General features: G+C 41.0%; 2 protein-coding genes across 4 annotated transcripts; both read left to right on the top strand.

Annotated features, from left to right (window-relative positions):
• The first annotated feature begins 15950 nt into the window (after positions 1–15950).
• On the top strand, positions 15951–50010 carry NAP1L1 (nucleosome assembly protein 1 like 1). 3 transcript variants are annotated; one of them, XM_032687239.1, is made up of 15 exons: positions 15951–16092; positions 32893–32927; positions 33625–33713; positions 34318–34420; positions 37737–37878; positions 38341–38421; positions 38683–38808; positions 39299–39370; positions 40006–40145; positions 41842–41987; positions 42072–42091; positions 43294–43416; positions 44428–44460; positions 44871–44921; positions 46817–50010. In XM_032687239.1, exons 2-15 carry the CDS (start codon positions 32911–32913, stop codon positions 46850–46852), a joined length of 1179 nt encoding a protein of 392 aa, XP_032543130.1. In that variant the 5' UTR covers positions 15951–16092; positions 32893–32910; the 3' UTR covers positions 46853–50010. The 3 variants fall into 3 exon arrangements, with proteins under 3 accessions (XP_032543130.1, XP_032543129.1, XP_032543128.1); XM_032687238.1 differs by having other exon boundaries at positions 15952–16092; positions 38680–38808; XM_032687237.1 differs by lacking the exon at positions 15951–16092 and adding an exon at positions 16613–16630.
• A 5153-nt stretch (positions 50011–55163) lies between these two features.
• Positions 55164–59453, top strand: PHLDA1 (pleckstrin homology like domain family A member 1). The gene is made up of 2 exons (XM_032689272.1): positions 55164–55730; positions 55829–59453. Exon 1 carries the CDS (start codon positions 55267–55269, stop codon positions 55723–55725), a length of 459 nt encoding a protein of 152 aa, XP_032545163.1. The 5' UTR covers positions 55164–55266; the 3' UTR covers positions 55726–55730; positions 55829–59453.
• The last annotated feature ends 12104 nt before the right edge of the window (positions 59454–71557 follow it).

Genomic DNA, 71557 nt, shown 5'->3' with positions numbered 1-71557 from the left:
AAACAGATTTCTGTCCCTCCTTAAGAGCCTTTTGCAAGTTTTTACAGGATTTTTGCCCTAACTCCTCACATTTTTCTTAGTACTATTATTGCTAAGGAAAAGGAAAGAATACAATCATTGTAATGGTAATAATAATAAAAGTAATAATAATTAATAAAAATTATTATGTCTGACATATTTCAATCTATAAAACCAGATTCCAGCTTTCTCTTTTTATTTTCACTCATTTTCTGTTCTGACTTTTCTTCTACTTTTTTCCTCTTTCATTTCCCTTTCCTAGCATTTTCTTGCCTCTTTCCACTTTGGCCTTTTAAGTCACGTACTGGTCATTTAGTTGCTGTTCCTGATCTTTGTTTCTCACATTATAAAGAATGACTCTTTGGTTTCTCTGGAACCTACTAAAGATCACTGTTCATCTCACATGCAAAGATGAATAAAAATTTTGATGATAACAAAGTCTGAGTAAATATCTTTCTGGATCTGTTGGTTTCCAGCAGATTTCCTCAACTGGATGTGTTCATTTCAATAACCATTAATCACAGACTTATAATTCTTTGTTGCACAGGACCACTACCCAGTTGAATATGTAGAAAGAGCACTGAATTATGCAGGAGTATGGAAAAAGAAAAGGAAAAGCAAAAACCCTATAATTATACAAAAATACTAAAAAGCATTTCAATGCACACGGAACTATTGTTTCTAGGTTTATTAGAGGTTGGTGGGACTTTGGGAAGAAGATATTGAACCAAATGACAGAGATACACTTGAAAGTATCTTGAAAAGAAGAATCTGTTGCTTTCAGAATACAACAGACTTAATTTAATACTTGGTTGAACTGATAGTGTCTTGTGCTGGTTTAAAAGTAAACTGGCAGGAGAAACGAACCCAATTCAAGAGAGATCACAAGTCAGTTAAAATTTACTAAAAAGATTACAATAAATATAATGATATAGAGAAAACTGGTTTTAACCCACAAAAACAGATGTATAACCCAGAACCCTAGGACAAGAATAGAACAGTGTTCATTGGCCCCTGTGCTGAGCACCACACGGTCCCCCTGGGTGCAAAGTAAAAGGAAACCTGTTGGTCCAGATGATGGTCACAGTTCTGTCGAATTAACAATCTTAGTCTTGTCAAGAGTGGCAGTCACAGTCCTGCTGAAGTTCTAGTCCTACTCTGGACCCACCAAATGGTACCAGAAGTCTCAAACCTGCAGGATTATATATGCTTAAATTCAGGTGGGAATGCCCAGTACCTCCCCCAGGGCGGGGAGGATCACAATGGGTGATTTTACTCTATGAGTCATGGGATATTTTTGGAATCTTTGATGGTCTAGGTCATTGCAGCTGCCTATTATGCCAGTCCATTGTGGCCCATTAGCAGAGATGACCCCTCAGACCGAGCGTGAAGGTGCTAATGTCTCCCTGGAGGGAAGTTGTCACAGCTGTCATTGGTGTGAAGACAAAGAAACACTCCCCTGCCTCAAAGGGTTTCTTTAACACCCAGCTTGTAGCCTGAGGTGTCAGGTGTGGTCTGGGCAGTTGCTACAAATGATCCATTGTTAACAGTCCCTCAGAAATGACACAGAGGGTGTAGAATACACAATTTCGGTTATACCCACATAGTGATAAACTAGTCCCAGCCCCTGTAACTAGGGCATGTCTGAAAGTTAATCTCTGAAGTTTCCTTCTCATACAGCTGTGACTCTTGCAAAATGTCACAAACACTCATGAGAAAAGTAACAAAGCCTGATACCTCTTCCATATTCTTCCATATTGTTTTGTTAAGGTTTGGAGTTATTGTTTTTATCTGCTATATTGTGTGAGGCCTGTGTAGGCAAAATTGTTCTTGAAAGTGGGTCAGCCTAGAATGCAGTCTGTGTCTAGGTGTTCCTCAGTCTCCTCTCGTTTACTTTGTATGAATTAGCAGGAAGAAAAAAGACCTATTTGTCTAACATCCTCAAGAAAAATCCTCTTCATGAATATCAGCTGTAGGAAGGCCATGTCAGATCCAAAAAGACTTTCCCAACAGAAATCAATGAAATGTGTTTATTTCCAACAAAGGCAAATATTTTTAAAAATTCATACTTTACAGTGAACAGCTGTTTCATTGGAAAATTCCTGATCAGCTGTAGCACATGGAAAGATAAGGTCGTCATGACTTGGTGTTGTCATCTCGTGTTCCTTGGAGGATTAATATGGACCAGTAATAACTGCAGCTGCAGAGCAATTAATAATTGAAAAGGTGCTAATGAGTGCATTGATGAAGTCAGCAGAGTCAGAAATTTCTTACCCATAATATTTCTGCCTCTTTTTGATCCTTTTTGCCTCATATGCTGAGCAAAGAATCGAATTTTTTTGGCTTGTAAGGCCTGACCATCCTTTATAAATGGAATTCTATTTGATGATACCATGACTGGAAGTAGGTCCCTGGCCATTAAAATCCTGCCTGAGATTCCCCAGTTTTTCTGTGATCTCTGCTTTGCCTTTGAAGTTCCACGTAGTTCATTAACTTAGGGACCTGAGACCATCTTTATTCTGTACATTACTTTACCCATCAAATATGTAGGCGAGCAAAGAGGGGTGGGTGACTGCACATTCAGTGTACATGTCTCTCTTCATTCTTCAGGATGAGCAATCCTACCTGTTAGGCCCATTACAGTGCTTGCATGGCCTTTAGTAAGATCCAACAGGAATAGAGAAAAATCTTAACCTCTAGGTTCACCTGCCATCTTCAGCCAAATCAGCTTGAACTGTAATCCAGGAAATCCTTGCTAGATGCTCAGGCTGATGCTCTTAATGGTCTTGCTCTGCTGAAGGCTCTGGGCTAGATGCTGTCTTAATGAAATGACTGTACTGCACAGGGGAGCTCCTACCTCTCAGATTGACTCCGCAGAGAACAGAGAAAACCTGCACTAGGTGTCACCTGTTGTTGGTTAAGTGCAGGATAAGGAATGATAGGTCAAAGGAGGAGCAAGAACAAGTAGGTAGTCTGATTTTCCCAGCTGCCTCATCCTTTCCCTTTGCAAAACCCTTCCAAAATTACATACTTCCTATGCAAAATGTCTTTGGGGCTTTACTAGACATACTTTAAATTAGAATATGCCTTGTTGTTTGTTTTTCACAAATTTACATTTCATTTATGCCACCTGCAAAATGCTGCCTGTGCCTGACAGGGATTATTCTGAATGCAAAACACAGATTAAATGAAAGGTCTAGAGCCCTGAAAAGTGTTCTAAAAGTATGCCATAATTATGAAGTTAAGAAAGGTATACACAGCCCACAAATCTAAAATTTTGCCCAAAAATTACAGAGAGGCCATTAGTAGCCACCTGCCCACCTGAGTAACTTCTAAAGCAAAACAGGCTCCCATGGAAAGGAGGAGGGAACAGAAAGAGAAGTAGTGTCAAGCTGCAGTTCACAGGGCTCCAAGCAGAAATTTCTATTTCCAGCAGGAATAAACCAATTTGTCAAGATAAGAAATGATAGTACAGAATGATGTCTCTCTGTTCTCAGGAACACTGGAACAGAGTAGTAAGTGCTCTGTCCTACCCATGAGGGCCAATGCACCAAAACAGTAAATGTGAGAGAGGACTGGGAAGGACCGCTCCAAGTGACCCATTTAATGGCTGCATATTCCCAGCAAACATGATTAATGCAGATGAGGCAGACAAAGTACACATGCTCATGCTAAAGAAGAAAAGAACTTCAATTACGCTGTTCCAGGGCAATAATCCCATTAAACAAAAGCTGCACAGTAACAGCATGAAAAATCAAAGCAAGGAGCAATTCTGGATATGGTGAAAGATGCCGAGCTGTTCAGTTCAGAATCTATGCAGAAGTGCTCCTAACAACTGGAGCAAGATGTGTAACTCTTTCCTTTGCTGATGCATGCCCTGCCTGCTGCTTAATCCTGGAGGATTTTTAATCCTTTTCCAATGGCTATGCAGGACTTTCAAAACTTGCTTTTTCCACGTATTTCCTGGAGCTGCAGTACAGCACCAAAGGAAACCACACAGGAGTGAGACTTGAGCTGGCTTCAGGCCACATACACATCAAAGACTACTACAAGACCATGTCTAGAAGCTGAGCTTTGAGGGGAACACACCAATACTGCCCACTTTGGCCCTGGAAAAGGAGTCAGCAAGACTGGGATTAGATTGGTTATTTAGAAGCAGGAATGTGGGCAGCAGGAACAGGAGCCTGGCTGATATACTCAGCATCTAATGAGATCCTGCGAGACTGAAAAGCGTTCAGGCGGCTGGCTGCTGCTGTCTGCCTCATGGGATTTGGGAGGAGTAGCTGTAAATTTAGATATTTTTGGAGTAAGGAATCAATTTAATGAAGCAGGATTCCTACAGTTTATTGACTGTCAAGAGCATATATTTGCAAAGCAGTATTTCATCAACTCCTATTTTATTGTTTAAAAAAACTAGAGCTTTGAGCATGGTAGACATTCATAAATATTTGGAGCACTGCTTGCCTATGAATTTATATCCCATTTACAAATTATTTAATTATTGTATTCCTATCCCTATAATACAAGTAATTCCACTTTAATGTTATAAAATGCTCTGTAATGTCTAAAGTATTTTAAATACTATGATATTCTAATGCAGATATTCATGTCTGAATATCTAAAAGGGAACAATATTCTAAAAAAATGCTTTACTGATAGACTTCATGCTAAAATGTACTAGTTTATATTAGTATTTTATGGTATATAATATATTGAGCTATGAAATACCACTACTTGGATAGCTACAGATAATTTAAAAACAATATGTTAGCCTAAATGTAAAACTCACAGAAAAATCACGAAAGCTTAAAGGTACAATTTACTTCATAAGCAGACAAAACTTCTGTAGAATTTTCTGAATTCTGGAATTTACTGAAGACTTCTTATAAAATTTAATTGTATAATATTCAATTTGTATAGGACACCTCACTTTTAGAGAACAGATTTAATTAGGTCTGTCCTTTCCTAAATAGAAGGTAGGAATCTTTTTTAACTACATCCGTATTGCCGATGATGGCTGGTTCTTATAAATTATTTATGTTGAAATCATGTTATTTTTCATTGTGCATTAACAGTGAATTCATGATTGGCTGATCAGCTATTAAGAAGAAATCAGAGAATCAGTACCTGGGTCTTTGACATGTGGGAAAATTTTTTTTCAGAATCCCTTCAGGGATTTTGCAGAATGGCACTTTTTACCACTTCGAGTTCCTTGTTATTTTATCCACTATTAGTTATTCCGTTTGAGCTGAAAAAAAAAGCTATTCTACAGTGATGTTTTTTCAAGAAGTTGTTTATGTAACACATGCACTTTTGGATTAACAAATCTGCTTTCTGTCTTTTCTCTCTGCATAGCTTCACTGTTGGATCAGATTACCTCTTCACCTGTAAGGTGTCTTGTTTGGATGAATCCCCCAGGCTTAAATGCTGCTTTGAAACCAAGTATTTCTAGCTTAATGCAGATTTGTTCACCCAAGGGACACATACCCACCATAACAGTTCTAGGCTGTCATCTAGACCTCCCAGGAATCTCAACCATCTTTCTTGTTCTTCTGGCATTTGTAATAATACTAAGAAACAACAGACCTGTGCTAATGGAAAGGAGAAACACATCAGATAAGATTTGCATATCTTCTCATATCTGGAATTTTGCAACCATCATCAAGCTGCATCAAGTAATTCCAGAGTTATCTGAGGAAGAAGGGCTGAGGTAGCCAGGTGAACCTGGGAGAAGATGTTACCCTTACAGACCTAAACCCAAGCCAAACAACCTGATGCTATGTATACTCTCTGCATTTCATACCCAGACACCACTGGAGAAAACAGAAAGGAAAACCAGTATGAAACTTTCAAAATAAATATACTGGGTAATTTGTGTTCCATGTGCTCTAGGACCCTCTGCTTTGTCAGGTACAAGCTGCCCAGACTGCTTCTGATGTTCAGCTTCCTTTCTTCACTTTAGGTGCTGAAAATATTGCTAGAGAATTTATGTTCATTCACTAAATGCACAAATTTATATTTGAGATCATCCTGTAGGCCTTGTATTGTCAGTAGACAGAAAGAGGTATTTCTAGGACACAAGTCCTCTCGTCTTCAAGCAGACAACTGAAACAGCCCAGGTAAGTGACACAGTACAAGGGCTTATCTTTCTACACTATTAAGGCAACCCAGTAGAGAGATTCAAGTTGAGAACATCTGAAGTTAGGTGGAATTAATTCCACCCCTTATTTTTAAAGGCTTTGGTTCCTTCACTTAGCGAATTCCAGAACTCTCACCAAACTTCTTCTCCTTTGCTCTTCTCCCATCCTTTGCAACTTCCTTTCATTTTTCTGCCTAGTTTCTGCCCTTCATCCTTTTTCAGCTGATGCAGCAATACCAGAGAGTTCTTAAGAATGCCAGGCCTGCTTATTGCAATGGGAGACGTAGAAAGATGAAAAGTAAAAGCATCAAAATAAAGCAACAAAACAGAACGACAAGCAAAAAAGCCAAAGCAGTTTTATCAGTACTATCACCTTTTAAATACTGTTATATTTTATAAGAAAACAGCCTAAATTAGGCTGCAGATATTATTTGAAATGCATAGAGATTATAAGATTAAATGATGCAGAAGCAGTCTCCTCTTCTGCAGCACACTAAAATGCTATATTTATAACTGGGACTCAGCATGGCTTTCTAGAAAGAGACCTAATAAGCAACGGAGGATGTAGTCAACTTCCAGTTCCCCAAGTATGAATGCTCTCTTTCCCCATGCGAATCTGTCATGCAAACCACAGAGAATAATTTGGATTTGCCTTCTTCATGAACACTTAAGAATTAATCAGACGTGTGAGCATTGTGTATGTCAGACATGTTGTGCTACTGTTCTGGTAGTTTTAAACTAATGGTATTACATTGCATTCTTCCTTATGAAAAATTTAGCTAAGAGGTTTTTTGGAGCTTTTCAATCTCATATCCTTGAACATCAAATGTCAACAAGGCTCTTATGTAAACATCATAGAATCACAGAATGGCTGAGGCTGGAAGGCACCTCTGACAATCATCTAGTCCAAATCCCTGCTCAAAGCAGGAACAGCTAGAGCAGGTTGCTGAGGCCTGTACTGAATTGGGTTTGAATATCTCCAAGGCTTCAAACTGGCATCCTATGCCAGTGTTTGATCACTCTCAGAGTGAAGTAGTTTTTTCATATGTTTAAATGAAATTTACTACATTTTAATTTGTATCCATTGCCCCTTGTCTTTTCACTGGGCACCACTGAGAAGAGTCTGGCTCTGTCTTCTTTACTACCTCCTGAGCAGGTGTTCATAAATATTGATAAAATTTCCCTGAGCCTTCTCTTCTCAAGACTAAATAGTCCCGGCTCTCTCAGCCTCTCCTCATATGAGAAATACCCCACTTCCTTAATCAGAACAGCTCTTTTCCAGACATGATATGTATGTCCATGTCTTATTGGAGATCCCAGGACTGGACCCATCACTCTAGATATATCTCACCAGAGTGGACTGGAGAGGAAGGAATACCTCCCTCGATCTGATGCAACCCAGGAGGCTGTTGGCTTTCTTTGCCGCAAAGGCACATTGCTGTCTCATGGTCAACTTGGTATTGACCCCCAAGTCCTTTTCTGCAAAGCTGTTTTGTAGCCTATCACTCTCCAGGTTGTCCTGGTGGCTGGAGTTGTTCCTCCTCAGAGGCAGGACTTTAAATCTCCCTTGGTTGAATTTCATGAGGTTCCTGTCAACCCATTTACCCAGCCTCTCAAGGCAATTCAAATGTCTCATATATCAGCCAGTCCTCCCAGTGTTGGATTAAGTTTTGAAAACTCACTGAGAATGCATGCTGTCCTATCACACAGGTCATTAATGAAGATGTTAAACAGTATTGGCCCCAGTGTTGACCCCTGGGGTACACTACCAGTAACTGACCTCCAGCTGGACTTCTTGCTGCTGATCACAACCCTCTGGGCCCAGTTATACTGCCAGTTTTCAGTCTATCTCACCATTTAATCATCAGTTTGTCTATGAGTATGTTATGGGGTACAGTGTTGAAAGTGTGCTTTTAACATAAGCAAAAAAAAACATCCACTGCTGTCCCTTCCTCCTCCATGCCAGTCATTTTATTGTAGAAGGCTACTGGTAGGGTGAGGTACAATCTACCCTTTGTAAATCCATGCTGACTACTTCCAGTCACCTTTTTGTCTTGCATGTGTTTGGAAGCGGTTCCCAGGACAAGTTGTTCCATCAGCTTCTTTAGGGATCAAGGTGAGGCTGACCAGCCTGTAGTTCCCTGCATATTCCTCCTTGCCCTTCCTGAAGATGAGTGACATTTGCTTTCTTCCAGTCCTCTGTAACCTCCCCTAATTGCCAACATCCTTCAAAGACAATTGAGAGTGGCCTCACAATGACATTAGCTTCTCCCTCAGCACTCATAGCTGCATCTGTCAGCCATGCACTTCTGTGTGTGTGGTTAGTTTAAATGTTCCCTAACCTGATCCTCCTCCACCAAGGTAAGTCTTCCTTGCTCCAAATTTTCACCCTATTTTCAGGGACCTACAATTCTAGAAGGCAAATCTTATCTGTGAAATTGAGGCAGAAGCGGCATTGTGTATCTTGGCCATTTTTGTGTAATTTGTTATGGTTGCCTGGTTCCATTCAACATAGGGCCATTCCTGCAGAGTCACTTGTAGAAACCCTTCTGGTGGCCTTTCATGTCCCTTAACCAATTCAAGCCCTGGTAGGCTTTGTCTTTTCTAATGCTATTCCTGCATGCCCGGACAGAGTCTCTATATTCCTCACAGGTCACCTGTCCCTATTCCCACCTCTTGTGATGCTTCCTCTACATGAGAGTGTTTTATCAGGATCTCATTGTCTGTCTGTGAAGACCTCCTGCCACTTCTGCTTGGCTTTCTGCAAATCAGTATGGACTGTTCTTGAGCTTGGAGGAAGTGGTCCTTGAAAAATTAGTAAACTCACCTGGAACTCTCTTCTCTGCAGGTCCATCTCCTATTGGATTCCTCTAAGAAGGTCCCTAAACAGGCCTTTTCCCAGGAAAAGTGTGAGAGTTTCCCTTATAATGTTGTCCTCTTAGCACTTCCTTATTTGAGTGTATATGCTTTAGGTTCCCTTCAGTCCTGCACTGCTGGTTTCAAGGTCTCTCCTGTTCACACTACATCTTTTTCTTGTCAGCCCAGCCCACCCCCTCACTTGATTATGGGTTGTCATTTCCTTCCTCCATCTTTCCCATTTTCCTATCTCTTTACCAAGTAGTCCAGCCTGTTGTCAAAGATGTTTCTGGACTGCCTAGTCAGGTGGGATCCCACCTCTTCCCCAACAATCTTTAATTCTCACAAAGGACCCATGGTCATAAAAAAATAATCCCTGTCATTGACACGAGCTGCACAGTACTTGTTGATGCAAAGGATTCACTCACTCCCTGTAAAGTCCATTGCCTTAACCAGTAGGATCAAAGACAAAACCATTTGGCCCTCATGCTCTCACCCTCAGTCATGTAGACATGCTCAATACACTCCACATCTCCCCTGGTATCAGCACTGTTGTCCACCTGGAAGAGCAGCAGAGGTCAATATTCTGAGGACTGGACAAGCCACATCAGTGTCTCCACAATGTCACTAAGCCTTTAGCAAGTAGAAAACCTCCCTAGACAGCAGTTCAGGTTGGTAGATGTGGGCCTTGAGCAATATTAATATCCAGCATGGTCTTCTGATCAAAAGTTTGCTTTGGCTATTGCAATAAACAGGATTTGAGCATATTAGAACCCCATCAGTACAAACTCATCCAGACTCCCTCTGGAACAGAATTGGTGTCAGTCCCTGACAGACTGTCCTGAGAATCCATATCTGGGAACATGCAGACATAATGCAAGGTACTGCAGCCATTGACCCAAACTCAAAGATCTTCAGCTAAAATATCCTTCCCCTTCCTTTTTTCTCCTCTAAGCTCTAGCCCCAAGTCAAAGCTACAGAGAAAGCAGTACAGGAGCAAAGAGAGAAAATGAGTGTTCCAAAAAAAATTAAATATGCACCCTTTCTTACAAATTTACTTAACACAGCTTGTTCATATCCCTATGTTGACATTCTTTAGATAGCTTCTGCCATGCAGCTGATCAGCCTTTGCACACCATCCACTTAAAGTGCTGTGTTTTGAACTGTAATTTTGAGGCACCCTTAATTTTTTTGCTGACTGAACTAGATGCAATTCTTTCCACCCGTATTCTACACTGCTATGTGGTGCCAAGGCATCTACATTCAGGAAAAAAAAAAGAGTATTGTTTATGTTGCTGAAGAAAACAAAGATTTAGAAAAATGTATTGAGAAAAACAAGTAGTGTCTGTGTCTGTGTTCCTTGAAGGTTCATCATCTTCTGAGAAATCAGGCTGCAAGAGGTGGAGGACCTAGCTCTCCTGTGCCAGGTCATACTCTGACTAGAGCTGCTGAGAACATTATTTTAAAGGTCAAGGTCATAGATTAAATTGGTAATTGTCAATTCATTGAATAGAAATTGCTCATGAGGGTTAGTCCTAGCAAATGTTTCAACTCAAGTCATATATGGGACAAAAGTGCTTAAATTGTCAGAGTTTCTCTATGATATTTTTAAATTATAAAATGCAAGATTTGGCTTTATTATGATTTTAATTGTAAACATTGGAATTAACGCTAGTAAACTTACAGTGAAATAGTAAAAGTAAAACTAAATAATTAAAGATGGTCTAAATGGAATGTTTGTAATTGCTCCATCTCTGATTTTTTTTAGGGAGGAAAAAGGAGGGAAGGATTGCAATCCAAAAGAATGGGTTATTGTCTTTTCCTCCCTATTTGGGATGCTAATTTTTCATACTCCAAACCATTTCCTGCTTTGCTCTGGGTGCTACTGTGAGCATTTTTAGCAGTAACAGAGGCTTCTGGCAGTGGCTAGTACACTCTCTTACCATGAAAAAACAAAAATCAAACCAAACTCCAAAGCATTAAACCTGTGAAGACCAAAGAACTAGGAGTAGTTTAAGGGAGTGAGCTTTATCCTTTCATGTGAAAGGTATTGGGCACCCTTTAGGCAATATATTACTTACATCCTTATGAGACCAAAGCAAACCCCTTGACTATAACTATCAATTTTCTTAGCATTTTATTTTCTCAAGTCAAATGACCAATAATACTAGAAACAAAAATCCCTCTGGACATAATTTTGCTGTTCTGTTAGAGTTAGATACATTAGGAACAATCGCAGGCACTACAAGAGATACATATCTATTCTGCTGAATGTCTTTTTTTCTTATTTAACTAATTTATATACATTATAAAAAGATGTTCTAATGTAATGATTTAATAATTCATCAATTTCCTCATACAGCTTCTTTAAAGTCTATTCTACAGTGACATTTCAGTTAGCACTGTTGCTTTTTTTCCTCAAAATTTCACAGTAAGTGCAATATTTAAAAAAAAACTTCAGTGAATTCTAGCCCCCAGCAATGACCCTAAAAAACACCAAGTGCACTGTTCTTGAGATTTTACCTTCTGTACCACCTCTAAAGTACTTGCATATACATTTGTTCATTGATTTCAAAACATCTGAATCATTTGCTTTTTTGCCTCTATTTTCTTTATCTCTCCCCTAAGTTCATGGGTTTTTGATTTTTTTTTCTTTCTTTTTTTTTCTTTCTTTTTGGTTTATACTTTCTGTATCTATGAGCAATCCCTCTAATGTAAGACAAGAGTCATGATTTAGTCTGTGGACAGCTAAAAATATTGAGAAATGAAAGATGTTAAAGATTTATTGTATCAAAAATATATAATCTCATTTCAGCATTTCACTTTTTTCAAACAATGTAATTTTTATTTGTCTTTTATTACAGTATGTCAATTGTTACACATGCTGTATTTCTTTAGTTGCTGCTACCCCTTCCTGCAAATGTGTTCCCCGAGGGAAAATTTGCTCTCTTTTCACAAAAGCAGAAGCAAGTGCAAACCAAAAATCTGAGAGAGGTGTTCACTCAGCTCTACAGGGGGATTTGCATGATTTGTCATGTGATAGTTCAGCAGAACTTTCTGTGCTGCCTGTGGTACTGTTTATAAACTATGACTTGTTTGTGGAATGATGTACTTTCCTTCATAAAACAAGTAGCTCCTCAAAAAGTAACCAGTACATGAAAAAACTAATCAGCTTTATGCTGTATCATTATAGTCATGTAACTTGGAATAATCATTCAGTAAGAGTTGAAATGATTGTTCAGCCATGTTGACATAATTTTTAGCCATAAGAAAGCAATTCAGACTTTTAAATGGAATACTCTGGACTCTCTGTTTTCATTGTGTACTGATAAACCTAGTACTTCCGCAAAGGGTTTCACTGGGGTTTGAAACTGTACCAAGGAAAAGGCATCTCTTTGTGGTACTTGGAGTTTTTACTCTGTAAATAGTTCAGTGAGCATTCTCATTTTCAGTGACTAATGATAACTTCCATAGTGATTGTAGCTCAGCCAGCTACCAGAGAAAGAAGCAGACAAGGAGCACTCATATCATCCATTGCTGTAACTCAGTGCTCACATGAGGAGCATTGCCAAGAGATTTCAGGAGAGGGTGACATTAGGTAACTGGCACTTTGGAAAACCGTCAGGGGTGAGCTAATCTGAAATCAGCTATGATCAGAAGAGAATGTATATTCATAGCTTTTCATACATTGCAGGTTTGCAGTGTTGAGCGGGATGTGAATCCTGTAAAACTGAGCCTTTAGTAGGTGCCAAGCCTGGCCTAGTAGTCTGAAGGAGTGTCTAGGTGTTCAGGTAATCAGATACATGTTTTGCATTTTTCTGTCAGTACAAAAAAGACTGAAAGTAGCTTAAATGTTCAAGGAATCGCCTGCCACAGTGGAGTTCTTGATCCAAAGTAAGCATACCAAGCTCCATGACCAACACATTTTCCTAAGCTAAGGCACTGTTGCTTTAGCTTAGCTGTAGCTTAAATGCAGCTCAACCACACTGGATGCATACTGTGCTTACCAAGATTGAGCCTGGATCTGAATGCCAAACTCACTTGTTGCAACAGGCTATTAGAGAAATACTGGTTTAGCCTCCTGTAACAGCACCAGTGCTTGACCTTCAGACCCCTCCACATACAAACCCAGGGCTGTGCTCTGTCCCTGAGTGCCGTCCAGGCCCCTGCCTGGAGACAGCACCTGCCTGAGCCCCCCTCCACAGCCAACATATAAGTCAGTGGGAAGGACCCAAAAGTGAGCATTGCTGATAAGGCCTACGCACCCAAGGGAGAGATTAGATTCCCTGCTGTGGTACAGCTCCGTGAGTAAGACACTCAACTAGCATGTGAGGGACCCGGTTCAAACTTTTTTTCCCCTGGTTTGGAGCAGCAATTTGACCTCAAGTCACAGTCCCCAGGAGACAAGCCCCAGCTACTATGCCATAGAGCAGTTCTCCTAGTGCCTCTTATCAAGGTTCTTTCAGCTTGGAGAAAATGGTGTGTCTCTGGGCTTTCAGTGACCACACCTGCACATTTCTTACAAATGTGTTCTAAGTCTTTTAAAAAAACTACAAGATGTAATATTTTTAAAAAATAATACATGTTTATGTGTCAATATCTAATGTATTCTCAGGTGATTTGATTCTCATTATTCAAAAAATGGTGTTAGTTTGATGTTTTGTGCAATCCCATGACAGTACTTCAATGATCCAGACAGGCTGAAACAAATAGTTCTGAGTATGCTCATGGGAAACACACAGGAAACAACAACAACAAAAAAATGTATGGGCCATTAAAACTCAAGTCTAACTGAAGTTTCTTTATATCATTTTCATGACTGTACAAATGTCAGGATAAGTTGAACTGTTTTGACAGCAAAACAACCCAAACTAGAAAGCTTGCATGTGCATACAGTTCAGGTATTGTAAGAAATAAGCTGGTCTTTTCCTTTTTCCATACACATGTGATGGCAGGTGCCACGTGGAAGCAGGAGTGATGTCCTTATGTCCTCTCCCTTGTCCCTTTCTACTTAGCTGTTGACAAAAACTGCTTCTTATTGAAAAATGTTTCCATAACTGTTCTTCAAAAACTCCTTAAAAGCCCTAGTATAAGGACTTTGGTTTCATTTGGTCTCACGAGAAGGGGTTAACTTACTTGACTAATGCAAAACCCCTAAAAGACATCTCTGAATTTGGGATGAAAAGGCATTTCCCTCCAGCCTAGAGGCACATTTCCAGCTTAGACCTGCTTAGGTCTGTGCCCACTCCTTGGCACAGCTGTTGACTGGCTTGTTCTCTCTACTCCACACTGCTGGCTTCTGCATGTCCCATTTCTTCTGTACTCCTTCATGGGGGTCACTGGGTGCCACCTCAGGTGGTAGATCTCAGAAAGACAGGCAAGGTGAGCCACTGCCTTGTGAATCACTTCTTTACAGTTGATTGCTACTTTAGCTGATTGAATAAAGGGAACACCTGCAATAGCATATAATTCGTGTTGCAATAAAAGCAATTGACTGCTAATTTTCACCAAATGCCTTCTGTACATCACTGTCCTCTTCATATTCCCTAGCACTGAACACCTCAGATAAATAAGACATTAGTACCTAGTACAATTTTAAAATCTGAGGGTTGCAAGGGGGGTACAGTTACTTTAATTTTAGAATCATATAGCATCTCCATCCCTGTTTCTCCCTAATTCTTATCACTTGGATTCTGCTGTGCAACCTTTTTCCAGGATCCTTCTTTTTCTTCTTTACACTTTTTAAAATTGCATGATATAAAAAAGCCCACCTTCCAAAATTCACTGTGCTGGGGAATAGGGCATTCTTAAGTTCTTTCCATAAACTTCTGTTTTGCAGATGGGATTTCTTTCCCACAAAGACATCCACTTTTGGGGGCCGAGATTTTACTGCCAAACACTGGAACAAAATTAGTGTGGCACCATGCAGTGCAGAATAGGAACCTTTGTATTTTGCTTGTTCTTAACATAGATTGTGTTGCAGATACTAGGCAGATCCACCATTTTTCTTCTTGCTTTGCTTTCTGTTGTCACTTTCATTATTTGAGTAGCTACATTTATACAGCAGACTGCTTTAGACAAGTAGATGGAAGAACTCGGTAAATTCTGAAGAATACACATTAAATATTACGCAATATATCCTCAGCAAACTGCTCTTATGCCATCACGCGTCTGACCATCCCACCTAATCATACTTGAAATCATTGGATCATTCCAGCCAAGGGAATTCCTAAGTTCAGTGTAGGTCACAGATGTCTTCTCCACGTACGCTCCGTGCTATTACTCAGGACTATGAGTATGGGGGAGAAACCCTAGAACCAGTTTTAGGGAAGGCTTTGCTTGGAGCTCACAGTGAGGCATCTGTCAGAAAACAGGACTCTGGCAGGCAAGTACGGCAAGTTAAAATGGGAGGGTTGAAGCTGTTTCTGCCTTGTCTGCCCATCCCAGCCAAGGCAGGAATGGTCGAAACTGATCAATGAAGGTTTGAACCACCACGGTGCTCAGCTTGGTCTGCTAGTGCTGACTGTGGTTTTATGGTACCTGTAGCCTGCGTGAACAGGGTTTACCCGTCCCAGTAACTTCTATTTCTGGTCAGATGCCCTCAGAACCCCCCCGAGTTTCGGTTTAAGGCAGCACCCAAGTGGTCGGGGTAGCATCACACCCTGACGCGCGGGCAGGTCCGCAGGAGCGGAGGCGCGGCAGTTGCCCGGGCGGGGCGGCAGCTACCGGCGGATCGGCGGGCGGGTGCCCCGCCGTGTGGGCACCTTCCCCCCGGGCGGGGCCGGGGCCGGTACGTGCGCGGCCACACGTCCCGGAGGTGGCTCCGGACACGCGGCCCGGGGGTGGCACCGGGGCGGCTCCGCGCGCGCCGCCGCCGCTCGTGCCCAACCGTCCTCGGCCAACGGGCGGCGCGAGGGCGCGCGCGTTGCCACGAGACGCGGGGCGCGCGGGGGAGGGGGTTACGTGGTGACGTTAATTCTATATGAGCGCGAGCGGCGGGAGCGCGGGTCCTTTCACCGCCGGCCGCGCGGCGCCTCCGACTCGCTGCTCCTGAGTCACCGGGCCCGCGGGCCGCGCAGGTACCGCGGGGCGCTCCTGCCGCCGCCGCCCTGGGCCGGGAGTGCGGGGGGCTACCGGGGGGCGCTGGGCCCCAGCTCCCGCGGGGGGAAGGAGCCCGCGGGGGCCGGCCCGGCCTAGCGGGGCCCCGCGGCTGGCGGGGCGCGGGGGGCTGGCGGTGCCCGCGCCGCACCGAGCTCCCCCCGCGCGGTCCGCGGGGCGGCGGCGCCGCTGCTCGGCCAGGCCCGCGGCGCGGAGCGCTGCCCGCCGCCTCCCGCGCGCCCCTCCGCCGCGCCCGCGGAGCGCCCGGGCCGGGCCGGGCTGGGGCGTGCGGCTTGGCCGGGCCGGGGGGGAGGCGGGTCGGCCCCGCAACACGTGGGCGCAGAGCGGAGCCCTGCCCGGCGCGGCCGGGGAGCGGCAGGGCTGCGGGGCCGGAAAACGGCGCGGGGAGGAGGAGCGGATGAGCGTGTCCGACCGGGCGCGGAGGTCTCGGTGCCGGTCCGGTGGGGGGCCCGGGCCGTGTGTGCGCACATGGCGGAGCTGGGGACGGCGGCAATGGCTGTGAGTCGTGGCCTTGTGCCGCCTCCCGCGCCTTGTTCCTGCTCCCGTGGAGAGCCACGGCTCGGGTGTGCTGTGCTGTGCTGCTGGCAGGGGGACCCAGAGATTCAGCCAGAGGACGAGCAAGTCCCGTTTCCTGCCTCAGGGTAGAGCGGTGTTCGGGAGTTCAACATGTCGCTTCTCCGGGTGTCTGCTAGCTAGTGTCATCCAAAATGAGCCTGTCACCAAAGAAGGCAAAGAAGCTACCTGGAAGGTTTAGTAACTAAAAGTGGAAGTAGTGTCTTGTGTTCGGCATTCATAAATATCTACCTACATATAAAACTCTTATCTACTCCCTGTTAAATGCTGGGGGGACTTACACTGCCAATACCTGTGAGGCTTTCAATAATTAATAAAAACTTTCCTCATTCACTTGCAGAAGAAAACACAAAACTTTTTTAAATGACTGATAGAGTAATAACACGGCACCTTCCATCATTCATCTCCAAGCATACTGCAGATTTGTGTACGTGTCCGTTTGTGTTTGAAGCCCTATTGAGATACACCTGTGTTTCACATTTAACTCATTTGAGGAGGGCAGAAGAAGTGGGCACTGTGTGTGCAAGGTATGACAAATACTCTCTGCTGCTCAGCCTCTCTTGGGATTTTAACATCTGCTGGTAGATGTTACATTAATCTGGCAGGAGATAATGCCTGATAATTTTAATTACAATCATGAAATGAAACTTAAGAGCTAAGGCCTAAGGCTGTGAACTGCTGTAGGTAGTTTCTGACAAAAATGTTAGTAGCTTGTTAGTAGCCTTCCTGCTGTGCCCCTTTTACAATGGGACTCTTTAAAGAATGAGAAAAGCACTGTACTTGGATTGAAGCAAGCTGAATGGCTTCCAGTCCCTCGTAAATACAGAAATTATATTAATTCATAGAGCAAAATAAGAGTTTAAAATCTGTATCCATGGAAATTTGAGTGACTTGGATGCCTCTGTACCAGACAAAAGTTTAGGCCACTCAGGCTTCAGGTACCTCAAACGTTGTTTTTTTAAGTGCTTAGAATAAGCCATTGATACCTGATCTTACCTTTATGTGGCCCACTTAGTCCTGTGAGAGGGATATATATCAGTAGTCCCTCTGCCTTCCAATTTTTCTCTGTTTTGTGACAGGTCTTGCATATCATGTGCTCTGGTTTCTGAGGACAGAGGATTGTAGAATGATGGTCCTGTGCACAGGTGGTGGATTGGTGTTTTTCAGAGCCCCTGGTCCTTCTCTGACTTGTACAGGCCTAGGAAGTAAGTGTTGGGATGGCTGGAAGCACGCAGAAGCACCATGCTGCATCTGTGCTGCCAGCCCAGTGTCGCAAGAAGTGCCCAAAGTGCCAGATCTGCAGCACTGTGTACAGCACAGTAATGCTCCTGCCACCCTTGTGTGTCATCTAGCCCCTGCCTCGCAAACTATTTCTGGAAGGAGGTGGGGTACTAGTTATGGTGACCTGCTTACTGAGCATCCTGGAAATGAGTGGTCTGGTTTTCTCTTGGCTTCTTGTGTAATTGACAGTGAGTATGGGCACACGAGTGAGAATGAAGCCAAAGCACTGTGGGCATGGATGTCATGAAGCTTTAACAACAGAGTTTTCACAACCCTGAGTGAGACCTGAGTCTTCATTTTCTCCAGTACATAACTCCAGATCTTCAAGAAAACTTTGGCTTACCCTGTACATTTGGTAAAAAGGTGTTGATTCACTAAGCTAAAAGTTGAAGCAATTGTAACACATCTTATCCTGTTGTGGCAGAGATTGTATTCCTTCAGGGAATAATATAGCTTGAGGATATTAGTTTCAATAGAGAAAAATCTCAGGGGGAATAAATCAAGAATCTTTTTATTTTTAATTTTGGTTCAATCCTTTGGTGAAAGCCAGTTTATTCCAGTAGACCAGTGGGTATAATGGACATGTGTGTGGTATTAACCCAGTTCCCGTTAAAGTTCTTGTGAAACAGCTGCAAACATGGTGTATCTCAAACTAAGGATCTGGTTCTTGCTTTTCTTTGAAGAAACTTCGGGAATTAGGTTGCAGAAAATGGAGGTGCAGGTGTTCTTTCAATGCCTGTTTGCTTTTCTGCATTGGTATATACATTCAGTGGAACTTCAGCTCTGTGTTTTTCCATGAATTGATACTGCTTTGGTATTTGTGTGGTACTAGCAGGCACTTGCACAGAAGACAGTACTTTGCAGACAGAAACAAGACTTCTTAATGCTAGTTTTATTTTACTAGACCTGAGGAATCTTCTGAGTTAGCATCTGGTCTGGGCAACTGCAGTCCAACTTCTCGTTAGGGAAGCAGTTAGTAAATAACCAAGTAGAACTGCATAGTTAGTACAAGTGGTGTTTAATCCGAGGAAGGGTTGTGATGATAGTTTTAATGCTTAGGTCAGTTTTCACTTGTAAATTACTTAGGGCTCAAAAGTGATTATAATTAAAGCTAATTCAATCTAGCTGATTCTCACTCAGCTCAGGGTTAGTGCATTTCCTCATCACCTAACATTGTTAATCTGGAGAGTAAGTCTGGTGTCATAATGTGTTTGTCTAGAAAACCAGACATGTCTGAAAGGCATCAAAGAAGTTGCTTGGGGATTCATTTGATGACCTTCTGAAAAATTAAGCTATTTAGAAGCAATGTGCTAGGGTTTTGAGGACTTCTTACGCTAAATGATTCTATGATTTTGTGATTCAACAAAGTTGATGCAAAGGGAAAAAAATCTAATACTGATATGGTATTTAGCCATAACTTTGACCTTAAGTTTTCAGGAAGACTACACATATTGAAGACTAAAACTTCAGTTGACTCAAAAAAAAAAAAAAAGGAACAGTTTGATAATTTACCTTTGATACTCTATGTTTAGTTTAAAATGTAAATAATTTCAGATATGAAGTAACTTATGTTCTTCCTAAAGATTATTCTTTTAAATGAGCTTACATCATCTGCTTGAATGAAAACATCATCTACATCTTAACTACTTGTCACAGGTTAAACTGGAGATCTCCCTAAATGGAAAGCTGTTCAGATTTTAGTGATTTTAGTGCAGGAGAATACAAATGCATTTGGGAGCTGAATGTGTGCTTAAATGTAAATCTGCACAGACATGATTTACAACGGCGATGTCTAATTTTAAGGCTTAACTTGCCATAATAAATAGACAGTTTTACATCAGCTGTTTCACCTGGTCTTTGAGGACTTTAGAACAAAATACTAGCAGTAGCTAGTAGCTTTTTATGATCAGAAGGTGAAAGTAAATTTTAGATGTGAAAACTGGTTTTTGGAGGTACCTGTAGCCTTGAAGCATTCAATTGCTTGATTTTACATTTATTCTTTATTTTATTTTTATTTATTCTTTAAAAAATAGCACTACCACCACCCAAATAACAACCAAACAGTGAAGAAACCTCCACCCAAAACGTGAGAGATATTAGAATTGTGTAGAAAATTCTGGTTAAGAGATTTGACTAAGTGGGTGCCTGAAATCTGGAATGGACAAACAACTAGACTTCTAAGACCCAGGTTAGAATCATAAATGCTTGTTGTCTTTTCTGACCATCTGCACTAAGGTTAGTTCAGTCCACTACTTTATTTAGGTATTGTTTAATATGTGATGTGTAAAGGAAGGCAATTCTTTCATATTGCTTGTGGGATGACTTGCTCGTGAAGGGAGAATGTCATTCTAGGTCTGACCCTAGTTAAAAACTTGACTTAAGCATTAAAAGATCAAGTTGAGGAACACAGGGAGGGGACATGAAATAAAACAATTAACTGTTTACATGGAAAACAATTTTGAATCAGTTCTTTTTGAACCTCTTGTCAATGTAAGTATTTTTGTGTCATTTCTTGTTGTTCACCTCTCAAATACTGTAAGACGTAAACTGCTTATGTTCCTCAGGTATTCATGTTGCTAGGCCCTGAACTGAGCTATTTCCTCTCTTCTGGAAGCTGAACAGTGAATACAGTGTTTTTATTAAGGATACATTACTGAAGTGTGTAATGATCATATTTTGCATTGTGTGTTTTAGTCACCATGCATTCATTTCAGGTCTTGCCACTTCTGCATGTTGAGTAAAAGTCTTTAGTGGGCTGCATGCAATTATATGTCTTTGCACAGAATTTTTTTGACCTTTTGAATTCTAAGTTAGTTGGAATTGCATCTTTTGATTTGTATTACTTTAGGTTTTAATGCTGTTTATTTTGCCTTACTTGGGTCACTGCTTTAAGCGGTTCTTAATTCTGCGACACCCCAGTTTTGGAAATTACTCATCTTGGCTTTGAAGCATTAAGTATGAGCTGGTGTAGGTGCTTTATGCGTGTGCAGGGTAGCATCATCAAGAACATGTTTGCTCTGTTTGACTTGGTGAGATATTCATGACACAGCCTCTTGATTCTTTTATCACCATCTTCACAGAATCACAGAATATGATGAGTTGGAAGGGACCCACAAGGATCATCAAGTCCAACTCTGGACAGGATGACCCTGCACAGGACCATCCCCAAGAGTCACACCATGTACCTGACAGTATCACACAAATGCTTCTTGAACTCTGTCAGGCTTGGTGCTGTGACCACTTCCCTGGGGAGCCTGTTCCAGTGCCCAGCCACCCTCTGGGTGAAAGAACCTTTTCCTAATATCCAATCTAAACCTCCCCTGACACAACTTGAGGCCATTCCCTTGGGTCCTGTCACTGGTCACCACAGAGAAGAGATCAGTGCCTGCCCCTCCTCTTCCTCTCACAAGGAAGTTGTAACTGCAGTGAGGTCTCCCCTCAGTCTCCTCCAGGCTGAACAGACCAAGTGACCTCAGGTGGTCCTCATACGGCTTCCCCTCAAGGCCCTTCACCATCTTTGTTGCCCTCTTTTAGACACTCTTCAATAGCTTATATTGCATTGCCCAAAACTGCACACAGTATTCAAGGTGAGGCTGCCCCAGTGCAGAGCAGAGCGGGACAGTCCCCTCCCTTGACTGGCTGGCGATGCTTTGCCTGATGCCCCCAGGACACGTTTGCCCTCCTGGCTGCCAGGGCACTGCTGACTCATATTCAGCTTGCCATTGATGAGGACCCCCAGGACTCTTTCCATGGCACTGCTTTCCAGCATCTCATTCCCCAGTCTGTACAAACATCCAGGGTTGCCCCTTCGCAGGAGCAAAATCCATCACTTTCCGTTGTTGAACTTCATATGGTTGGTGATTGCCCAGTCCTCTGATTTGTCGAGGTCTCTCTGCAGGGCCTCTCTGCCTTTGAGAGAATCAACAGCTCCTCCCAGTTTTGTGACATCTGCAAACTTGCTTAGTTTCCTGTCTAGTCCTGCATCCAAGTCATTTATGAAGACATTGAAGAGCACAGGGCCCAAGATGGAGCCCTGAGGAACCCCACTAGTGACAGGTCACCAGTTTGATGTTACCCCATTCACTATCACCCTCTGTGCTCGACTCCTGAGCCAATTGCTCACCCCCCACCATGATGTGTTTATCCAGTTGTGTGCTGGACATTTTATTCAGAAGAATCCTGTGAGAGACAGTATTGCAAGCTTTACTGAAATTCAAAAAGATGACATCACCTGGCTTCCCTTGATCAGCAAGGTGGGTTACCTTGTTGTAAAAGGAAATCAGATTGTATAAGCAGGACTTTACTCTCCTGAAGCCATGCTGGCTGTGACCAATGACTGCGTTGTTTTTCAGGTGTTTTTCAATACCTCCCAGAATAATCTTGTTCATAACTTTACGAGGCACTGAAGTGAGTCTGACAGGCCTGTAGTTTCTGGGGTTCCCCTTCTTACCTTTCTTGGAAATCAGGACAAGGTTCACCAGCTTCCTGTCAACTGGGACCTCTCCAGATTCCCAAGAGGTATTGGGGCCAAAAGCGTGATTGAGTGAAATTCACAAGAAAGTTTCTATGTAGATAACTTTGTAAATAATGCTCATTTCCATGGTTCAAATACTCTCTAAGTGTAGTACATGTTTACAATTGCTTTTTATAGCACCTGTATTCATTTGAAAGTGACTTGTTGAAACCATAACCATGTGCATACTTCTGTTTGGTCTTAACTGCCAGTTGTAACATCTCACCCCTAAGAGCTTCCAAAATGTGTCAAGTTGTGGTTGTGTTCTTTTTAAGTACACGCTAGCTTGTTAGTTGAAAACTGGATGCTTTAAAGGTGGTAGGTTCTTAGTGGCTTGGCTTCCATGTTAAAAATCCTGAACTGAAGCTAACAAAAAAGTTGCTGAGTGTATTTTAGGAATTTCAGTAGCTTCTTGGGGAGTAAATGAATTTAAAATATTGCATTCATCAGATGTTCTAGTAAAAACACACACTTTTGAAACCTGTACACATTTTTTTCAGTGTTTTTTAACTTTCTTTTCAGATAAGGATGCTTAGATGTTTTTGAAGTCAAATTGGATAAAAGCTTTAATGCTGCAGTGTGTGAGTTTTGCAGATAGCAGTGTAACTGCCAGTATGGTTGTGTTTGATTATGTGGCGATCTTCGTAGCCAACAGACGCTCTCCTTTCCTTTGTTGGATGTTGTGGCGCTACAAGTTGATCTTTTAAGCTGTTAAAGTGCACCCTGCTACCTGAAGAACTTTGTTAAAACACAGTTTGTTACTTTTGTTACTTTGACACTTTTAAACAAACTGAGTATGGAGACATACTCTTAGGAGATTTTAAATATTTCTTTATACATTAAGATTTCCATTTCAACCCATCAGAATGGCTGCATTTTTCCCATTATCAGTGATGGAAAGTAAAACCTGTAATAAGCTGACTAGTTTGTTTAAAAAAAAATAATCTTTATTTTTTCCAGATTTGAATTTAAACTTCTTTGTTACTTTACTAATAATGAAAGATTGTTTTAAATAGAAATTGGTAGGTTTTCTGCTACAGAATCTTGGCATCCAGAACAAAGGCAGCATTGTGTGTTAATTACCCTATATTTAGAACCCAATGAGGGAGCTCAGGTCAGTAGCAGAGACAAACATGAAGATATAATTTAGGCCTTCTTTTAAATTGTAATTTTGTAGTCCATCTCCTTCTCATTATGAGGACTGTTTTCTGCTGAAAGAGTAAACAAGCACTATCTAAAATTCAATAAAATTGCTACAAACATAGGATTTTCGTATTTGTCGATTGAATCTTTATTTCCTAATTGAAAAATTAGTTAAGGGGAGAGCTTAACAAGGGTTTCCTTCCACATGACTGAAAACAAGTCCTGCAGTTACTAATATTTATATATATTATAACAGTTATTATATTTATATATAACAGTTTATATATATTATAACAGTTATTTATATATATTATCATTCCGTTTTGTTTTGAAGAATCTTTGACTTCTTCCCATCAAGTAACTTGTGTTCTCATGCAAGCATAGAGCGCTTTAAAGTTGAAATGTGGAAAATGTGTTTTCATGCTGTAACATGTATACGTATATTGTGCAGAGGCCTTCAAGCGCTAATGAAATGGTTGCATTGGCAAATGGCTGAAGTTGATGCCTTTACCTCAGGAGCCATTAGGAAGTGCAAAAAAATACCACTTGAATGGGAGAGAGCAGAGGTTTGATTAACTGTGTTATGTTACTTGATTCATCATTGTCGTGTTTTAGTGTTTTTATTCTCTGCTGCTAGATTCTGCATTTTGCCATGTTACCATAAGGTAAGATGTAGCAGTACAGTTTCTGCAGTAAATTCAAACTTGCCTAACCCTTTTCATGAGTTGTTACAAAAGGTACTTGCCTGTGGCAGCCTCCATCTCTTGACCCTGCTATTGCTCGTGCAACTGCAGGTCTAGCACTGTATAAGGAAATACTTAGAACTTGTTTTAACTTTACAATCATTCACGTGTTGCTGATTGAAAGGAAAGGGTACACATAGCTAAGGAAGAACTACAATAAGCTTTTCCAGCAGGGTTTGCCAATTGTATTTGCTTTATCTAACTGGAAGATCATTCAGAAGAGAAACTGGGTGTTCCCTTTACGAAGGTAACACATCTCCCACATGGTGCTATGAGTGCTTCCCATCTTGGATAATTAAGCGCAGGCACATAGCTAGAATTCTGAGTGTGTTCTGTGAAACCGCTCCTTGTCTGAATTTCTTATCCTTTTCTGCTTGGTGCAGAAGACCCTACCTAAGCTTCTGCTAAAGATTCCTATATATTGCCATGCCAGTTAGCATTTCTGCTGTTAACTGTGCATGTCTTTTGGACACAGTGGATCAGTTGGTACTTGCACAATAAATTGCATCAAAACAGAGTGATTTGAGTTACTGCAAGGGTCCAGTGGCACCTTTCTCTTACTTCATTGAGGAACCTGGATTCCTTGCTTCCACTGACCATTAGCTCCTTAGTCTCTTACTCCTGAAAAAGCTGGCAGCCCAGGGCTTGGACAGGGGCACTCTGTGCTGGGTTAGGAACTGGCTGGAGGGCCGGGCCCAGAGAGTGGTGGTGAACGGTGCTGTGCCCAGTTGGTGGCCGGTCACTAGTGGTGTCCTCCAGGGATCAGTGTTGGGCCCAGTTCTATTTAATATCTTTACTGATGATTTAGATGAGGGAATTGAGTCCAGCATCAGCAAACTTGCAGATGACACTAAGCTGGGAGGGAGTGTTGATCAGCTGGAAGGCAGGAGGGCTCTGCAGAGGGACCTGGACAGGCTGGAGAGTTGGGCTGATTCCAACGGAATGAGGTTCAACAAGGCCAAGTGCCGGATCCTACACTGTGGCCACAACAACCCCATGCAGCGCTACAGGCTGGGGACAGAGTGGCTGGAGAGCAGCCAGGCAGAAAGAGACCTGGAAGTTTGGATTGACAGGAAGCTGAACATGAGCCAGCAGTGTGCCCAGGTGGCCAAGAAGGCCAATGGCATCCTGGCCTGTATCAGGAACAGTGTGGCCAACAGGACCAAGGCAGTGATTCTTCCCCTGAACTCAGCACTGGTGAGGCCACACTTCGAGTACTGTGTCCAGTTCTGGGGCCCTCAGTTCTGGAAGGATATTGAGGTGCTGGAGCAGGTCCGGAGAAGAGCAACGAGGCTGGTGAAGGGACTTGAGCACAAGTCCTATGAGGAGAGGCTGAGGGAGCTGAGGTTGTTCAGCCTGGAGAAGAGGAGGCTCGGGGAAGACCTCATCACTCTCTACAACTACCTGAAAGGAGGTTGTAGCCAGGTGGGGGTTGGTCTCTCCTCCCAGGCAGCTGTCAATAAGACAAGAGGACATGGTCTTAAGCTCTGCCAGGGGAGGTTTAGGTTGGATATTAGGAAGAAATTCTTTACAGAGAGGGTAATCAGCCATTGGAATGGGCTGCCCAGGGAAGTGGTGGATTTTCCGTCCCTGGAGGTTTTTAAGATGAGATTGGATGTGGCACTTAGTGCCATGGTCTAGCAACCACGGCGGTGTTGGATCAAGGGTTGGACTTGATGATCTCGGAGGTTCCTTCCAACCCAGCTGATTCTATGATTCTATCCAAAACTTGATAACTTTTATATTAGTGCTGTCTTCTTTATTGTATCATACTGTTGTCTTCTGTGCTTTTATTCAGGCAGACAATTTTAATTATCTACTCTATATTTGAAAATTTAAATAAACTTTGTTTTTGCCCTTACATTAACAGAAATCTTTTTGTTAACAGAATAACTTTGAGACACTAATAAAAGGAAATTGAAGTTCAGTGGCTGATAATGTCTTTCATCAACTAGATGTGGTATCTTTATGTTTTAGACTTCCGCTACTCTGCTCACTTAATTGAGATTGATTTTTTTTTTTTCACCTTCAGCTTTCCTGAGAAGGCATATTTTTTCCATAAGCTAAACATGTTACAAACAGATTATATAATTTATCTGCCATGTTAATCATAGAAACACAGAGTTATTTAGGTTGGAAAAGGCTTCTCATCTATGATCATCGAGTCCAACCATTAACCCAGCACTGCCATGTTCATTGCTAAACTGTATCCCCAGGTGCCACGTTTGCAGATTTTTTGAACATTTCCAGGGTTGGTGATTACACCACTTTCCTGGGCAGCCTGACAACCCTTTCAGTGAAGAAAGTTTTCCTAATATCCAGTCTAAACCTTGCCTCACATAACTTGAGGCCGTTTCCTCTCATCCTTTCTCTTGTTAACCTGGGAGAAGAGACCACTCCCCACCTGACAACAACCCTCTTTCAGGTAGCTATAGAGAGTGATGAGGTCTCCCCTCAGGATATTAATAGGTACAATATCTCCTTGTTTCATGACCAGTTTTCATGCTAATGATAATGGATGCGTGAATTGAATCACACAAGTGTAAAGGACACACTTGGTCTTCTGCTTTATTCCCTTTTGAAATGGCGTTTTTAACCCGATACAATATTCATTTGCTGCTTTTTGAAGGGGAGCTAAATGCTCTCTTAGTTACAACTGAACTGCATGATCCTTTCTTATGTAACAATTTTCTCACCTGGTAATTAGTACCACAGCTTCTACTAACAGTTGTGGAACGATTAATATTTTTGGGGGTTGTATTTTTTTGTCTTGCTGTACCAAGACATTTGAAGTGTGAAACTCTCCACCATGTACTGTGCACTTTTTAAACAGTTCTCCCATTTCTCTTAGAATCGTTTAGGTTGGAAAAGACCTTTAAGATCACTATCGGGGTATCCGATCTCTCTAAAGTTACAAACCTCTCTTAGAGGGTTTGAGCAAAGTACACCAAACAATTACTTTGAACATCTGCAGTCAAAGAGTATCTTTTGATGGATCTCTACACTGCTGTTTTAATGTTTGTTTTCTTTATTTGGTGAAGATTATGTAAGAGAAAACTTACAAGTTGTCCTTCTGGAATGCTAGGCAAGAACATCAGTTTGAAGTGACTTCTAATGAATATATTGCTCTCAAGTTTCCCAGTCTGTGTAGTGAGAGTTGAACTTGGCTGGTATGATGTCATTTGTCTGGCACCTTTCGTTTTTGCACACATTGCAAATAGCTTACAGGACTTAATCCTGATGATATTTTTAATACAACTAGCTGTCCTCCAGCTGGACCTCTCTTTTCTTCACTGACATCTGACTTAGTCCACCACTTAGTTTGTTATCTTACATTGCAGCTTTTTAATCCCATGTAGGGCTCACTTGTTTTGGGTATTTTCTGTTAATGTATTGCTTTCAGTTGCCCAAGGCTTGCCAGAGACAGGAAGGGCTGATATGCTGTTATATGGACAGGCTGACTTGCCGTGCTCTGAATTACTGACTGCTGAGGAAATCAGCTTGGGCAAAAGGGTAGGTTTCTTTTAAAAATGTGAGTTAACATGGCTTGGATGTAGGAAGGGTCTGATAGCCTCTAAAAGCCCATTTGTGTTTCTTGAGCAACTTGCAAAATTTTTTTACGTGTTATTCCGAGGTAATCGTGTGAGCAATTCCTCTAGAGAAAGGGAAAAGGTATTTCCTGAAAGGGAGGGAGTGGGTACTCTTCTTGGTGTGGTATGATCAGAGATGCTGAACAGCTGAGATATGTTGGTGGCCTGCCAGCCTTAGGGCTTGTTGCAAAAAAGCTGTTGTTTTGCTGGAACAACTGTGTCTCAGGAATGTCTTGCTTCCTCAGCTGACTCGCAATTCACCTTGCTGTGACCTGTCTTCCTGAGGCTGAGCGGATGTCCGGGTAATCTAATACTGGCATACTTACTTGGGACACTTAAAGCTGATCTTCAAAGAGAAAAGGCTTCTCACCAAAGTGTGTGTGTGTCCTAGATGTAACATGGCTGGTGCTGCTGTGCAGACTCAGACTAGTTTCTGTGTGGATGGAGTGATTAGGCAGTGTTGAACACTTAGAGTTTATATTTCTACCTTCACTTGAGCAAAATCACTTAGTGAAAAAACAATAACCCCTGGAAACTTACTAATGGGTAACTTGAGGATGAATACATGGCAATATCATTATTAGATTCTGCATATATCTAACTACATTTCTTGAAAAACATGTCAGATTAAAAAGGGGAAGAGTCCTTTAAGCATAATGAAAATAGCAAATTGTTATACTGTTTTGGTAAGATGTAAATTTTAAGGGGGTTTTTCCAATTTTCAGTAATTCTGCAGAATGCACTCAAAACTGTGGCTAAGTTTGTGCCAGATTAAGTTTCCTAACCTTTCCATTCCAATAGAGAACACATTTTCTTGTGATGGCAGGCAAGCTTAAGCTGCCTATATGAAAGAGGTTTTACACTTCAACCTTTATAAAACTTGCATCGTAGCTTGCTTTTCTGTACTTTTGCTTGCTTTTTTGTAGTGAAAACTTCCTATGCACTTACTTTTAAGCCCTAACTGTTTCTTTTCCTCTGCATATTTTTACAGTGAGCAGCAAAACATTGTAAGTGAAGCCTCTGGGCACCTCTGACCGTAATGCAGTGCTACTGGCTGTAGCTCTTCAAGTAACAGAGAAGTAAAATATTTTACTAATAAGGAGGTTATTTGCGTGCTGGTTTTTGTACAGGGGTGTAGACTACCCTTTATGTACTCATAAGCTTCTTCTTGCAGTCAGGAGGCCTAGATTCTAAGTAATATCTCAGCCCAAAGCAATTGCCTAGACACTGCACTTGAAGTAACATACCAGCTGTAGCCAGACGTTCTGCATTGACAGCTGGTGAATTGGTATCTCTCTGGGTCTGCTTCAGGGAGTGATGCCAGTGAGTGGTTCTTGATGCTCATGTGCCAAGTTGCAGCTGCTGTTTACAATCTGGAATGCACCTGTGAAATACACCTATGAAATGAACTGGGAAGGACAGCTGTGTCTTACACCGAGTTATACCAGTACAATAGTGAAATATTTAGTATTGGGGAGATACTGGAAAATAAATACTGGGCTGATGTATTTTATTATTATTGATTGTGGTACATATTATATTCAAAATACTGGAGACTAGACTGGGACCTTGTGCTGGGCATTGTGCAAAGATAGTAGAGGTTATTTGCTCTCAAGGAATGCATTTTCTCACTGCTTTTCTTCTACAGTTGGTTTTTTGGAGTGTTTTATTTTTGTTTTGTTGTCGTTGTTTTTATCTGTTCAGATTTTTTTGTTGTTGTTTGTTGTTTATTTGGTTTTTTACCAGTAGAGCTGTGTTTGCAGAGAAGCTTATGGTTGTTTAAGTAAATGACAGTAAAGTAAATGTGATGCAACTATATACCTTCCATGCTAGTGGGCTGCACAGATTAGTCTAAATGTCTGCCAGTGTAGTTCTGTTGGCAGCTCTCATTCCAAAAACTGTTGTTTAGAGCTGGTAGACGTCAGTGTTATGACAAACAGTACGATCTCCTCAGTTTGTGGAAGAACTCTTCTAACTGTAAGCGTTCTGATACTGAGTTGTGTAAAAAGTGGAGGGAAGATTAAAGGATGGGTCATGAAAAAGACTGACGCAAAAATGGGAAAAAGTGGTATGAGAGATAGGCAAACACTAGAGGGAGGCTCTGAAGTTGACAGCTACTTGATACACTCTATTTTAATTTCAAAAAAATCTTTGAAGAATGTTATTCAAAGTCTTTGAGTAAACTGGGTCATAATTTGAAAACATACAGTGCTTGCATGGATTGTTTAAAAGCCAGGAAGCAGAGGATGATAACTGCCCTCTGCAATGAGGCAGATGCTGGAATTCCACGGGGTGCTGTAGTGAGATGAATGCCTTCAGCATGGTCAGAAATGATCTTGGAAAGAGGGTGATCAGTGAAAGGTGGACAGAAGTTGCTGATGACAAGTAGTTGTTCAGAATGGTGAAAACAAAGGCCCTCTGAGGAATTCAGGAACAGAAAGACTGCTGGTGAAAATTCCTCTGCCGTAGGGTTGCACAGTATAGAAAAATCTGACTTTGAGCTGAATATTGCAACTGAGAAGCAGGATTTTAGCGTTTTGATACTTGACTGATGTCATCAGCTTACCTGCATGGTTTTGGGGAAAATGAGGACTAGTTTATGAATTAAAAATCGGTTATGACATTGTCAAATACCTGCATTTCTGAGCCAGTGTGTTTTTTTCTGAATGTGATTGAAAGCTAGAAGGATTTCTGGGGGAATTCTTAACCATGTCATTACTTTTTTCCAAAGCATCAGCTAATGACCGGTGTTGGAGATGGGATGGATGCTTCTTAAAGTTTTTAGGCATCATTTGATCATAGCAAATCTTGTCCTCATTTAGAAAAAAAAAATGTTTAAATGAACTGTAGAAGTCAGTCTCTTTCAGCAAACCTGTATCTGAGTGTTCAGCTGCTGTTTCATTTAGCCCACTGCTTTGGAGAGACCACAGGGTTTGTGCTGCAACTGGTCACACCCTTGTTGAAAGAACTGCCTTTAGTTGTATGGAAAGTGAAGCTGTATTTGATGGGAAGAATGGAGAGTGGAAATGCTGGTCTCAGCAAGGAGCAATAGTTGGTGAACAGCATCACTGCCACATTTGCATAAAAATATGTGAAAAGCAGGGGAACTGTGCATCTTGTGCTCTTTTGTACAGCAATACTATCAATCTCCTTGAAAAGGTCCTGAGTTAAGAACAAGAGGAAGTATGTAAGGAAAAAGCTGTATAAAATGGATAAAGTCTTCTATAAATAAAAAATAATGCTAATTGTTATTGTTGCTCAAAAAAACCAGGGACCCATTAATGAGTTGTAATTGTAGTATGCTCTCAGTTTCTGTAGGTCTTCAGTCCGTGCTAGCTTTGAGACCAATATACAAAGGAGACTCTGGAATTGTTATATAGACAGCTTGCATACATGTGCAAACCTGAAATCACAAGACAGGCAAATGAGATCTGAATAAAATGAGTCAAGAATACTATTGTAACTCCTCTGTTTCTTATTGCATGGTTAGATGTCCTTTGGTTTACAGCAGTGCTGCTATTCTATTTGATAGCAAGTACTGTATTATTTTTTCTGAAATAGATGGACAGGTAGTTGGTTCTCTAGTTTTTCTGCATATTAGGGAATTGAATCTTTTTTTATTACATGCAGTCTTCTAAATACTTTAATGGCACTGTAAAGTTGTGGTTCTAAATGAGGACATCGAACATTTGCTTTCCATGTAATTGTTGGGACATAGTTATGACACCAGAAAAATGTTTTGATTCTGTCTACATAGAATGTAGGTGTTTAATTCTGAAGTCTAGATTCTAACATGTTTTTTCATATTGACTGTTAATATCCTGATCTTACTGGGATTGTGGTTTTGTGTTACACTTTGGACAGATCAAATGCAATTTTCACTTTTTCTGGAACATATCCTTCCAACACTTTGCTAAAATTGTCATTGGAATGCATTATAAGGAGTTGAAATTCCTGAACGAAACTTGAATTTATTTAGCTTACAGGACAGCAGCTATGATGAGGACTCTAAAGCAATGGTTTCCATGCTCTGTGGACATGTAATTATTTCTGGTAGTTGGAGCCTCCTGAACTATTGGACCTAAGATGGCAGTAACAGGACAAGTGTTTTCTTGTGCCTAGTATTATCTTCGACTTCACCTGAAACATCTTTTTGGATACTAGATTCCTAAGTACTGTTTTGCTGGCAGAAAATATTATACATAATACATATGAGAACATAGATGCTTCATGGTATGCAAGATTTGCAATACTCTTGACGTCAAAAGTTACTGTGTCTGCAATGTGTTTATGATGACACTGAGATATTTAAGAAATTTCTGATCATTCAGGACATGGAAATAAAGTCATCTTAAATAGCTTGGCACCTGGCATAATTTTTCTGGGGGTAAAATGTTGGAATTTTGTGTGTATTCTGAAGAACTACTCGGATTGGTTTTGTAAAGTTGGGATTAAAAGTAAAGCTACAAAAAGGCATCTTTAGTTTTAAACTGATTCAGCTGTAAGTATACTCTGCAATTACATGCTGGAAATGAGTAAACAGTTACCAGAAGGGTTCTAGCACCCTTTTTACTTCAGTTTTTCTCAGGTTATATTTCAGTTTTATACTTATGACTAGTTTTCAGTCAGTGATACAAGTACAGTGCTATGATATAAAACTCAACATGGCATTTTTATGGTACTTTAATTTATGTGAGTATTCTGGTTTTAAACCAGAACAAAGTTTTTCAGTGCTTCTGTATGTTTTAGATTGAGAACTCAAAAAGTGCATGGCAGATGTGCCACTCTTCAGAGTATAATATGTTTTTATTTCATAAAGCTGACATGGTTTGTGTCTCTTTAAGTATTAGGGCACTTTAGAGTTTGTAACACCAATCTAGTGCTGCTGTTCTTATGCATTCTTTCTTTTTCCTCTAGTGTTTGAAATCTAGCAGAATGGCAGACATAGACAAGTAAGTAAAATCTGTAGATTACTGAGGCTCTGACCGTGTCCAGTGCTGTACTTGAGATGGTTGGGATCTCCAGACACTTGGTGGGCAGAGTCCAGATACTGACCTTTGCACTGTGGCAAGATGTGAGGTTTATAGGATTTGGGAGAAAAATGAGTTGCTCACAACAACTGGGTTTGGGATCTTAATTGGAAGCAAATCTAAAAGTGGCACAAGTCAACTTACTATGTTAGTTGCAATTTTGGAGGGGAAAAACAGATAGTATTGCCCATTACTACTGTTTCACTGTATGTAGGTTTTTTTCTATACTTTGAATTGCTCACATTTTGTGCAATTGAAGTACAGTTAAGGTGAACCTACCCACAGTTGTCAAGGCCTGCGCATCTTAATAAAGAGATCTGTAGAGCAGGAGGCTTTGACTGGTTGATAAGCACAGGAGATGAAGGAATTCTTCTGTAAAAAGGATACTTTGTAATTTTGGAAAGTTACTAGTTCTTTAAACTGTTCCAAGATTGTCAGATGTGAAACTTCTATGAAGGTAAATTTGGCTTCCTTTGGCTATTAAGACTGCTAGTTTGTCGTAGATAAAAGATGCAACAGTTTGCTTCTACTCACATAATCTCTAGTTTGATCTCTTTAGGCTCATTACAGTATTTTATAAAGTTAACTTCTTGATCCTGTTATTGAATATTTTTAATAGCAAAGAACAGTCTGAACTTGATCAGCAGGATATGGAAGATGTTGAAGAAGTAGAAGAAGAAGAAACTGGTGAAGATGCCAACAGCAAAGGTAATGTTGAAACCAAGGGTTTATAAAGAGCTGCATATGTGCTTTCTAGTTAATGTATTAAAAGAAATTTACTGCTAAAACCAACAATAAATGGTAAAACAATTTTGAGTGTACAACTGTGTTTAAATTCTGAAGCAAGGACTTTTTTTTTTCCCCCAGTTATGTGATTTTTATTATTTGTCTGCAGTTACTCGTTTTAGTCATGCTTAATACCAGTTCAGGCAGTGCTGGCCACATCTATAATTGGAAAAGACAGGATTGTTGTGGATATGTGACTGAATTCTTTCAAAACTCACAACAGTTAAAAACTTCACCTGTGAAGCTTTGGGTATAAAAAATTCATGTGTATATGTGTGTCTGTGTGTATCTCTTATTTTTTGATGAGTTGCTTAGTAATTTGCTGCTGAGTTGTTTGACTTTGAACAGACCAAAAATCATGCTTAGTGTTTACCACTCTTAGAATCAATAAATCCTTCTTCTTTCCCCCCCTCAACAAAAAAATGAGCATGTATCAAAATACATGTTTTGCCCAGTGCTGAACAGTCTTATTCATACTTTGTATTTAATGTAATGTAACTTAATGTAATTTTCTTTTTTAATTTAGCTCGGCAGTTGACTGTGCAGATGATGCAAAATCCTCAGATTCTTGCAGCTCTTCAGGAAAGACTTGATGGTCTGGTAGGAACATCTGCAGGATATGTAGAAAGGTATGGCATTTGGTCAGTATGAGCAGATTGGTATAAATTTTGCTTTTTGAACACTGTTAGGAAGAAATTCTTTACAGAAAGGGTAATCAGGCATTGGAATGGGCTGTCCAGGGAAGTGGTGGATTCTCCATCCCTGGAGGTTTTTAAGATGAGACGGGATGTGGCACTTCGTGCCATGGTCTATCAACCATGGCAGTAGTGGATCAAGGGTTGGACTTGATGATCTCAGAGGTTCCTTCCAACCCAGCTGATTCTATGATTCTATGATTCTGTTGTCTGTGGCATTAGTAGTCAGAAACCACTGTGCTGCTCAGATAGCAGAAAAACGAATATAGTGTGTCTGTTGTGCATCTCAGAATTGAAGAGTTTTTATTTCAGGTTTTATGAAGAAAAGAATGCTAATATTCACAGTGGCTGATCTTGTCCCCTGCACTTACAGTATGGCACACTTCTTAAGATACCTTCCTGCTACTTGAAATCTCTTTTGTAGCTTTGCCTTAAACATGAAACATCAGTTATTTAAACTATGGACAAATACTTGGAGGCTTAGTGTCTGTAATATAGTCATTTTATGCTTAGAGTGTAACCAGTAGCTGATAAAATTAGGAACATTATTAGCAGTACTTCATGTGGTATTCTCACTTGCAATAAACTCTTGCTAAAATTTTCTTTGTGTGATCTGCATTAACAGATAGAATTTTCTGACTCTTGGGTAATTTCTGCTTGTGTATGAATATTTCACCACATCCCCAGGAAGTGTAAAGTGTACGGCTCCCTTGCTGTGGTAGAGTCCTACATTGAATTGGTTTGAACTGGGGCAGCTACTGGGTAACAGGCAGTGGTGCTGCTGCTGCTGTTCCTACTCCTACCACTTTCCTGTTACAGATGATAGCATAGAACAAAAGCCTAAACAAAAATAAGCCAAAACAAAGATATTGTACACTATAGGCTTTTCACATCCAATATTTTTCTTCTGTTTTTCAAGAGATATTAATTAACCTCTACTAATCTTTCAGGTCCTTGATCTAAGAAGTGAACAAAAGTGGTAACATTGTTTTGCATTCTTCTAGTCAGCTGCCGTACTGTTTCTTCACCAAGTCCAAGTACAGCAGTGCATTTGCTACCACAAAAGCATTGCAACTTCACCATTTTACCAAATGCTTACCTAATTTGCAATATGAAAGTATCTGGAAGACACATGTAACTGGAGTCTTGCACTTTTTCAACATATGCATGCTGACTTAACCATGCTTTTCTGGTGCCTCTTTCTTACGTGTCTTTTCAAGTATTATTTAGAGCTTATTTATCTACAGAGTCTAGACACTGAGATGGCATAGAAGTCAGCAGGAATGTGGGATTCTAAAAGCCTGTTATATGGGCTGTTAAGGAGCTAGAGGTGTGAACTGGTGGGAAGCTAAACAGGTTCCAGGAAAACAGCTGTCTGCTCATGCTAATTGCTTGGCAGCTGTCCAATAACTTACCCCTTTACCTGTGCCTGGCCACAATACTTTCAATGGAACTTACTTTCACAGAGTTGAATTTCCCTCAGCTGTTCACAGGGAGTTGTATGCTTGTGTGATCATAACTTTTGCTAGTGGCTTGTATTCAGAGCAACAGGTTCTAGTTGCCATTGTTGTATTTGTGCAGTCCAGCTCAGATTTCTTGGTCTGCTTCTCCATTTTGGATTTATTTTGTAAGAGCTGTCTCTTTCATGAAACTACTTTTATTTTTTTAAAAGTACCAAGTTTATAAAAGTATGAATATATAAATTGTGAAATTTGAACTTGTTGACATGGAATGTAATGAAATGCAGCTTGACACATGCAAAAGATTCTAGATTCTCTAATAAAGGGGTTAAAATCTTTACTCTCGACGAACTAGATTTGGAATGCTGCATGTATGGCACCACATCTTAGAAATGTCATAGTGCTTTATAAGCAATTGCTAGGACCAGTACTTAGTCTAGATATATGCATGTGGCATTAAGTGGGTGATTGTTGTATGACTTCGATGTGTGGTCATGTTAATATTCTTCCTTAATACTTTTTTCTTGATCTAACTCAAGTTGTTCCTTAAATTGCTGTTAGTTCTGATATTGTACTTGATAAAATTACAGCAAATTATTAACTTGATTAACTTCTGGAAAAATACCAGAATAACAAGAATGCTATCAGCCCTGTATGAGCTTACACGCCTAAACTTATGTGGCTTTTGTAGTTTGTGTAACAGATGTACTTTTGCCAAAATTAGAAGGTTAAGGGCAACCTTGATTTAATGATGGAATGCATGTTATCTTAGTAACCAGAAATAGTATATTCTTAAAGATGTCAGGGAGAAGGATTCTGCATTTAAAGTGAACAGGGATGTTGGAACATGTGCTTGTCCTGCCTAATAGAGATAAGACAGCTTTAATAATTAATATGAACCCTCAGTGTTTAATATATTTTTGGGTAATTCCTCTAACCTGAAACTGGTCCTAACAATTCAAAGCAGTTGCTTACTACTTTGTTGTAAATAACACGGCACAACTGCTTAAATAAAATAAATATGGGAAGCTAACATAATGATCTTGTGTAGTCATATGCTGGGGTTTGGTCCACCAGTGGAGGCTGTCAGCAATCTACCCTATAAGTCTCTCCAGTAGCCTCAGTGTAGGTAACTTTGTATCCTAACAGTAACTTAGTGTTGGCGTAGTTTACTAAAGCGAAACTAATACTGGAATTGTAGCTGACCAGTATTTATAATAAGGAATGCATTAATTGCTTTCCTTTTACACATTTGTAATATGGTGGTTCATTTAGCAAAACAGTTCTGGCTCACTTTGGGAGTATTTTAGAAGACAGTTCTACCAGTCACTTTGCTTAGTGAAACAGAAAGGTGAACTTTGAAGATCAAATTCCTTAGCAAAGAATTACTCAACTGTCTTGAACTTTCTTTCATAAAACCAAGGGAGTTAATGATAAAACCTTTTTTAATAATGCTCAACCCTATGAGTTTACTGTGCCACTCATTGATAATGTAGAACTTGGTTTTAGGATGAAGATTTATTGCCTAAGTTTGTCATATGATTGACGCAGGTGTGGAATACTCTTGATTCTAACTGAGGTTAAGCCTCAGTTTAAGAGCTTGTGCTAATGGTTTCAATCTGTGGTGCAGTGGGTCATAGTTTTGGTTTGTACAGTTTTCTAAAGCTTAAAGTAGAATGCAAAACGTGTTGTGATACAAGCTGGTTAACTTGCAAGGGGACTGGTTAAGGAAGCATCAATATGTGCTTAGAAGGCAGAGTTAATAACAATTCTGTCACTGAATCTTTCAGCTTGCCTAAAGTTGTTAAAAGACGTGTGAATGCTCTCAAGAACCTTCAAGTTCAGTGTGCACAGATAGAAGCAAAGTTCTATGAGGAAGTTCATGAGCTGGAAAGAAAATATGCTGCTCTCTATCAGCCCTTATTTGACAAGGTATTTTAATGCTACTCTGATTTGTACTTTAAGACTTCAGCTAAAATACAAGGGAATATAATAAACTGAATGCTTATGCAGTTCAGAATTACTTTGGTCTCATATGTACCTGTTTAATTCAATTGATACAATTTTGGCATCCATGTGAACGTCGATTAAGTTAAGGGAGTGAAAGGTTCAGTCTGTTCCATGGTTACCAAAATCACTTCAGTATACCAGGCTTCATTTTAATTAAACATATGTCAGATGATATTGTAACCTTTCTGGGACTTCAGTGTTTATTTTAGTGTGTTGAAAACCTCCAAACTGCTGGGTCTGCCTTCTAGAACCAGAAGAAAATGTTTTGATAAATAGTTAATGTAGTACTAATTGTGTAATTTAGGATTAAGAATTTACTGGTGTGGGTATTGCTGATTGTAAATGGCTAGGAAATTAAAAAATATTCTTGGTTTAATCTTCCAGCGAAGTGAAATCATCAATGCAATTTATGAACCTACAGAAGAAGAATGTGAATGGAAAGCAGATATTGAAGAAGAAATTTCAGTGAGTGTCTTAAATGGTTCTCATCAATATCTCAAGCTTTAGCATGAAACAAGATTCAGTACAGTAACTGAAGTTTAAAAAAAAAAAAAGATTGGGTTCCTAATGATTAATTGCTTATAATAACTATATTAATTCTTAATGATTACTTAAAGCATGCACATGAAGCTTAAGGTGTATTGGTATTGACATGAAACTGTTAGTGAACCTTATGGGCACTCTTTTAAAATTAAGAAAACCTAACATTTTTATTTCGTTAAGGAGGAAATGAAAGAGAAAGCCAAGCTTGAAGAAGAAAAAAAAGATGAAGAAAAAGAAGACCCCAAAGGAATTCCTGAGTTTTGGCTGACAGTTTTCAAGAATGTGGACTTGCTCAGTGATATGGTGCAGGTAGGTCCAGGCTTATTTAAGTAGTAGTACTAGTACTTAATCCAAGTGTCTTTAAGAAAAGAGCAGGAACTCTCCATTGCTTGATATGTCTGTTGGAGAGTGAAAATGGAACCATTACTTGGCTCTCATCTCTGGTACTTAATTCAACTGAGAGTGTAGAACACTGAAATATTTCCTTACTGTTTTATTTTTGGAACCTATTTTACTATAATAATACATTTTCTGTGCTTATAGGAGTGTGTGTGATGTGTATTAGACACTGCTAAAAACTGTACTTGGTGTTTGCATGGATTTTGGTCGTGTGCTGCATTGGAGAGTCTGTACGGCCATTGTTGCCATCTGCTGGTCACGTTCATGACAGTATTTCAGTACTGGAACAAGGTTTTTATTCTAAGGAAAACTCATTCTAAACATTTTTGTTTCTGCAGGGTCTTAAATCTGTGTATAATGTAATGTTATGAAAATTAAATACACTGTGTTTTCTTTTCAGGAACATGATGAACCTATCCTGAAATACTTAAAAGATATAAAAGTGAAATTTTCAGAAGTTGGACAGCCTATGGTTAGTTTAACTTATTAAACAAGATAACATTTGTGTTATCTTAACGCTTATTTGTATATTAGCAACATGGTCTGTGATAGCCAATTGTCTTGTGGAAATCATGAGAAAATATACAGCTGTTTCTTCTGAGAAACAGTACAAGGACTTGTACTACTCTTGCTCTACCCTGCAAATGACTTTATACTAAATTTAACCTTCAACTTCTGATGAGATTGGCCTTAATATCTGATGACTTTCACCTTTGCATTTTGATACCTTTAGGTACTTTCTGTGTAACTGTTACAATTTGATATATTTTCCTGACAGAAATCAAGCAGCTTTCTAAGTTCTGATATTTTGAAATTCAGAAGTTCTCTCTTATACATTAGCATCAGGAAAGCTGTACACTAGGAAATCTGTCATTACTGCAAACAGTATATTAACTAACAAGAACAAGATCAACATCGTAAATTGAAATATTTGAAGATTTTTTGTACAACTTGGGTAGCAAATTCTACAATAAGTTATGGATGTATTGGAGGAGAAGGGTGTGTTCTGTTGCATGTGGTTTTTCTTGGGTTTGGATTTTAGTTATTCAGAAATTAAAGGTATGTGTTGTAAATTACTAAAGTTCTTGCTCTGCAATTCTTTTTAAGAGTTTCACATTAGAATTCCATTTTGAACCAAACGACTACTTCACAAATGAAGTGTTGACAAAGACATATAGAATGAGGTCAGAACCAGATGATTCTGATCCCTTCTCCTTTGATGGACCAGAAATCATGGGTTGTACAGGGTAAGTGCTAACAGATAGCTTGAAGGCAATAACACTTTCTTCCTTAGTATTAACCAACTGTAGGCTTTTACAGCATCTTGGGAAGGTGCTGGAAAAGATACTTCTAATAACTTGTGAACAACTGGGTTTGACTTGAATTTTTTAGTTGTTATAACTTCAATATAGTATAGAAAATATATTATTTCTATTACATGATTTATAAGCATAAATGTTATATATGCATATACATAAAAATGTAATCAGTATTTATGTAGAAATCCTGTTCTGCAAATCGCTAAAGATTAATTGGAAGGTGGATAGTGTTATCTTTAGTAGGCCTTTATAGCTTTATCCAAAATTTATTTGATAACTTCTTTTAATCTTTTTGTATTTCTGACATGTAGCATTTTGGGAAGTCTATTCCAGTTTTACTACTTACATTGCAGTTTTCCATTTTGTTTTATAAGTGTCAGATGTTTGCCTCAGAGTGTCTATCTGAAAAATGGAGAACAGTCATCTATTAATTCCAGGCTACTTGTCTAAAAAGCTGTGACACTCCTTTTCAGGGAAATCTTTTGTTCTAAATTAGCTAAATTTTTTTTTTTTTTTTGTGAACACAGGGACGAGAGAAACCTGAGTTGTACATAAGTATCCGGGTACATTTGGACCTGTTCAGTTGATTTCATGTTCATATCTCTAATGTTCTGGCTGCTCTTCTGAGTGATAGCAACTAAGTTACAAATTATCACTGTAAAGTCATGGTTGGTTTTACCCTTTTAATAATCTGCAGTTGCTGGTACTGACTTATTTACCACTTCATTTCCCAGTCACTTAATATAACATATTTTGCAAATCTCCTGTAAGATTTAGCTTTAGTTGCTTGAGTAGCTTTGATCAAACTGTTAATCTTCTTTCCCAGTTCGGACTGTTTTTGAAAACCATGAATCCTGGCAGAGTATGATGTGCGATCACACTCTGCTTCTGTGAAAATGGTTAATTCCTAGTCCTTGTTTTGTCTTTTAACTAAGAAAGCCTCTTCTTGTCCTGAAGCAACTCACTTCATTCCTTTGAGTCTTTAAAGGAATCTAATCAGAAACTTCTGCAAATGCAGATGATTTCACAGATATGACATTTTCATTTACATGTCACCAAAACGTTTTGACTGTTAGAGAAGTCTGTGGTTATGATTCAGCTCTCTAAGCAGGATAGAGTTAAAAAAAAACCAAAACATCAGAACCCAAATAAACACAAGAAGACAAAACCCTCACAAGCAAACAACTCAAAATCAGCCAAAAACTACACACCTGCTTGATGCATTATTTTAAGGATTTATTGACTGTAATGATAGATGGGGTGAACTTTGGCATATTACTAACATGACATTATAATGGATGAGTGGCTCTAAAAATAGTGTGATACTGTTCTCTGATAGGAAAATAGGCAGTACTTGGTATCTAATAAAGATTAGTATTTCAGAGATTGAGTGGAAAGGAAAAATTTCTGGATGGAAACAATCCTAAAATGAACCTGTTACTTTTGTTCTCCACATATAAAGAAATGAAAAGATAACACTGAATAAATACTACCTTAGTATTTTGTTTGCACTGTCTCGCAGTTGTGATAGTCTCAGTAGGTACTTTGTAACAAGGCGAATGTGATTAAGCTGCAGCTCATTTTTGGGTTTGTTTGGTTTTTTTCCCCTCTTTTTTCTTTTTAGTTGTCAAATAGACTGGAAAAAAGGAAAGAATGTTACTTTGAAAACCATTAAGAAGAAGCAGAAGCATAAGGGCCGTGGAACAGTTAGAACTGTGACAAAAACTGTTTCCAATGACTCTTTCTTCAACTTCTTTAGTCCTCCCGAAGGTAAGCTGAACGCTAGTTTATCTGCATTAACTTATAATGTAGAATGTACTTCACTCACTTGTTCTCTTTTTTTTTTTAATACAGTTCCTGAAAGTGGAGATCTGGTGAGTTGGCTTATTTAAAATATGGTGGTGGCATGTTTATGAAAATTGTATGGGAAGTTGTTAAATGGCTTCAGCTTTAACTGCCTCTGTATTTAACTGATAATACCTGTGAGGACTAGTATGTATTCGAGTTTTCTTTATGAGAAGGAGTGTTTGTTGAGCTGGGTGGTAGATTTTAGTTTAGTCAACTTTACCAGTTCATCCTTCCTGAAAGCTACCTTATGAGTTGTTAACAATTGTACAGATGTAGTGATCTTCGTTATTAGCCTCTGATCTAATGGGTGGTTGTGAGTCTTTCCCTTCAGGCGTTGTTTAGATGATTTTATCTAATGGTTGAATGTTTCTGGTTGTATTTTATTCTGTTGAAAGTTTCCCAAGCTATTAACTCTTGGAGAAAGTAATAAAACAATAATAGAAACCTGCAAGAACCCACTTTTCTGTGTGCTCACTGTGGCAATAAGCCATGTTTTTGTTAGGAGAAAAACTACCAAAAATACTCAACGGTTGGGAAGGAATACGTTATGCAGCTTGAGTGAGAAATGACACTGAGGTTCCAGAGGCATGCAGTTAGAACTCCAGTTGGCATGGACACCAAAAACTATGTTCACAATGTTAAAAAGAAAAAAACAACCCAAAAAAGAAGCCTTTTGAATTGAAGATAATTCTCAAATGGAAGACAGCAGAACACTTGGTGTGAAAACAAAAGGATTGAGAGACTGGGACTGGATCAGAGAGTATTTTAGGTGTTCAGGTGCTTCACACTGTCTTGTCTAATGAGAATCATGGAGGACATGCACTGTAGGAATCAGAAGTAGGTTGTAAAATCTTTGAGATGGGCTCACCTGGCTACTTTAAGGGTACTGTGTCTATGAACTGAGGTCTACGGGACTAAGATTAAACAATCTTTCTACTTGGAACAAAAGGAAGTTGGGGGTGGGGGAAGAACAGAAGTTAAACTCCAGAATTTTGTATAATTAAGCTTACTGAAGCAGCAGCCTCCCACTGCATAATGTAGGTGGGCTGTTTAAAGTGTCAAACTTGGCTCCTCAGTTTCAATTCTCTAAAGCAGGTCCTGAAACAAAAAAATCAGTACATGGGATTTGTATAAATCTGACCCCATCAAAATCCGTGCAGCTTGTGTTTATCTGTCAAAAGTAGTTATTATCACCTTATGGTTTAGGAAATAATGTTGTTTTATGCAGGATGATGATTCCGAGGCAATCCTCGCTGCAGACTTTGAAATAGGTCATTTCTTGCGTGAACGTATAGTCCCCCGATCAGTACTGTACTTCACGGGAGAAGCTATTGAAGATGATGATGATGACGTAAGTATAGTGTTCATTCCAAACACTAAAAACTTTGAAATATTGCTGCTTAAAGACTTTGGTTATTTTTGACATTGGTATCTTTAGAATGGGATGCATCAATGTTGATTTCAGCAGAGCTTCCTAGAGTGTTGAGTAAAGAGAAGCGTGAAAGTAATTAATCTTTGAAGTAGTGACTTCAGAGTTTTGTGGCAAAAGTAATGGTGGAAGCTGAACCTCTAGAGGATGTCTTAGTAGAATTTTGTATAAAGGTATTTCTAGAGAGGTGTACCCGATACTTTGATAGAATTATAATGAACTGCCAGAGAACAAATCAGTCCGTTTATCTAGTTGCTCAGCTCTTCTTTGTGCTTGTAGTGATATTGGGATACCAAGTTTCATGTGATTCAGGCCTCATCCTTTCAAGAGTGCACTCTTACTAAAAATTGCTAGATAAGCACATTCAAAGCATGCCAAAATACTCAAAGCAAGTTCTGGCAAAGCTTTAAGTGCATTAAAAGAGCTAAGCTTGAAATCAACAAACCACAAAGCCCCCTAGAATTTTATACAGGTAAAATATTTTCTGTCCCCTGCCTCTCCTTAAGCAAAGACAGTTTGACAGTTAAGATAGCTTAGATATGTCTGTCTTACATGTAATTTTTAGAATCTAAGCTGTTAACCCTTGGTCCAAAGCCTTGGGCGGGGATGCAGAGGAGGGAGGAGCTGACTATGGATTGCTGTGGGCTGCACGGCCCCCTGACGGCCACAAGTGGTACCGCAGTCTAATGGCTCCTCCAGTGCTGCGGAAAGGGGTGCTCTGGCTGTCTCCTCTGCCAGAGCTTGCTTGGCTTGAGAGGTTAAACATTGCTCATGCTGATGCATACAGCATTTTTAAATTTGACAGATACAGGAACTTTTCTCAAGAGCACCATACAGTGTGGTCTCTGCCATCTGCTTGAGTTATCTGGCTATAGTTGAGCTATAAATGGCTGTATTTATGATGCTTTCAAAACCCCTTATTTTCTCTCCTAGTATGATGAAGAAGGTGAAGAGGCAGATGATGAGGTAAGAAGACAGATGCCTTTGGTTCAAATGTTTTCCCTATTGTAGTTTGTTATGTGAATAAGAGTTCCTTTAGTTTTTGAAAGCTCTGGACACTAAGTTTAAGAATTACTTAGGAAGTAAGATACAACGTATTATTTTGTGGATCTAGGATGAATAATTTTTTAAAAACAACAGAATAACAAGAAAATGGAAACCAAACTAAGACAATCCTTAAGGTATCATACAAATTTAAGTTGCAACTGATCTCAAAAGATGGCATGCTTTGTGGAAGGTTAGCTAATACAAGATGTATAGCATGAAGTTGTAATGAATGTATTTCTGAATATAATTTAGTCTTAATTTTCATGAAAATGGCTCAGGAGGCTGAATGTGGATAAGCTAGAGAAATATAAACAAGTGTTTTCTTTTAGGAGGGGGAAGAAGAAGCAGATGAAGAAAATGATCCTGATTATGACCCAAAAGTAAGGAATTAAAATGAATGTTTGAAGTCTGTGTACACATATGGATATTTAAAGTTTTATGTACATTAAATTTTGATTTTAGTTTAAGTATTTAATCAATAGTTCCTGTAGTGAGTATGTTTTGGCTGAGGCTGTTTCAGTCCTGGTTCTGACGAACTAATGTTGACAGAGAAACTTCTACAAAGTTTTTTCTCCAAGAATCATTTTGTTACAGTAACTTTTGACTTTGAGTACTGAGGTTAGTCAGGCTTGGTTTTCTATAGACTTGTCTTGCAACAAGTTGCTGCTAATGATGTAAATATTCTATAGCAATTGTAAGGAGTTGCAGAGAACTGTGTATCCAGGTTCAGTTTTTGGAAACATGTTACAAGCTGGCTCTGGCACAGATTTTCCCAGCAGAATACAAAACTGAGGCTTTTTCAAGGGAGATAAACAATAAAAGACTTGCTATTTAAGGTAGCAAAAGTCAAGGTTCAGGAACGTATCTTCAGCCAAGTACTAAAATGTGAAGAGCGAAGCGCAATTGGCAGGTTTCCTAATCCATGGGAAGGGCAAATCACTAATCAGGCTGGAAAAATGATTGTGAACCACTCAGTTCATACCTTTTTAATAGTTGAGGGAAAGGCACATCTGGCCACCTAAAAACATCTGGTGGTAGTAGGTGAAAGTTGCAGTCATGGAAATGAAGTCTGTCTGAAGTACTCTGAAATGCCTGCTGTAAAATGTGCTTGCCATTTCAAATGAGGAGGCACTGTGTTTTTCAGTAGCAGTGGTTTGAGCTACTATCAAAGTACTGTTGAAAGAATTATGTAATCTAAGACATAGATTAAGAATTGTTAATCAAAATGTACAGCCTCTTGGTGATGTTTCATCTGCTATAGTGTATTCAAATTGCTTCCTAGTCAAGGAAGTTTTGGAATCAAAATGAAACATCTGCAAGTTGGGCTTTTTATTTTGACCATTTCACATATTGCTTTTCTTAGAGAAACAGAACTGAGAAAGAGCAAGACTGCATGCTCAGTTTCAGAGAGAACTGCCAGAGGGCTAGGAACAGTAGTGGTACGATTAGAGTGTTGACATAAGGATAAATAGTTGTAAGCTGATCGCGGGCTATAAGCCAGCTGAATTTATTAAAGCACTGTGGTCCTAGAATAGATATCCAGACCAAGGTATTAGAGTAAAACTTGCTTTTGAACTCTGCCCCCAAGAAACCTTTTCCTTAAATTCCTGTATTACTGTGACATTGTTGGTTTTCTGTTTCACTATAACAGAAGAAATTTTCCATGTTAGAATTTTCTAACAACTGGAATTTATTGCAAAAGACGTTTCCAGAGTGTTAAGAATATACTGTGATTTGGAGTTGCTCTCCAAATCACATTAGTTTAGTCAACTTTACCAGTTCATCCTTCCTGAAAGCTACCTTATGAGTTGTTAACAATGGTACAGATGTAGTGATCTTCGTTATTAGTCTCTGATCTAATGGGTGGTTGCTCTAGGGTGGCTTCTGGAATAAGACCATACCCTTTTTACTGCCCATAGGAAGTTTGTTTTGTCTTAAACTGAGTAGAAGGCCTGGATGCTTCTTCTGAGCTGGGTTGTTTGTTACTACATGTAACGCTTCTCCTTTTTTTTACAGTTACAGTGTCTTTCAGAGTGTTTTGCCACACTCAGTTCTGAACAGGTTTTTGTTCTGGATTGTATACCAATGCACTAACAAAGCCAAAATAAATACTGTGTCCAAAGAGAGCAGTCTTGCTAATACTGGACAATTAGTGCAAGGGAAGAGATGGAAGAAGAACTTGAATACTGCAGCTTAAGAATGCGTGTTTAGCAATATTGATAGTTCTTTTAAAGTTCAGATTTCTGTAAACTAATGTTTCCTTTTTTCTCAACAGAAGGATCAAAACCCAGCAGAATGCAAGCAGCAGTGAAGCAGTGTGTATGTGGCCTTGAGGATTACCTGCACTGTAATAGCCTAAACACAACTATTAGTTACTTACAGCCTTATGTTTTGTATCTTGGTAGAATTAAGTAACCAATTTGTTAAAAAAAGAAATCAAACACATAAGAACCAGTTTAAAATGTAGGTTCAGTCTACCTAGCATTTTAACAGTATAATTTTCTGCCAATATGTAGAATGCAGTAAATTCCCTAAAGCATGAATGTTAATTCATTGCTACGTAGTTTGGTTCTTGTGAAGTCTTTGTCATGTAGCTATTAGACTGCAGCTGTGAAGATTATCAGAACTGTTAACTGAGACCAATATTTGTTTAGAGAAAACTCTCTCCTGAAGAACCAACCAAAGTATTTTTCAGCCCAGTAGTCTGAACGGGTTTAAGTCTGCTTGCACTAGCTGTGCCTTCATTACTTTGTTATAGAAATGGCAGTGACTTGTACTAACTAGGAGATGATGATGCATTTTGAATTTGACTACTTGAGAAGACTAGTATAACTTGTTTAATTTCCAATGAGACCACAATTAAACATTCATAACTGTCAGCTTGTTTATGCTATGGGTTTTGTATTTTATGTGACACAGTGATCTACAAAAGAAACCTAGTCATCATATTAAGGTTATTGTTTACCACTGGGGTGTGAATAAAACCTAGTATTTTCAGAAGCTAGTCTTGTTTTATTATGTTTGTATCTGCATGTGTAAACTGGTAAGATGTATCTTACATGCTGCAGTTCATGTTTTACTTGAAACAAACGTTGATAATTACTGACAAGTAAATTATATAGCATTTGAAAAACAAACACAAGAGTTTGGAAAGTTTGATCAGTACTTTCCATTTGCAGTGTGATACTTGTGAATCTGAGCTAGATGTTCCAGTGATTGGTCCACACTGCCATTTTAGAGAAGACAAGTCCTTAGAAATGGGGCTAGATCTGATAAAGGACTTCGGTATTGCCATGCCTGACTTTAAGGCATTGCATGTTAGTATGAAATCTGAAGCAAAGTGCCTTGGATTTTCAGTCTGTGTAGAACAGAGCGATGTTGTACTGAACAAAACCTACCCTGCAGCCGAAGGGAGTGCTAGAACACTTAGCTCTATTCTAGTTTGTCCTCACTGTATCATCTATGGAGGAGGAAACAAACCGAAAAGAATTCCTCTTTCTTCACCTAATGTTCTGTTCATGTGCTTGTGTTGGCACATTCTGGTTCATACTTTTGTCCATATTGGATGTTTATTCTCAGTTGAAACACATGGGCTAGAAGACCTTTCTCGTTCTAACCTTACCTCTAGCCTATTAGTGGAGGTGCTGGATGATGCTGGAGATGTAGATTTGAACTCACTCAGCTGAAGGAGACTGTGAACTTATGTATGCTGAGTTTTCCCAGTCAGTAGCATGCTCCTATACTCTGTGCAGTCTTGTCCTTCACAGATAACTATATCAGTTCTGATCTTCTAAACAAGTAGTTAGAGAGCTTTTTTGGGCATAGAAGGGTCCTTGTAGGATTGGAAAGAAATGTCCAGCTATCTGTGGATTTATTTCTGCAGTAGCTACTTTTTTTTTTTTTTTTTTGTGCCACTCCTATGCTGACTTAGTTTGGAAGAGCAGGGCAAGCAGGAGTCAATAACATGAGGATAGGGCTGGTAGAAGAGTTTCTCTAGCGTGTCTCTTGCTTGGAGGGTAAGTAGTGCAGAATGAACCTTATCCCAAGTGCCCTTGTGAATCATCAGGCCCCCTGAGAGGATGTGGGTCTAGTGTCCTCTGACTAAACTGTTTTTTGTTTTATTTGTTCTTATTTTTAATGCCTTGAAGGTTTAAATATCACACAACTTCATTTCAGAATCCCTGTCAGGCTTTGTCCCTCTCAGGATATCCATGGATTTGGGAAAAGGAGCTCATGTTATCTATAGCTGTATATAAAACAGGACTGTTGAAGCTGTGATCTTGGGTGTTTTTTAGGTAACACATAGATCATAGCATAGAAAAACACAGTTATGAAAGGTTAACAATCGTTCTCTAGTAGCTGTGTGTTAAAGTAGGTGTGGTTGTGTTCTTGTGATACCAGAATATGCATGTCCTTTGAGGCAGTGACCCTGCCAGGTGTTTGGGTTTCACGTGGTCTCTTTGCTGAGCATCTCCCAGGTTTAAGTTTAAACTTTAGGGCATGTGGAGACCAAACTAATGGCATGTTATGAGCTTGAGCAGTCATTAATATGGGGCTTTGGGATTCATACTTCTGGACATACAAAGTCTCTGAAGTCCTTACTTAGATCTAGCCCATTTTTGCTAACAGCATCTGGAATCTGTATCTTAAAAAGCAAATTGTCTAAGTTTCAAAATTCACTGTGCGTAACAAATTTGGCTTGTTCTTTGATTGCTTTCTCGTTTAACATCTTCATAACATACAATGGGATACAATATTTGGAAAGGGGAGTTTACATGTCAAGGCACACCTGCAGCCTGCAAGATCCAGGGCCATGAATCCATCTTTATTGACAGATTTTGGTAAGCTTCTCTCTGGATTGACTTGCTAGTTCTAAAGCAGCAGTTCTTGTGGTCTCCAGACTGCAGCAAAAGGAAGGATAAAATATAAATAAGGTGCCATTTCTTATGGCATTGGTTAAATAAAAACTTCTGGTGCTTAACATAGTTTTGTTATCAACGACACTGTTGTTTAGCAGTTCTGAAAGGCAGTATGTAGCAGGAACATTAAACTTTCAACATTGATTATAGTGTTATGACTCATTCTTTTCACATAGAGCATGTCCTCATTTAGTATTTGAGAAGGATAAGTTACCATGTTAAGAAGTTCATGCTAGGAAAATGTGTCACTGAAATGGAATTTCTTGGGCTGTAGTTGCAGTACCACACCAAAGTTTAGCATCTGTGTAAATGGTGTCTTCTGTCCAGTTTTGGTTGCTGTATCAAAGGGTGAATTATCTTGAAGAAAAGTGGGAGGTTGGTGAGGGAAGAGGTAGGAGAATTTAATGAGACTTGAATGACAGTGAAGTGTGCTCAGAGTTTATACTTGATGGAGAGGGGATGGTTCTTCATAATTCTATACTTTTAGCAATCTAGATTAGATTACATTACCGCTAAAGAGTTTGCCTGTCTGATAAAATTTTGGTTGTGTAAAAAAAAATAATAATTAAAAAAACCCGACAGCATCCTGAAATAAAGGAGACCAAATTTAAGCTTAGTATTCTGAGGTTTTACTTTTTGGAGAAAGGTGATGTCGGGTGCAGTTAGAAGTGTTACCTTGGATTACATGAACACTGTCATAGCAACACTGCTTACCAAAGTCTCCTACAGCTAACTAGCTTCATAAGCTTGGATTCTTACTTGGATTCTTGGAACTGATGTTTCCCAAGCTAATGGCAGATACTGTAATTTTGACATGTTTTGGTTTTTAAGTGAAAACCTCATTGGAATATAGAAAAATACAGAAGTTGAATGTGTTCATCTTTGCCTTCAAGCTGGTACTTCAAATTTCCCTGTGTTTTAAGGCTCATTGTTGTAGACCTGACTTGGAAATTGATGGGAAGCTTATATATGGATGGGCGATTAACTTGTCTGCCAAAAGTTTATTTCTTAAAGTATCCATGCAGTAGTTGTTTCTCAGATGCTTTCTGTTGGGCAGAGGATTGTGGTGTGACATTCTCAGTGGCTTAAGGAAGCAAAATGCTAAACCCCTCCATACAGAGGGGGCAGCCTGATAATGAAGGCATTTCTGTATGGAATAGCCTTCATGGTCTGCTAGGTTGGGGGCTACAGGTGCATGGATATTGAAGTAGGTAGACTCAGCTCTACAGCACTTTTTCCTTTATTCTGTGCAGATGTGTCCTCCTTCAGTCCAAGACTTTCTTGTGCAGGTTGGAGAAGCTGTTGCTACCACACCTCCAGTTTTGTTTCTTAATAACTGCTCAGTTCTGTTTGAGATGCACTGATTCCCCTCAAGTTTTCAAAAAGGTGTTGAAATAATTCCTAATGCTTACTTGAAGAGAACATAAATTCCCTACTGGAAATAGTAAGTCTTACTTCTATACACTAGCAAGAGGAGTTGAAGTTTGTCCATGTGGGATGTTGGACAAGATTTATCTCATTGCTCTTTAAATCCTCCTGTTAGACCTTATGCAAGGCCTAGTAGTCTTCCACATGTGACTTGTTTCTCAGCTTTTTAGGAAAATCAGAACAAGTAAAGCAGGCAGGATGACACACAAAGTACAGATAAGCTATTCTATATTTGGCTCTGCTTGGTGTATACCAGAAATGGGTGTACAAGGCGTGAGGGCTGTGGCAGAAGGGTTCTTTTGTTCACAGGCATTTAACTAAAGCATGTGAATTGACAACATGAGTTGGCTCTGCAGCTGCAGGAGGGGCTTAGACCCTGTTATAAGTTTGGCTTCTATGTGCTTCAGTGTTGCGAGTAATTCCCAAATTTATGTTTGCCCTGCAGTGGAGTAACAGTATGTTCTGAACTTGCAGAATGTTTTACTGTGGTGGTCAAGTCTGAGAAACTTAAATCCCTTTACAGACTAGTTTTTCTCTACAATGTGTGCTTAAGTACTTTTTTAATATTTTTGGAAGAAGGAGGTATATACAGCTGTCTGTGAGATGGAGTTCATAAAAAGAAAAGTCTCTCCCTGAGATCACCTGTTCAGTGTTTCAGTGTTCTGTCAGCAGCAAGTTCCAGTGAAATTACTGGGAGATAGTAATAGTCAAGAAAATCTGTTAAGGATTAGCCACTTACTGTCCACTTGCTTTAATGACATATTGCAACACATTTATTTGTCATGTATTTCTCATGAAATTTCCCCTGACTTATTTTTTCCCTCATTTTCCTTCTGTTTAGCAATGACCAGCTCATATTTCATTTTAGTTTCCTTCTTAACCCTTTTTCTGTTTTAGTCGCTTCTCAGAAGAAGTTATGCTTCAGGGTTTTCGCTCAGGATAGGTTTAGCATCCCTTTGAAACTAATAGTTGGTAGGTGATGTCAAGCTGCTGTCTGCAGATTCTGGCAGAACACTAGGAAAATATGGGCTTTTTAGTTTTTCACAGTCACTTCCCAAAACAATGTTTAACTTGCCTCAGGATTTAAAAAGAAGACTTTAAATACTCTTAACCGTAATTATTCTCTAATTAAGGTTGCACATACAAAATTTCAACAAAGTTAGGAAGCTTATGATACAGGAGACCAGAGTATTTAACAAGAAAGCATTTCTGTTACCAGTATCCACTTTGAACACAGAAAAGGAAAAATTCAGTATGAAATACATGAATCTCACATGGTAGAGGCTTTCAAGGAATCAGATTAGGTGTTTTTTCAGGTTGTAGTATCTCAGGTTTGACAGTAGGAGGCATCTTCTCATCAGCTATTTCTGGGTGGATAAAGAACCTGCATGGTGTTTTAGTGAAACTGCAATAAAGGTAGCAGATGTGGAACATTTAATAAAATTGCAGTGGTTTAAATGTATATTACAAGGAAAGTAAAATCTCACTGGGATAATGTAGTGCACTTAACTGTATTGAATGTGGTTTTTCAAAACAGTAACATAAATATTTACAGAAGTTCAGTTTTGACTTGCATCTAGGAAAATGAAGTTTGTTATCCTTTACTGTCAAATTCTGCACAATTAAATTGGGTTATCTTGTTCTTTTACCATGTAATTGTCAGTATTTCATTTTACCCCATTCTCTTAGCTTTTGGTGGGTTTGGTCAAATGTAGTGTATTTTAAATGGCTGTTAATATTTGTTGGCTTACGGAGTACAAGTTTAAATGGATGTTTTGCATGTTTGCTTCTGATCACATGCTTAGGTGAATTTCACCAGGAATAAACAGTTGTTGTAAGTCTATACATTAGCAGAGTATGTCCTTCAGTGTTTAGAGTTGGGTTAAAAATCCCACATTCAATGCTTCAGAGAACTTTATGCCATGGAAGAGCAAAGTGAAATGAATTTAGTCCCTTTCTCCAGTATATTTGATGAAAACATTTGTCCTTCCACACTAGTCTCACTTTTTTCCTTTGATTAACTGCAGGTTACTCTTAGTACTGAGAACAAGCGAAAAAGCTCACATTAAAGTATATAGATAGAGGTTGTGTGTTATTGTCCCTAAGTGTTAGAGTGCAGTGTTCTGGGACGGTGGGAAAGTTCTTGAATGCTTGTTACACAGTGTCACATGTGGGACTGCTGAATCTAATGAGAATTTTCACACTGCTGGTTAATGCATTTACTAGGAATCAAATGGCTGTTCACTTAGAGCGATGGAGCAGCAACCAGAACTGAACAGGTGAATTGTTAGAAATTGGTCTCGTGTAGGTGTAGGCCAGTGTCCTTCCTATGCCTTACATAAACTTGGTATTTTAATTAAGCTGCTCTGTATAGGTGAATGCATTTTAACCAGTTTGAAACTGTCTAACTAAACCAAAGTTAAGTGTGTCACATGAGCAGAGACTTAATTAGGAGTGAAGGAGTAGGTGCAAAACATATCAGGTGAAAAGGGATGTCACTCAGACCATTTGTGAGGCACCTTGTATATGCACCAGCAGCTGAAGGTGCAAATATTTGTGCTGCAGAATTTAGGTTCAAATGGTATTGAACTGCAGATTGAGGCAGTAGTGAATGGTGTTCAAATCTTTGGAAAATCAGCATGTGCCTCTGTTAAAATGGGCATAGGATAGTTGTGAGAATGAACTGTATCTTAGAACGTATCTATTCAGCTCTAAGGAGACGGGACTATTCTTTACATAAATGGATATTTTAAGATATTCATTTCTCTTTTTTGTTTAGTTTGTGGCTAGCCAATTTGCTTTTGTTACTGATTTGAGTGTCTTCCAGTTACCTCAGGAAGGGTAAACCAGCTAAATTCTAATTGCTGTTATTACCTTAATTGTTTATACCTCAACAATTTATCAAAATTAACTTTGAATGTCAAGAGGAAAAGATTTAAAAAGGAAATCCTTTAAAAATGTTATCAAAGATAAACTCCATTAAAGCTATCATTAATGTTGATTTTTTTTTCCTAATGTGCTATTAGAGTGCAGCACATGCTGCAGCATGACCTGCTTACTAGCTGCCAAGATTACTGCAAGGAGGTTTTCTTTGTGGCCATAATAAATGCATGTTTAAAAACAGTGCTCTCAAATGTAGTATGAAACTTCCAGCATTCAGTTTACTTTGGCCATAATGTACTGCCAAATTCAGCTATGTGGGCTTTTGATTTACATCTAATACATCAAAGGACTAAAAAATAGTTTCATATTAACCTTAGGTCACTTTGCTGCTCAAATAAAATTATTAAAAAGCTAACCTTGGGGGAGAATCTGAAAAATAAGCAAATGTGTGGCAACAAAGCAGAATAACAAGATAAATGGCCCTAGCTGTTTGCCAATTTGGGTTTGTTTCTTTGTTTGTTTGTTTGTTTTCCCTAGTCTGCTTTTACGATTTTCAAGTGCCGAAGTTCTGATGTTTACTTTGGGAAGTGATATGGATACTTGCTTTCTTTAGATATTACTGGAAGTGCTGCAGAAAGTGGAGGGTTTTATATATATATATATATACATTTGAAGAATGTATATATACATTCTCCCCAGCACAGCCGGAAGCCGTTTCGAAGCGTAGGGATCAAGCCGTTGCACCAGGTTGTGTGTCAGGCTGTTTCCTTTGTTTAATGGAGCGATGATCCCTTAAATATCAGGGTGTTGCTAAAAATTGGCACCGGTTATACTGGGCTTGAATCAAAAACACGGAGAAGGAGGGCCCTTTGCTGCTATTCCCCACGGGGTCAGGCTGAGGAAATCTGTTTCAAACAAATACTGCTGGAACACCCCGAGGAAGGCAAACGAGCGCTACAGAGCATTTGAATTGTCCCGTTAACCTCCTGCATTAGTCTACCGGTGGTTAACTACGGCGGGGAAACCCTTCCTGCCTCAGCACCGCCGAGTTCTGCCGTGGCCACTGCACCTTGGAGGAGGGGCGGGGAGCCGGGCCGGGCCCCCTGCCTGGGAGCGCAGCCCCCGGCCCCGCTTCGCGGGCGGGGCTGCTCCGCCGCGCCCCTCGGCTCCGCTCCGCTCTGCACCGTGCGGGGCTTCCCCACGCCCGGCGGGCGGGAGGAGCCGCCGTTTCCGCTGGGTGTCACTCTGGGGTGGGAGAGGCGCGTTCAAAAGCGGAGGGCAGGGAAAAGCCCGCCGACAGCCCGGCCGCCCGCACCGGCAGCGTCCGCCGCCCGCCACGCCGCGGCACGGGCGGCAGCCGCTGCGCTTCCTGCGGGCCGGGGCGCTCCCGGCCCTCCGCCTCGGAGCCGGCGCCCGGCGGAGAGTCCTCGGCTGGTGCCGGCTGCCCCCCGAGCCCAGCCCCTGCGGACGGAGGCCGTCTAACCCTGCCAGAAGGATGCTGGAGGGCGGCTGCAAGGCGGTGAAGGAGGGCATGCTGGAGAAGAGGAGCGACGGGCTGCTGCAGCTCTGGAAGAAGAAGCGCTGCGTCCTCACCGAGGAGGGGCTGCTCCTCATCCCCCCCAAACACCCCCCGCCGCCGCAGCAACAGCAGCAGCCGCCGCTGCCGGCTGAGCCGGCGGCCAAGATCAAGGAGCTTCACTTCTCCAACATGAAGACGGTGGACTGCGTGGAGAGGAAGGGCAAGTACGTGTACTTCACGGTGGTGATGGCCGAGGGGAAGGAGATCGACTTTCGGTGCGCGCAGGAGCAGGGCTGGAACGCGGCGATCACGCTGCAGATGGTGCAGTACAAGAACCGCCAGGCCATCCTGGCCGTGCGCTCCACCCGGCAGAAGCAGCAACACCTGGCGGCGCCCCACGGCCCGCGCCTCCGCGGCGCGTCCAACTCCGCCTAGCGCAGGTACGGACCGGCCCCACGCCGCTCCCGCCGGGCACTACCCGCTCCGGGTGCCGCTGCTTCGCCTCACGGGCTGCCCTCTGCTCTCTGTCTCACTGCAGGTTGCGTTCACGGAGCGCTTCGGGGAAGCGGGACTAAGAGCGTTCGTGGCGGACCTGCGCCAGGGGGTCTGAAACTGGGGAAGCGCCGGAGGGGCAGGTAGACTGGAAAGGAGCGGCTCAAAATCCTGAACCCCAGCCTGCTGCTGCTTTGCCGCCCTCGGTGCCGAGAAGCATTTCAAATCTATTATTTATGAACCTTGGAAAGGATACTTTGGTGCGATGGGATTTCTAGGAGACATGATGTACTGTAACTTTATTTTAATGTATTTTATTTATTAGAGTTGTTTTCTTTTGGTTTTGTTTTTTCTTTTTTTTTTTTTTAAGGCTTATTTGCAGGATATTTCTGAATGTAGGCTGTATCATAAAAGCAGAGGAAAAAACAATATGCATGTTAGCTCCCTGAAGGAACTAAAAAGTTCTGGGTAGTTTGGCTGTGTGCAATTTGATGAAAAAGTTATCCTTTTTTTATCCAAAATACACTATATTCCACTAACATGGAAAATGTGAAACCCGTACTGCATATGAAATCTGTTTTCTCTAATGAGAATAACAATTGTAGTCTGAGGTTTAAATTATTGCCTTTTAAAATATTAAACGTGGTGGAAGATGGTAAAAAGTTATTCATGCTTGACTATTCAAAAAGCAATGTTGCTTGTTATTCTGAGGTTAAAACCCATCTGTTTGATGTATGAGCAGAGGAGAACCTGACCAACTTCTTTTGTGATGCAGGATCTGAGTTGGATTCCAGCTATCAGTGTGATGTGCTTGCTCCTGGGCTGGCGGGCCAGAGCTGAGGCATTCACGAACGTTTCTTACTGTCCAAGTTCAGGGCTCCCTCTGCACGCTTGTTTTTTAAATGATCTGGGCTGTCAATCTGTATTGCTTTTTCATGGCGGTTTTTAAATGTCTTGCATTAAAGCAGCCCATAGTTTAAAATCCATTTTATATATGTCTTGGTGTGCAAATGGATTATTTTGGTCATGGTTTTCATAAGGCTGCTCTCTAGCTGAGATGAACTAGGCTAATTTTGGTGTTTAGCACTGTCAGATGTTGAGAGAGGCGTATGATCTTGCCTCTGAAAACGTTGACGAAGCAATGAAGTTGGAAAACAAAGGGCTAATTGCACAGCTGTTGTGTCTTCCTCTGTCTCTTAAAAGTCAGTGGGAGTTTGGCTGTCGATGCTGGCGGGAATGGGTCAGAGCTCTTTGCTGGTGTAGAGGAGGGAGTTGGGCGTGGGCCGGTGAGCTTTCTAGGACTGGGCTCTTCAGACGATGAGTGGCTTCATATTGTGTGCCCCTACAGCAGGTTCTCTGGTTTAAATGAAGTGGGGAGGCTGTAAGTGGAACAAAACAATGTGGCCAGTTATCTCTGGTTCAAGATAAAAAGTCGGAACCATGGAGCTATTTATTTTAATTAGTGTGGTGAGGAAAATTACTTTTGGCCCCTTTACAAGTTACATGAATGTAAACAAAATCATTTAAAATTTCACATCCAGGACTGTTTTTTTGGTGTAACTGAGGTGTAAATTAACAGCAAGAGCCCCACATTCTCTGTTCAAGCTGTTTCTGTAAGTGTTTAAAGCAAAAGGCTGAAGTGATACTCAAAGGAAGATCTTAAAATTGGCTACTGTGCGTGTCAGTCCCTTCCTCTGCACCCTAAGCTTAAGCTCAGTCAGTAAGGAAAAAGTTGGGATCTGTGTTAGCCCTCGTCTTTTGTCCCTTGGCCCCAGGTTTTGGGGTCACATACCTAGACATGCAAAACACATCATGGTAACAGAATTAAAGCCCGGATCCCGACGATCCTCTGTAGTTACTCCTGAGCGCTTCTTTCCAATATGGCCCTTGACAAGGTTGCATGATGAACTTGGGGTGGTAGATTATGGCTGCTCTAACAAAGTTATTATTTTGAGATTAATTAAAATCAAAGGTGCCCCACATCTTCTAGGATTAGAGTTGCTGTCTTGGCAATCACAATAGTCAATTTCCACATCTCTGTACATCTGCCATTATCATTCTAACGCTTGGATGTTAGAGCTGCAAGGGGATTCTCTAATGAGCTAGTCAAAGACTCACAAAATAGACTGTAATTTGTAATTTGGCTCCTCTATTTAGAGCAATTAATTACAGTTTACTGAGTAACTAATCCACCTTTTCAGATACACAGACTATCACTGATCTCACCTACTAAAATACATTTTAGCCTACTGAAGAATAAATGTAACTGATGAAAATTAATTCCTGTGTGATCAGAGACATACATATTTCTCGAAGAGAGGCAGATATTCTTGTCCTCAGTGAATGCCTCTGAATGCCACAAAAGTCTATGGATGTAGTCTAAAGCTGAAATTTTACTATTCTTCTGGAAGTACTTGTACTTTGAAAACAAAAGATGAAAATTTTAGTGATAAAATTTTCATTAAGGTATGAGAAAATAGCTTTCATTTTGAATTTGCTGCTCCTTTTCACCAGTTCAAGGTCAATTTCACCTTATGTTTCTTGTTTTAAGTTGGTCTGAAGGACGCTCTGAAAACCTTTTGGACTGAGGTAGCTCACCAACGAAATTTGCTGGTTGCCATTGCCTGCTCTGTTACCTGTTTAAAAACCTTGGTGTCAGCCAGAGTCCTAGTGTGAGAGGTGGTCACATCACAAAATCCCCCTTGAGCTGGTGGGATGAGTGTAAGGATCAAGCCTCCCCCTTGTGTCTCTGGACTGTCTCCTCAAAACTAAATGGGAACAATTTGGCTGGGGTCCCCTGGGGACAGTCGGACTGTGTGGCTCATGTCCTGTCGGTATAAATAAGGCTAAATTGTCTGATGTGGGCAGTCTGACAACTTTCTCATGCTCTAAATTCCACAGTTGTTTTTTGTTGGGTTTTTTTTTTTTTTGGACTGATAGTAATTTTAGACCAAGAAATTGTTCAATGTTATAAAAGGTAGTTCTGGTCTTTTTTTTTGTCTTGTCCCTCTACTACTGCGTGGTCTTTGTTTGAACTTCTGGATTAAATACTGTCTTTTACTGCCTTGTAAGCAATGCAGTAATCATGCTCTGTCTTATCAGAGCTTTGAAAGTAAAGAAATCAAGTTGTCATTCCCCTTACCAAAAAAAAAGAAATCTGACAGCACGTGGCTGAAGTAAATTCATTAGAGAATAAACAAAAATGCTGTAAAGCACAGGTTAATGCTTGATATAGGTACCAGAAGTGGGGACAGTCAGTTCATAAAAAGGTCAAAATTATGTGTCTTAACTAAAAAAAAACAAAACAAAAAACCAAACCCAAAAAAACCAAGAGAAAGTGCATAAGGGGCAGATTCAGTAAGAAAATCTAAACTCTGGTGACCAAGACAATTTAGAAACTGAGAAAAGAAGATCAAGTGGATGTTGTTTCTGTGACATCCAGAAGGAATTCCTCCTTTTTAAGGTTCATGATATACAAATGCCAGCTTCTGAATTATAGCTGCAATGATGTACCAAATGTTTTCTAGCATATCCTATTCTGAGAAGAAATATCAGTGTCGTCAAAAAAAATTGTGTGTAAATATGACTCATAAATGATTTCTGAGAGATGTGATTATTTTTCATATTTTTCAAGATACATTCCATTTCAAATAAAGAGGTATCTATTGAAAGAGCTCTCGATATGTTGGAAGAATGCTTGGTTTGGTGGGCTATCTGTTGTGATTAAAGCCTGATCTAAGCTTTTCCAATGTCAAGATCAATCTAAGGGCCTAAGAGGAACGCTTTGAACCTGTGTAGATACTCTCTGAAAAAAAGATCCACTTAGATGCTCCACTTAATCTCTATATATATATAGCACAATTATGAGTCTCAGTCCTCAGTTCTGCTTCTTGCTGTGCTTGGTGTGTGAGCACCCACACTGAGTCCAGCTGATTTCTGTAATACTCGGCATCACAGTTCGCATACAGCAGGTCTTTGGGATGCAGAATTCAGACTCATAATCTTTACCTGTGAATGCCTCGCTCTGTGTGACATTAGGAATCTAAACCGAAGCATTAAATGTGCCTTGTTGCTCTTTTTTATGTATCTTAAGCACCGTGTTTGAATTTCAAATTACCTGAAAGTAGTCCAGAAAGAACACTTCCACCATTGGGCGTGAGCTCCGACCTGTTCTTTTCTAGCTTTTTTTCTTTGTGGGAAAAGAAATGAGGTATGACAAGAAAAATATATGATGACTTCTGCTGTTTGGGCGTCTCCACAGAGCTGCAGCTGCTCAGATGCCTTGAACTCCCCTGAGGTGTATTTGTATTGCAGCAGGTCCTCACTTTCAGGCATCTTCCAAAAGTGTACTAATTTCAGTGACAAAGTATGCATTGACCTAGACTTGTTGGTGCTGTTTGCCTTCACTGGGGAGGTCTCAGTAACCTCTTCCATAAGAACGCTTTTGCTGTAACAAGTACAAGTTCTCTTTCCAATAGTAAGCATCTAAAATGTAGGCATTTGAACTTAATATTTGATACGCAAATGATAGTTTAAAGACCTGACCTCTCACAAGCACTGGTGCTCAGCAGCTTTGAAAAGCCAATTAAGCATCCCTGGATTTATTATCTAGTGAAGGACCCACTGTTGCTTACAGCTGTTAGAGATATCCCTTATGAGCTTTTAGTAACAGTGATAAGTAAGTGTCTCTGTAAGGGCATAAATGTAGAACAAGAAATTAATAATTTGTGGTTCTTTCTGCTCCTGCAGCAATGGTGACATCTTTATAAAAGTGCATAAAAAACATGTTTCTCTGCTTTAAATTTTGATTAGGAGGATGTAAAATAAGACTGCTCACATATTCATGGTACATATGAAATGGTCCTAGAAATTGGGGCCATTATTTTCCTAGTGGGAAATATTGTCTTACTAGGGTTTTCTCTTAAGTTTTCTCTGATCTGAAGTACAATGCAGGGTACAGAGAGGAAATCTGGACCTGATTCAAAATTCATTGAAATCAACTGGAATTTTTCCAGACTAGGACAGATGTCGACCTTTTTCACAAATGGTGGCTGCTTCTCTTTCGGTTTAAAAAACCCAGGAACGAAAACCCAGAGCAAGACCTTTGCCTATGACCTGTGCCAGTATCAATGGTGTGTGACTAGGATAACAGTGACATTCTGGTCTTTTGTATTTTCCAATGAAATGAGGGGGAGAGGAAGATGAAATAGTGCCTATGCTTTCTGAGCAAAATAAAATTTGAAAGAAGACCAGTCTAAATGTCTTCCCTCTCCCCACCCCCAAAATGAAATCTAGACCATAATGGTTTCTAGCAGTTTCACTGAATTCACAGCACAGCTGAAATGGAACGTTTTTTTTTGTACTTTGACCCAGACCAGAACTAAATGAAAGCCTTTACTTCTTTGACTGCTCGTTTCTAGCAGTCGAAGGACTAGGAACATCCTAGTCCTTCCTAGAAAGTACTGAATTACTTTCCACACCTACACATAATTTTTTTTTGAAAATCAACTGTTGTGAAGACTTTCAACTTAAGTCCTTTATAAATTTGAAATAAGCTTTTTTTTTTTTTTTTTAAAGTTATAAACAGTACTACGGGTGTTTGTGATAATGTTTTTTCTGTCTTTCCACTGGGGAATTTTGGATGTGTGAGGTAAGGACCCTCATACACACTCCTTACAACTTTTCTTTGTGCCTTCTGCACTGAAGATGAGCAGAGCAGAAGTGCCTTTGGTCCTGCTAAGGGCTGAACATCTTCAAGGTGTCCTAACACCCAAAGGACTTGGGAGCTGTTTGGGACCTCAGAATGGGACTCGATTATTTGTAGGGTCTTGGCCTAATGTTGAACACTGAATTTACAAGGAAAGAGACATCAGCTTCTGGATGAAGCACTGGGAAACGAGCCCATGCTGGTAGCTGGCACCCACATGAAGCTCGTGCTCTGCTCAGCAGCCTGGTTGGATTGCAGCACCTACAAGTTTTCCTTAGAGACTTTAGAAAAGCCAGAAGTGAGGCTTCTGTGCTTAAGTGCATAGGGTTTTTCTTGGTTTGTTCAGGTTTTTAGAAAAACATCAAAGCAGAGGCATTTACCCCATTATAGATTTATCACAGGCACTTTAAATTAGCCACTTTTACAGCCCTTCCTGGTCATTCTATTAGATGTCTCTGGCAATACTAGCCACCAGTGCAGGGGAAGTGGTTGGTTGGGTGGGGGTTTGATTTACCTTTTGTGTTGTATTGTGCTATGACCACAGTGGATTTTGCATAAACAAAATTTTTAATGACCCTGCTTCATAATCTTTGCCTTGCAATAGTTTGTGAGCAGCCATAGTAGATTAACCAAACGAGTAAATACGTATAGAATGACTAACCATTACAGTGAAACATAGAGCGCTCTGTGGTCAGCAGAATGTTTTGATCAAGACAATTTGCCCCAGGTTTTGTAAGGCTTCCAGTGAGATGAAGAAATCACTACTTTTGTTTTTAAGATCTTGTCAGTGTTTTGTAAATATTTCTGGTATTTATGCCTGTACATATGGCTTTGATTATAACTTGCAGGAGGCTTGATAATTGGGTCATATACCATCTAGGAGGAGATTATTTCATTATTGGTAATTTCTGTTGGGTTTTGAGGCTCAGCTTTCAGGATCTTTTGCACCTACTGCCTTTTACAAAGGTAAAAGTACAGCAGTGAACCTGCAGCTTGGAGAACAAATATAGCCTGTTCTTGGCTTGGGTGCCAGAGCCAGGGTCCTTTGAGGGAACAGCTCTCCATGTTGCTGTGTGCTTTGGACCTGGGCCTGGGGATGATAACTCCCTGTACCAGTGATAGCACCTCTCTGCAAGGCTCTCAGCCCACTTGTATATCATATCTCTGTTTTGGAGAAGAGGAAACTCGGGACCGGAGAGCCCATGCCGCCTGCCCAAGGTCATGCCTTGGGAGCCGAAGAGCAGCGTTCCATAGGCAGGGGCCCTGTCCCTGTGGAGAAATGCTGCCTCTCACAGCAGAAGCTGCTTCGTTTTCTGTGCTTGGTAGGCATCTTCCTTACAGCCACCTGCACATGCAGTGTCCAATCCCCCATCGGTGCCATGGGTCCTTGGATAGAGACCCCAGTGGGTGACTGCCCTGCCAGGTAAGTTCCAGCCTTAAAAATTCATCATGGTGCAGCTACTCACCCCTTGGAGACAAGAGCAAGGCAAAAACACTTAGCCTTCACATGGGATTTAGCAGAGTCTTTGGATGACTTCGGATTATTAAATCAGTTTCTGATTATTCCCAGCACCAGGCGTTGTGCAAACACTGTGCTACAAACAAAGGGATATGCAAGTTGTTCGTGTTTCCGGTGCGATTAAGCTCCTCTGTTTACTGCGGACTGCAAGGACAAAGAGAGGTTATCAGTCTCATAACTTGAAAGGACTCTGTAGATATGAATCCAGTGTTAATGCAGCTTTTCCAGCCTGGTACCTGCCTTGACCAAAACACACAAAGAAAAAAAAGGTGTGGGGGAGTAATTTTCTTCTCTCTACTATTCTGCTGTCATTTAACCATTTCACTGAGAAACAGGAGTTTTGAGAGAAATCCTTATAACTGGAAACATCCCAATCATGTGCTTTTCTACCAGAAAAAAAAAAAAATTCAAAATGACTGATACACAAAGCTATAGTAGCTTATACCCAACCTGCTTATCCTAACCTGCTGCTGGAGGGTGATGGAGCTGTCTGTTTTTGTGGGCTTTCACGACAGCTCTTTAAACCATCTGTAGAGCTGAAAACTCCTCCATGCCCTTTCCTGTGCCAGCAGCTACTGCAATATGCAGATGACTTTGCTTAGAGCCTTTTCTTGTACACAGATGAACACATGAAAAATTACTCAATTCTTTATAAAAGTCAGACCTGAACTGGAAAAGCTATTTATTGGCTTTTTGTGAGTCTGTGGCTACTCTTAGCCAGTCATAGAGCAGTGCTTCCAGCTGAGTTAGGTGTGCACTGGCTGCTTGTTTTTTATTTTTATCACCAATCGTTAATATTTCCTGTTCCACTAAGCCATGTATCCCTGGTACTCTTTCCTAGTGCTTGGCTCCTAAACAAAGTCACAGCTCTTGTCACAAGGCAACGGGCTGCATACTTATCCCTTATGCGAGTGATGACTGAGGGCTCAGCAGTAGGGAAGTAACGCTGACAGCTCTGCTCTGGGATGGCAGATTGTCGGCATTCCTCACCAGGGCACCCAGCTGGCCTGGGAAAATACTGGTGGTTTGGGGGTTGGGCCCCTAAAATAGACTGTCCTTCCAGAGCTGAGAAAAATGGAGAGGGATGGTCATCTGATCTCTTTCTGAGCAGAGGTAGAGTCAGACCTATAAAGCTGTAGAGCCCAAAGCAACTGCTATGATTCTGCAGGTACAACCTGAGTTGTTGGGTGCAAAGAGAGAGAGGTATCTGATGGCTGAGATGGCAGTAACACATAATAACATGATGATAATTATCAACAATTAGCCATTTCCCCCCCTTGTCTCCCATCCTCATTGTTAGAGAAGAGAGAGTACCTTGCATAAAAGGGGAAGATGATAGCTCACAGGGTGGATGTGTTTGGGATGAACTGAGATCATTTCTGCGGCTACTCTGTGGGCCTGCTCTCATGCTTAAGATTTAGCCCAGAGAGTTGAGAGCAGCAGCTGCAAAGGAGCACTTAGCTGCTGCTGCCCCAGGGAACCTGCTACACTCACTCCCAAACAATCTGGAAATTGTTCCTATGTGTTTTCCTGAGGCTTAAGAAGCTTGCAGTTGTGGCCCACAGATGGCTAGAGTTGTGAAATTGCAGCCATGGGGCAATCAGCTGCCTGCCTTCCTCACCATCATCCTTAGTCATCTGGGAGGGAGGCTGAGGAGGTGCTTCCCAGACAGGAACTGCCTTCTGGGGCAGGCAGATGGGTGGGCTGTGGGCTCTGAGCTCACCTCTGTGGTCCTGCTGCTGGGTACATCTGATCAGAGAAGCCTTCCTGGGCCATCTTTGCTCCATGGGGGTTCACACAGAAGAGGAACAAGCTTTGTCATAACTGACATTGAAGGCACTCACTGGCCTTCTGGGCTTGTGCTGTGCCACTGCCTTGCTGGTGGCTGCACCAGTGCTGCTGTTCCTTGCCAGGGTTCTGTGAGCTCTAACACTGAAGACGAATGAGTTGAATGAGGTCTGAAAGCTTGAAAGGGCTCTCCAGAATACCTTTAACCCTGCAGTTCTGCTGCTAATAACCTCAGCTAATAACCACAGCTCCAGTGACCTGTCTTGATTTGGGGCTGGGGGGGAAAATGGTGCTCTGAGCTGAAGGTGTGTGGTAAACATACCTCAAGGACAGAGGTTCCCTTGCCCAGTGAGCCAGGTGCTAGCCATCCCAGGGTGGGACTGTGGCAACCATGCTTGGTGGCACCTTCACTTGCAGGGTGAAAACCTTCCCAGGTTTTCCCTAATTCTTATTTCAGCCATAGAGCCACCTACCAAAGTGTATTTTTTTCTCAAAAGTAACTCTAAATAATTTGGTCGATTTTCCTGTCAGCTGAAAATCCTCAGCAATCTCTTTTGCTGATGAAATGCACTGAGCAAGGGTGAGTGTTTATACGGGTAGCCTTAATGTAGTATTTAATTTTTGTTCTGGGCAATGGCAGCGATCTAATACAATGCAAAGATTGCATAAAAGTAAAGTTTATGTGTATTTTCAAATTTGTCATGGCTACAAAGATCATTTTGCTGTCTTTGATTTCCTAATGTTTTAATTTAACTGAATCTGAGTAGATTTAATGGTTGATTTTCAGAGTAATCACTTAAGGATTTTTTTTACTCAAAGTTGAAACCTTAAATCAAGCTGAGTTTGGGAGAAATAATTTAGTTTTGCTGAGCTCTGGTTATGCTTAGTCTTTCTCCAGCCCTCTTTTTTCCTTTCCTCATCTCTGAGTTGAGCATGCAGCATTTAGTGGGAGGGGTTTGCAAACCATGATAATAGCAGCTGTTCTGCCATCCATTACATGTGCCTTACTGAGGAGGCTAGTGTCCTGTAAAGATATGGTAGCCTTTGAGCAGCCAGAGATACGTCCTCTGCTCAGTCTGTATGCAGCCATCCTCTGTGAGATTTGCCCTTGTAAAATGAAACTCCAGCATAGCTGGAGCTTGCTCGTAATTCAGCTGTCACAGTCCGCCCTGAAATGGCCCAGGGGTACTTGATAGGCAGAGCCCTGCAATAGCAATCCTGCACTGGTGTCCTTCACGGGGGTCTTTTTTTATTACACCTTTGTTGCAGTCGCTGAAAATCATTCCCAGACATTAAGGAGATGGAATTGTGCTCCCCCTCTCACAGCTGCTAACACTGCTTTCCACATGTGATTGATTAGGGTGAAATCTGGTTTGCCTTTGCTGCCATCATTGCTGTCTTTCTGCTCCAGGCAAGAGTTAAGGTGCACTGAAAGCAAGGAATGGTCTGAAAGCACAGGTTATTTATGTGATGCTCTTAATGGGTCTTTAAATCGCATGTGTGTGGCCTTTCTTTAGCCTTGACCTCACAGAGCTGCTGTAAAATCCAGTAGCTCACTGACCTGCAGGCTGGGAGAAGTCAGGGTGGCAAGGTTTGTATGTACCACTTGGAAAAGAAAAATGCTTTTATAACAAAGAATTCCCAGTTCATGGTGAAATAAGTATCAGAGGGCCAGCACCTTGTTCAGCGTGATAGCACAGCATTCACTGGACCTGGCAGGGCTAGCCCAGATTTAGGGCCCCTCGAGCGTCACCCATGTTCCTGTGCACGAAGGCACCAGGATACAGCTGTTTTCAGCTCCCAGATGTTGACTACATGACACTGGAAAGCTGTATCTGCAATTTACTGTGTTGGTCTATTTAGCAGTGTTGCTATAGATGCTACAATGTCAGTGGGCTAAATAGCTCAGAGCTGCAGTGAGCTGTTCTAGTTGCTGTCCACTCCCCGTCCATAAAAATCCTCAGATTTTACAAACTCTGTCCTGTTCTTCCTTCACATCCTTTACTGGTATAAAATTTTTGTATACTTGGCCTCCCCTCTCCAAGAAACCTTGCTCCTAAGTTTGTCAGCAGCTTCAAAGAGATCTCCAGCCCCCGGGTTTGCACACCATCTACTCAGAGTGTTCAGATCCTTCATGTTCACGTATGTATGTGCAAGTGAGGTGCTAGGAATGAGGAAAAATCAGTTCATTCAACAGCCAGAGATGTTCAGTAACTGCCCACCCTTGAGAAGCTGTCATATTTCTACATCTTGACGCTCAGGACATAGGAAGTATTTGTTACTAGAATTTTTCATATTTGATGATTGCAAAGCTCTGGGGTCTACTCCACTGGAGAAATTAAAGCCTGTACTTCAATGTGCATGAAGGCGTGCACAGAAGTGGAAATATGTGCACCCCCAGGGTGAATCATGGGAGTGGTGGAATAGAGCGCCTACCAGAGCCCAGTTGCCCACAGAGGGGAGAAGTCTCTGATGGAGACATCAAGATTCCTCCTCTGTAGTCCCCTGGCACTCTGCAAGGCTGTTCTGCAGAGGATGGATTTGCTGCTGGCACGTTGATGGAAAGTGGACAGTGGAGGGTGCTGCATAACTCACACCTCTTCCTCTGATTAACAGCTTGGCCTCCTTGGCAAAATGATCCCCTAATCATGCAGGCTGGCCCAGAGGGAAGGGCATGCCATACCGTAACATTTGCACTTCAACCTAAGCACAGGGAGAGCCTCAGTCCTCTGCTGAGAGCAACACATTGGTGAAAAGGCTTAAGGAACACAGTGACCTCAAAAGGAGCAGCTCCATGAAAGGTCTGGAGGATATGGGATACCAAGGCCTATCCCTGCCCCACCCTGGCCTCGTAATCAGATAGCACCCATATCTGAGGGAGTCTTTCTAAAAGACTTCAAAACATGTTGGTGGAAGCTTTAGCAAAGACCAGACCTGGCTTTCCTCAGATGGGTGCCACCCAGCCTTGTGGAGACTCTTTCCACCCAGAGCAAACATGTTTCTGTAGCTGCCTTTGCAGTGGTAACAGCACTGATTAAACCTTTCACAAAATTTAGAAGGAATGGCTAAAGTGAATGGGGCATTCAGGAAAATAAAGGGTAAAACTCTAGAGGTGAAATTATGGCATTGCTGAAATCTATGACAGATTTTTATTGACTTCATTGAAGGACTTGTCACTTCAGGAAATTTGGGATCAAAATGAGATATTTGGGATCCTATTCAATTGCCAGTATGAAAAAGACATTTTAAAGTAATTCAGTTGCGTTTGTCTTATTTGCTTTAGCTACTCAGTTACTGAGAGGAGAGGTAGGCACAAAAAGGGAATAGTATTCAAGTATTCACCCACTGAAAGGGTGATTTCTGAGAGCTGTGTCCTGTGGGTCCCAGAAGAAGCTCCAGTGCTTGTTGGGGGGATGATGAAAGAGCTTCTTTGGCACATGACACCCAGTTGTGTACTCTTGAAGGGATAACTAGCCTGAGCCCAAGTCTGTAGCAGCCATTTCAACACAGTTCAACTTTCCCAATTATCTTTGGGAATTCAAAATTTGTCAGTGGTAAAAAAATAGATATTGCTCATTAATGATGAAATTCTGCTGTCTTTCTCTTTACTTACATTTCTCTGCAGAAGATTAGTTATTGGCCTCTTCTCAACAACAACCCAGAAATGACAGAGCTTTATGAGGTGTTTCTCATCATACTGATAATAAAAATGTGAGGGAAAACAAGTGTGGCAGCATTAGACAGCATCCTAGGAGCGGGCATGTACCAAAGGGAACAAGCAGTCTGAAACAACAAACCCAGGTTGCTCCTTCTTAAGCGAAACCTGTGTGAATTCTGGTGTCCAAACACAAGCTCAAAATTTGTTGGGGTGGGAATTGTCTCCCCAGCCTCTTGACAGCAGTGTAGCTTTGTCCCTGCTTGAGTCTGTTTGCTTCCGCATTGCAAAGCTACCGTGCACTCATGCAGCAACACATGTGCCAGAGCAAAGCCCAGGGCTGCTCTCATTGAATCCTTGGGTGACTCAAGCACTGTGCCCAAATCAGCCCATTTGTCTGTGCATGGGCTCCCCAGGCCGTGGGAACTCCACTCCAGCCCCGCTGGCCTTCCTCATGTGGCAGGCATTGATGGTGCTGCTCTACCAGCGGGATGCTGCAGTTGGGAATGTGCTTCTCTAGGGCAGCAGAGAGGAAGGTAAACCTCTATTGTACTGGCAGAGGTGGGTGCTGTACAGCACCAAGCAGCTGAAACACTGCTCTTGGTCACTGGTTCCTCAGAACTGTTCTTAAATCGCAAAATCTGGCTCATCTCGGTACCTCTTGCCTGCTTGCCAACAGTTGCCTAATAAGTCTTTTCTCTGTGCAGTATAAATAATTACTGAGCTGTCTTCTTCTCTGTTGCTCACCCTGCCTCTGATCCAGCACTCAAAACCAGAATTGTATTTATGCTATCCCTGAGGCTGGCTGCAAACCCTGATATGCTGTCCCACACAGCCTGTGAGGAGAGCTGTGCAGGGTGGGTGCTTCCCAGGGAGTAGGGCCATGGAGGAGGCGACACTGTTCCTCCCACTTGGCAGTCACAGGGATGCTCTGCCAGGCAGCTGCCTGCACCTGGGCAGCAAGCACCCCACGCACCCCACACTTGGAGTGGATTCAGAACCACCACCTCCTTTGCCAACATTGTCAGTGCTGGGGGAAAAAAGTGAGCAAGTCCAAATGCATCACAGGATGCTGGAAGCAGGAGCAGTTCCTTAATCTACCTTTGCATGATGTGAGATTTCCTCATGGTCCTACATGTCCTAGCCTTGCTGCAAGTCCCTGTTCCCATGCTGGCAACTGTGGGGCTGGCCAGTTGGGGAGCTGGCTGCCTGAGGGAAAGACAGGGCAATGCTGTATGGGAGGCTGCCACCCCAAACTCCAGCAGAGCAGTGCCCATGGCAGCCTACCACACTGGTGACCAGGTGCCCACCCCACTACAGGCTGACCACAGCTATGTGCCACAGCTGAGACCAGCCCTAATGTTTTTAGTGGGAGAAAACTCCCACCTCTAAAGACTGATGCTTTCCTTATGAGCACATGTTGGCTGTTATACCCTCCATCCACACTCACCATGTCCAAAGGTGATTATATCTAGTATGTGAAGAGTGACTTGTACCCACATCAAGTCATTAGAGGCAACTCTCATTAAAGGAGAGTGAACAGTTCACTATTGCTGTCTTCCTGTGTGGCAACTCCTCGTAGAAGTATGGACTTAAAACTAAGGAGCAAGTCTCATTTGCCAGGTCCTGGTGACATTTCTGCCAGTTTAATTAGCTATTTCTGGCAATAACTGTATGAGGCATGCTGCAAACCCTGGGAATACTGCTCTGCTGGACAGAGTTGAAGCCCAACAGAGTGTGACAAAGAAATGGAAAGCCTTGGTCCTTTTGATTGTCTTTGTATTTGGACTGAAATAAATTCTGGGATGTTTAAACTGAGACATTTCAATGAGAGGTCTGTCTGGAAGCAGTAAGGACATTGCAGGTCATAAGAATGGTTCCCAAGGGAGACCAAGAGGAATACATCCATCCCTCTCGCATTTGCCTCCCATCTGTTCCACTCACTCCCAAGATAGGAGCCAGGGCTTTGGGTCGCAACCTTTCATCACCTCATGTCTGTGCAGCACATCGATGTCAGTCTGCAAACCTGGGGCTGGGCATCCCATGTCCTGAGGAAGTTACAAATAATAACAAAACAATATTATTCTTTAATGACTGCTGATCTGACACTGTGAATCACACAGACTGGCATGAAGGATATCGGTTTTATTAACTGTAAGTATGCCTATTTTTCTATGAAACATTGACTTCACAGTATCTGCAAAGAGGAGACCAAGGAATTTCATTCAGCTCTTACCCTTCCCTTCCAACCTTCCCGTTCTGGGTCAACTTCTCCTTGCCTAATTCTTCTGTATTGCCCCAAATATGTTCTCCTACGAGTGTGCCTGGCTCACAGCAAACATCTCCACCATTAGCACAGGCAGGGAAGTGGTTGCGTGATGTTGCCGTCAGTGGATGGTTTATCTAGTTGTAATTCCCATGGCTCCAGCTCTGTGAGTGCTTATACACAGACCTCATTTTGCAGGAGTGGCAAGGGGAAAGGTCAGTATTTGTGAATCATTTCCTCCTGGCTGTGGCAATGAGGTTAGTTTGTGGAGTGAGTCATGGAAGAGCAGCCTGGAGAAGTGGTGACCTCCAAGCAAAGGACTTTCAGGTCCTTAGTGACCTTAGACATTGCAGCCAAGTTACCATCATTATTTCACATCCCTGGTCACAAATATCTTTGGTTACTTAAAATTACTTACAGAGGGAAGCCTAGGATGCCTAGAACAGAGGATGCCTTCCTCTGTTAGGAGGATGGGCTTATGTTTGAAACGCCTGTTTGTTATGGAGGCAGAAAGGTTTTCCAAAGGGAAGTAACCTGATAAAACAGAGTAGTTGAGGCTGGACTGATTACTACTTGGAACAAAATTTCTGTATTAGTGCAGAAGTGATCCTGCTGCAGAGTTTTGTCTATCTATTAACATCAAGGAGCCAGTATGGTACCCCTGTGTTACAAGCTGCCCATCCCCACATGGAAGAAGCCCATCCCCACAATGCAGAGCATAAAGACTAAAAGGACTGAGATGCTGGAAGAAGTTGTACGTGATCCACCTCAACACTTTTGAAATAGCATCAGCTAATTACCGCCCAAAGGATCCATCCTCTCACTCAAGAGATCCAGTTT

Source organism: Chiroxiphia lanceolata, chromosome 5 (genome assembly GCF_009829145.1).
Source record: "Chiroxiphia lanceolata isolate bChiLan1 chromosome 5, bChiLan1.pri, whole genome shotgun sequence".
Taxonomy (NCBI): domain Eukaryota; kingdom Metazoa; phylum Chordata; class Aves; order Passeriformes; family Pipridae; genus Chiroxiphia; species Chiroxiphia lanceolata.
Note: the sequence above shows the minus strand (reverse complement) of the source record. Positions and strands in the feature narration are given on the sequence as shown.

Coding starts and splice junctions, on each gene's coding strand:
- NAP1L1 (XM_032687237.1), top strand. Junction 44,461..44,870: donor GTGAAGAGGCAGATGATGAG/GTAAGAAGACAG, acceptor GTTTTCTTTTAG/GAGGGGGAAGAAGAAGCAGA. Junction 44,922..46,816: donor ATCCTGATTATGACCCAAAA/GTAAGGAATTAA, acceptor TTTTCTCAACAG/AAGGATCAAAACCCAGCAGA.
- PHLDA1 (XM_032689272.1), top strand. CDS start 55,267: ATGCTGGAGGGCGGCTGCAAGGCGGTGAAGGAGGGCATGCTGGAGAAG.